This window comes from Notamacropus eugenii, chromosome 1, assembly GCF_028372415.1.
Source record: "Notamacropus eugenii isolate mMacEug1 chromosome 1, mMacEug1.pri_v2, whole genome shotgun sequence".
Lineage (NCBI taxonomy): Eukaryota > Metazoa > Chordata > Mammalia > Diprotodontia > Macropodidae > Notamacropus > Notamacropus eugenii.
Window position 1 is genome coordinate 412,072,903 of NC_092872.1, and position 72,089 is coordinate 412,144,991.

At 39.1% G+C, this 72,089-nt stretch overlaps 1 protein-coding gene and 1 pseudogene across 1 annotated transcript; both read left to right on the forward strand.

The window, feature by feature from the left end:
• Window position 1, forward strand: part of LOC140526343 (large ribosomal subunit protein uL6-like) — a 606-nt pseudogene extending 605 nt beyond the window's left edge.
• Window positions 2–15,983: 15,982 nt separating this feature from the next.
• Window positions 15,984–31,659, forward strand: LOC140518717 (serine protease inhibitor Kazal-type 1-like). The gene is made up of 4 exons (XM_072631069.1): window positions 15,984–16,113; window positions 24,311–24,342; window positions 27,735–27,838; window positions 31,535–31,659. Exons 1-4 carry the CDS (start codon window positions 16,059–16,061, stop codon window positions 31,578–31,580), a joined length of 237 nt encoding a protein of 78 aa, XP_072487170.1. The 5' UTR covers window positions 15,984–16,058; the 3' UTR covers window positions 31,581–31,659.
• The last annotated feature ends 40,430 nt before the right edge of the window (window positions 31,660–72,089 follow it).

A 72,089-nucleotide genomic window follows, 5' to 3' on the forward strand; every position in this document is an offset into this window, starting at 1 on the left:
TCCTGAGGAATCAACACTTATTCAGATGTCAAAATAAAAATACTTTTTGTCATGTGGAAAAAAAAAAAAGAATTATGCCTCCTGGAAATTTAGCATTTTCTCTAAAATAGTGCTCTACATAAAGTAGGTATTCAATAAATTGTTTGCTGAGTTGATAAAAGCCAATGCCACCTTAATAGAATTATAATGAGAGTGATAGAAATAATAATCGTGCTCTTCACTGATCTCATCAAATCCCATTTGGAACCAATCCAGTACTAGTTCTTGGTGCAACATTTGAAGAAAGATGATAAGTAAGTCCAAACTTTTCTTTGCTTCTCCTGAAAGATCTTTCCTTCTACTGTGAGAGTACAATTTGTTCACAAATAAGTAAATACAGGAAACTATATGTGTGTACCTATGTGTATGTATATATACACACACACACACATATATACACCCCTATAATCATATGCATACCCATATATAAAGATATACACATATGAATATATACACACAAATATACACACAAATACATGCATGCATGCACATATATAAATATAAACATATATACATGCATGTACATGTGTGCATATGTATAGACATATACATAATACACATAAATAAACATATACACATACAAACATACACATACAAACATATGCATGCATACAAACATATAAATGTATATATATACATACACATATAAAATTACAAAGTGATTTCAGGTTGTAGGATGGGAGGAACTCTACTAACAACTGAGGGTGTCAACTAACAACTTACTTAAAGGAGCTAACCTGACTGAGATAAACCTCAAAGACAGATGAAATATGAGCTCTCATTGAGGTATGAGGTGAGGTAAGAGGGGTACTCAGGTGGCAGATGGATTGTGATGTCCAGAAACTAGATTGGATTTGTATGAGCGTACAATCAAAGGATAGAGACTAAAGTTAGATTTTGAACCCCCTTTAATGCCCAACAAAAGAGTCTGTATTTTATCATAAATGTGAGTTCATGAATACTACTCTTCTGAAAAAGACTGACGGGATTAGACCCGTGTTTTAGGAATATTATGTTGTCAACCATGAGGAGGATAGATTGGAAAGCAAAGAAACTGCTTTTAGGAAGACCAATTATAGTTATTGAAATAGCTCAAGTAACTCCTCAGCAAAATAGTTGAGATTACTAAAGAAGAGGAAAAAGGGAAAAGTATTTACTAAACTCCTACTCTGTGCCAGCACTATGCCCTAGACAAAAAAAAAAATGAATGAGAATACTAAGAAAGTCAGGAAAAGGAGTGGGTTTGGAAGGAAAGATAAGTTCAATTTTGGAAATGTTGAATTTGGTATATTTATTGGATAACCAGTTAGAAAAATTCACTGAGCAACTGGAGATGAGTACTGGGCCCTCAGGAGAGAAATGACATTTGGATGTAGATTTCAGAGCCATCAACCCAAAGATAATAGTTAAATTTATGGGAGATGATGAGATCACCACAGAAAGACATGAGAAGGCCCAGGACAGAGCATTGGTGGTGCACCCTCAAATAGGGGGTGAGACAAGGATGACCATTCCAAAAAATAAAACTGAAAATGGGTAGTCAGAAAGATAGCAAAATGAAGAGAGAGAAATGTCATCAAAACCCCAGGAGAGGAAACAACACTCCAATTCTGCAAAGGGCATTGCAAAAAAGGATGATTTCTCCATCCTCATTTTCTTTGACCTCTCTGCACCCTTTGGCACAGCTGATCATTCTCTCTTCCTTGGCACTCTCTTCTCTCTAGGTTTTTGGGACACCACCATCTCTGGTTTTCCTAAATGACCTATCTGATCACTCCCTCTCTATTTTCTTTACTAGATCCCCCTCCAGATCACTCCCTCCAACCATAAGTGTTCCTCAGGATTCTATCCTGGGCCCATCTCTCTTCTCCCTCTATATTACTTCACTTAGTGATCTCATCAGTTTCCATGGATTTTATTGCTATCACTGTGCTGATGATTCTCAAATCTATCTTTGCTTTCCCAGTCTCTCTGCTGCTCTCCAATCTTGTACCTCCAACTACCTTTCAGACATCTTGAACTGGATATCCAGTAGACTTCTAAACTCAGTCTGTCCAAAATAAAACTCATTTTCTTTCCCCCAAACCCTCCCTACCTCCTACCTGTCCTTTTACTATAGTAAAAGTATTACTATGCTTCATGCCAGTCCCTTGGGCTCACAGCCTAGGAGTTTTTGTAGACTTCTCCTTATTTCTCATCTCATATCCAAGCTGTTGCCAAGACCTGTCAATATATAGTGCTTAAGTACAAATGGGAGAAATTGTTGTTTTAAATAAATGCTTAAATTCAAATTTATCATCCTATAAAGGAGCATTTAGGCTAGATATTATAAGTTGATTTGTCTCCTTGGACACACGGTAACTGTTATTTCCCCCAAAACCAACAGAATCAATATACTGAATCCTCAGTTTCACTGTGTGAATAATGGACCACAATAAACAAAGTTCTTTTCCCAAGATCTTTTCCCAGCCTGAATAAAAAGATAATGATTTCTGGAAGATCAGTGTCCCAAAATGCAAAGTATGGTTAAGTATTCTGCAAGATCTATATTAACTGATTCCTTTTTTATTTAACATGTACTTAAATTACTTTCTTCAATTCACTGTACAGGACAAGCAAGAAAGCTCCACCCATGCCTCTAAGAACATTGGACCAGGCGTCTTTGAGGAAAGCTTTGATATGCTCATTTTAACAATCTTCTTTCAGAAGTCCATTATTCCAGTGTACATGATCTCAGTTCCTTTGCACCCAGGCTGCATCATCACTCACCGAGACTTTATTGTATGAAAGGGAAAGGAGACCACACCTACTACAACAGCCACTGATCCTGCAATCATCTTACTTATTACAATTAATGTTCTTCAGATCTAGTAGCATACCTTTTGCTATATCATAGATTCCAACTTAAGCTTCTATACAGATAATGATAACCTGAACTGAGACATTGAAACATTGATAAAAGCCATGAATTCCATCAGGCTTTGTGATTTTCACAAGGCAGTCTCCCAGATCTTGGAGTTCACTCTCAGTGCCAAATTTCCCAATATCAGTTGCAAAGCAAGTTCTCCCAAAATCCAAGAAGTACACAAAGCTGAGAGAAGTGACTCCAACTGTACCACCAAAGGCAAGGTTGCCAGCAAAATACCTCCACAACTGTGGATGCTTGTCCATTCCTCCCAAAAAAATGCCTCTTTTGCTTATCCTTAAAGGCAAAGTTTAGGGTCTGGGTCAGAAAATATCTGAAGCCTTTTCCTAAGTTACCCTGCAGAAGGAAAGCATCCCTTGTTCCTTTGAAATTGAGACTATACAATTCATTTGCACTGCTTCTCTGCAGCAATTTCTAAATTTGCATGCTACACCTGCAATAAGAGTTTAATTTTCTAGGTGGGGACCACTGCAATCTGGAACAAAGCAGCAGCACTGCCACCAGCTGGAACGTCCTTGGTGAAGGAGATGCCCGTACTATACCATCATGGTTACAGAGGGAAAAAGTGTTGGAGTTAGAGAAAGGAAGCCAGTGAGAGAGGACCAAAAGCCAGGGAACTCATTGCTGCCTGCACAGCAACTTGCTGCAGCTTGAACCGAAAGGAAAGCTGTCAATACTTAAAGAAATTAATTCAGATGATTCACTGAAAGGTCAAATAGGAAAGTCAATCACATGAATGTCAGAAGTCAGGTAGCAAAGTTCATCATGAATCCTCTTGAAAAAAAAATGGTTGGTCACTGTGCTGATCAGAGTTTTTAAATCTTTTGCTGTTTGCCTTTACAATATTGTCATTAGATAATTTTTTTCTCCTGTTCTGCTTACTTCATTCTGCAGTGATTCATACAAGTCTGCCTTGGGTTTTATGGAAAAGTTCCTTGTATGATTCCTTATATAACAATATTTTTCTCTCACCTTTTGTATTCCATAACATGTCCAGTCATTCCACAGATTATGGCAATCTCTCCAGTTTCCAATTCTTTGCAACCACAAAAATAATTGCTATCAATAATTTTATACATAGGGGTCATTTGCTCTTTCTTTGATGCCTTTGCACCTCCTAGTATCATTGCTGGGCCAAAGGGTTTGTGCACAGTTTGGTCACTTTTTCACCATCATTCCAAAATACTTTCAAGGACAGCTGGTCCAAGCAGGGGCCATCTCCATTCTTTCTGATCTATATTTTGCCATTAATTTCAAATGGATCTTTTTGGGGCCTGGCTGTCAGCCCTGGAGCCATTCCCTTTTCCTCAAGGCTCCCACCTACTGCAGCAGGGCAGAGAACACAGAAAGTAGAGCCAGAGCACCTGCCCTCACAGACTAGACACAGGGGAAGAACTGAGACCTATAGGAGCTGAACCTGATCAGGGTCACAGAATGGGACTATGAGTGAAGGAAGATTAGAACCCACCCAGACCCCACCATCATGTACTAGTCCTCCAAACTCCCCCCACTCATGGGCCCTCAGGGGTTAAAGTGATGATATTTCAAAGAAAAACAATAATCATACCTTCACCAATTACCTAACTCTACTTCCCTCTCCCAACATTTTTGGGGCCTGGCTGTCAGCACTGGAGCCATTCCCTTTTCCTCAAGGCTCCCACCTACTGCAGCAGGGCAGAGAACACAGAAAGTAGAGCCAGAGCACCTAGATTTTAGATTGATTGGAGAAAGATACAAGTGCTAAAAGTAACTGGATTATCCCAAGAATTAGAAAACATAGAGTAATAAATGATGGGCCTGGGTGAAGCAATCTCACAATTTCTGATCCCTCAGAAATTTAAGAAAAGCTAAAGAATTTGAAATCATCAAAGAATACATCCTTGACCTAAAGCAAAAATAAAATATGATACACAAAGAAAAAGAATTTATAGGACCCCAACAGGAAAATGAAAGATTTAATGTTCCTAAATACATTATCCTTAAAATCCACAAGGATAAAGTATCATCTCAAGATGCTAGGTGACAGAAATGATCTACTGAGAAGTAACAAATCCAAATCAAGACATGTATCTCAATAAGAAAAAGAAAAATTAGCAGCAAAATTGGAATACAAAAAGAGAATTCTGGTAAGATGATAGAGCAGTTCAGAAAATTCCAAGGTCTCAAGGTTTTCCACCCTACCAAAGAGATAAAACAGCACATTGGGATGAACAAAATGTGGGCAACAAAAAAATAAGAACAGTGGCACAACCAGGGTATTCTTGGGATAATTTTAAATCAGAAGCAAAATCAAAGGACAAGGTTTGGTTCCTGTGAACAGTAAACACCACCATGCTAGGGTCCACTTTAACAACAAGTTGTAAACTGTTTAATTAAATAACAAGCACCAAGCCCTGGGATGAGTTTGTTTGAGAGGCTACTTCTGACCCAGTCATGGTAACATTTACCCCCTGGGATGGTGAGGGGAATTGGACTTCTGAGCCTGGGAACCTCTGACGATAAGGAGCCAGACTCAGTTGTGCTGCTGAGAGCAGCCAGGGAGAATAAGAGCCCCCACACACCTGGTGAGTGTAGAAACTGTGAAGCAGATACCCCCTGGTTGTGGGCACTTACAGGAACTTGGAGATTTGACTTTGGTTCCAGGCTACAGGGGAGAACTGAAGATCTGGAGCAAGAGGCACCATCTCCCACACCCCAGGGCTAGAGGTGATTACAAAAATTATGTGATTTCTACAAAAAAATAATGCACAGGCAAAGGTGAAGGAACCCAAATATAGAAAGCTATTATAGGAATAGAGAATACCAGGTTCATCTTCAGAGGAGGATGTTGAAGCAAAGAAACACCCAAAAAGTAACATCAAATGGTCACCTATCCAAAAATATCTTTAAAGAAGTCTTTAAAAATCAAGTGACAGAGATGGAAGAAAAGCTAAAAAAAAAAGAAAAAAAAGAAAGAAAGAATACTCCAATTAAAAATGATATTATGAAAGGAAAGTCAGTCAGTTAGAAGAGGAAATCCAGAATCTTGAGGAAGAAACTGGCAGCTTGAAAATTAAAATTGGCCAATGTGAACCCAGCAAAATTATAAAGAAATCAAGAAATAATTAAACAAAATATGAATAATGAAAAAATAGAAGAGAAAATGAAACATCTTATGAGAAAAACAATAGATCTAGAGAAGAGATCAAGAAAACATAAAAATAATCAGACTAATGGAAAGTTGTGATCAAAAACAGAATCTTCATACAGTAATAAAAGAAATAATTAAAGAAAATTGTATGGAAGCATTAGAACAAGGGAGGAAAATCAATACAGAAAAACTTCATCAATCATCACTTAAAAGAGATCTTATGAGGAAAACTCATAGGAATATCATAGTCCAAAAAAATCCCTAGCTCAAGGAAAAAATATTAAAAGCATCAATATTAAAACAATTTAAATATGATGTTGTCACAATTACAATCACACAAGACCTAGCAGTGGAGACATTAAAGGACTGTAGGTCTTGGAAAACTATATATCAAAGAGCAAAAGAACTGGGGCTCTGGCTAAAAATTAGTTATGATTAACCAGGAGAGTTAAGCATAATCTTAAATGGAAAAAAATAGACATTTGATAAACTGTGAGACTTTCAAGATTTTGTTTAAAAAAAAACCTGAACATAATAGAAGATTTGACATACAAAAGCCATTTACCAAAGACTGAATAAGGGATTCATAAGGACAGACTGTTTACTTTTTACATATGTAAAATGTATATTTAAGATTGTTATTAATAATTGGGTAACTCATAAGAAAGATTGGGGTAAACCTGAGTATAATATGAATTTAAAAAGTAAAATCATTGAGGAACAGCTAAGATGAGTAATTATTTTATACAAATGAGGGGCAAGGGAAGAATCTGTTCAGAGGAATTAGATGGGGAGGAAGACTGGTAGTTCTGATAACCTACTGTCATTGGGAATTGGTTTAAATGGGAACAATACAAATATATTTAAAGGAATATAAAAGTCTAAATTCAGAAGAAATAAAATGGTAGTGGCATAGGGAGAGGAAGAGGACAAAGGAGGAGGGTGACAAATAAGTAAAAGGGGTAGAGAAGGTGTTTAGATTTATGGAAATAGGAGGATAGGGGAGGGATCCTTGGAGGAAGTAGGTAAGTAATAGGAGGACAAGATAGTGGGTAGAAATTAAGAAGAGTAGGCAGGAGGGATGGGAAAAAAAGAGATATGCAAAAACATAAAATCAAAGAACAGGAGTAGAATTTATTTGGGAAAGCATACGTCTATATATGTATTTTATATATGTGTGTGTGTGTGTATGTGTATGTGTATTTATATATCTATAGCTATAGAGAAATATATCCAAACCTAATCATAGCTTTCTGGGGGTGGGGGGAGGGGAACAAAGAACAAAGTAAAAAAGTGCACAAGAGAGAACAAAAGAAAACTTACAAGGAAGTAATGAAAATATGGACAGTTCTCAACACAATGTGAATTATCTACCATACAGGCTTTGTTGAAATGAAAATTTATTGTTACATATTTTGAATCCTCTCTCATGTTCTGCTATGCACCACATGTTTTTCTTCTTTCTTACTTTTTATATAAGTTACAATATTTCAGTTTATGATATGTTCTTGTTTCTTTTCTCTATTCAATATTTGTGTTCTGGCCTTTGAATCTGAATAAAATTTAAACATTGGAATGTATTCATACAAAATTAAAAAGCATTGGCCATGAACCTTCAAATATCTCCCCCACAAAGCATGGTATATTGTTTCAAGGTAAGATAGATATTTGAGAAGCAATCATCCTGAAAGACAGGGAATTAGAGGAAGTCAGCTGAACTCTCTCAACATTTTTCTCCACACAACTTTAAAATAATGCCTCAAATCAGATGTTAGACTGGCAGAGGCAACAAAGATCAGGGTGTCGTTTTTTAGGCCTGAGAAAACATTGAAGGTCAGCAGGAGAAGTTTGTGACAGTGGACTATAAGCCTATGGGCAGCAACAGTGACCACAGCAGCAGATTCAGGAGGTTCCATACCACAGATGGTAAAGCAGTTGGGAAATGGAACTAAAGAGATTACAAGGATCCTTTCCTGGAACTGCATACAGCTGGCTCTGATTGGCATCTCTATTGCCCATAAACAGCATTTGGTCACAGTTCCAGGGTGCAGAGTATTCCTGAAAATTGGTCATAAGGTAGTAGAAGCCCTTGTCACAGTTTTAAGGCAAAGAGAGAGTGCTAGAGCTTCTGGTTACAGGAAAAGAAGGGCCCTCCCAGGTAAAGGCTAGAGTGTAGACCAGAATTGCAGTCAGGATCCAACTTGGAGGATCATGAGATAGAAAGATTCATCTCACTCAGGTAAAAGGGGGGCACAGTAGAGAATGGGAAGTGTCCCAGCAAGCCAGCAGCAAGCCCCACCTAAGAAAACAAGCAAAAGATCCTGAGTCCCACCGTGGGGGGGATGCCAACAGCAGAACCCCCCACCTGCCTTAGCATAGCCAGAGGAATGGGCAGGTTCTAGTTCTAAGGACCACTATGTGCCTCAGTGTGGCCCCAGGCAAACAGGCAGTAGTCAGACCTACTGATACTGCCGAAATGCCCCAGGGAAACAGGAGGGAAATGGTAGACACCAACTCCATGGGTGCCTAAGCAAACAGGCAGCCCACGGTCAGCACCTGCCTGCTCAACATGTTTCAGTACAGTGCCAAGCGAATAGACAGCTTCCAGAGGCCAGAACACCACTTGCTTCATATCTTTTGATTATTTATCCATTGGGGAATGACTCATTTTTACAGATTCGACTCAGTTCTCCATATGTTTGAGAAATGAGGCCTTTAGAAGATGAATCTTCTTGAACCCAAGCCTAGTGCTGTCCACTGCACCACCGAGTTGCCCATTAGTCTTTCCATAAAAATAATGAAAAGAAATGTTGTTTCAGGATCCATGGTTAAAGAAAGAGTTTCTCGTGCATATTAGATAGAGAACTTCTGACCAAAGCGCTGAGAAGAATGATTTCATAATATTTCTTTTTTTAAAGTGAGTAATGGCCTTAGAGTGCTTCAATGTCCTTTTTAGTGACTTAGGAGCTCAGCAACCTTTTCATGGAGATCATGGGAGACACTCAATAAACCATCCATATAGTGCTTCATTTTACAGATGAGGAAATTCAGGCCCAGAGAGATCAAGTGACTCTCTTAGGGTCACACAGATAATACTATTTAAGATCATATGCCTCGAGTTACAAAGGACTCTATAAGTGGTTTAATAAAATACCTGCATTTTACAGATGAGGAAACTGAGACCCATGTGACTTTCTCACAGAATTTAAGAACTGGAAGGGACCAGGATCCATCTACTCAAAGGAATCTGCAGCATAAAATGCTTCACAGCTTATGCTGGGAAACAGTGTCGTACAATGGAAAGGGGGATAGAAGTTTGAGAGTAGGTTTGGTTTCTTTCATTGATACTTTACATAAATCACTTAACCACTCTGATTTTCAGTTTCTCATCTGTAAATGATAAAAATGAGCTTAATGTTCCCTAAAATTCCACCCTGAATCTGCCCTCCTAATTGGTCCCTCAGGGTCACACAGATTGTGAGTAGCAGACCAGGGATTCAAACCCAGATTTCCACACTCAGCATGAAATACTCTTATTATTCAACTACATTGTCTGAGTCATGTATAGAATATAGAAATCTGCCTCACGCGACAGGGAAGTAGGAGGAAAGGAGATTAAATAAAGGGTGAGGGAACTGACAGAAGGGAGGGCAGATCAGGGAAGGTGGTAGACAAAAGCGAAACATTGGTGATGTGAGAAAGGGAAAGAGAGGACAAACAGGAGGAATAGGATGATGGGAAATATACAAACAGTAATCATAATGATGAATGTAAATGGGATGAATTCTCCCATAAAAAGGAAGCAGATAGCAGAGTAGATCAAAAACCAATACCCTACAATACATTCCTTACAAGAAATACACTTAAAGTAGACAGACACACAGAGAGTAAAGGAAACCCTGGAAAGACTTGTACAAACTGCTGCAAGGTGAAATGAGGAGAATCAGGAAAACACAGTATACAGTATCAGTAATATCATGTAATAATCAACTATGACTATAGCAGCTTTCCTCAGCAACATGATAATCCAAGACACACACCAAGGATGCTTAAAGATAAATGTTATCCATATCCAGATAAAGAACTGACAGACTCTGAATGTAGGTCAAAAAATATTTTTTTCACATATTTTATTCTTTTTTGTGTTATTGTTTTACTTTTGATCTGTATCTTCTTCTACAACCATGATAAACATGGAAATATGTTTTATGTAATAGCATATTATAAACTATATCAAACTGCCTACCATTTTCAGAAGAGGGGAGGGGAAAAAGGGAGGGAGAAAATTTTGGAACTCAAAATCTTGTAAAAATGAAAGCTCCAAATTTCCTTGTCATATAATTGGAGGGAAAATAAAATACTATTTAGAGCAAAATATCAAAATGAATGGGGAAGAAGAGGTTCTGAAGTTCTGGATTTAAGAACAAGCATGGAACAAAGGCAGAACTGAGTTGTGGTGGAGAAAGGAGATCCAACAAAGATTCCTGACTCCATGGGCATCGTAAGGAGGGAGATCCCAGGATGAGACAAAGTCAGCTACTCCAAATTCTTCTCTATTCACAAATATTCCAACATAGTCTCATGTGTATTGCCCAAATGGAAATTGAGGCAAAAAGGGTTAAATGACTTGCCCAGGGTCACACAGCTATTATCTGAAGCTGGATTTGAATTCAGGTCTTCCTGACTCCAGGTCTGGTGCTCTATCCACTTTACCACCACTTTACTGCCCAAAGAGTTAACTGTGAGACATAAATATAAGTTTGGGTAAGAACCTATGCCTACATATTAGGAATTTTTTTTTTTTCCAACTAGGGCTTGGAGAGCTAGTGACTAAACTCAGAACATTTCTTCTAAAATAAACTCCTGAGAGCCAAAGAGAAGGAAATCAAATGGAGGAGCTAATCATTATTGCAGGGTATTAGGCTAAGAGATAAACATCCCTCCCTGCCCTTCTCCCATGCACAAAGAAAAGGCATAGAGAAATGGGGAAAGTAAAATTGAAACCTGGGAAATGAGAAGACCTGGCCCAGAACCAAAAAAGCCAACACAACTTTAGAGACTTATACAGCATGGAACTTGCCACCATGATTCTTTTAAAAGTTGTTTTGGGTTTAGATGAATATTAACTAAGTCCATGTGTCTAAACTCTTTAAACCACCTGTACTAGCGCATTGCAGGTGGCATTGGATCCACACTTTTCTCTTCTTTAAGCAGCTGCTATAAAATGCCAGGGAACATGGAAATGTAAAGAGCTCTCAAGGCTTTGCTGATTCTAGGAAAGAGTCTCACGTTCATTCCAGCTGTAAGGTCATGGTGAGTTCCAGGATTCTCATGGAGGAAGCAAACACAAGCTAATCAGACAGTTAGGAAACACTTAGACTGATGTCACAGATACTCAGGGTGATTTCAGTAAGAATAAGGAGATCCACATCTTCCTCCATTGGCCCTGAAGTCCTGCTCTAAGGCCTTGCTTTAGAGATGAGTAGAGACACAGGACTCTTGGGTGAGCAGCTCTTAACATAGCCCAGAAATAACCCAAAGGACAACCTCTCCAAGAGGCTTTTAATCCCAGTTCCTGAGATGATTCCTATTTTTGTGGGAGTTTCTATAGTTAGATTCAATGTGAATGTTGCTCATACTCTCCATTATATAGATGGAAAAACTGAGTGCCAGAAAGAAGTGACTTGCTAAGAGCTAGTTGCCTCACTAGCTCTTATTAACCAGGACAACCACCCAGACCTCCCAACTCACAAACACAAATTTTCCACTTTGTTCTTCCTTGACTTTTCAGAGCCATAATTACCTCTTGGGTAATAGTTGTTTGGAGGAGATGTTCTGAAGTTTGCATTTGTTTTTGCTCTCTTGGGTTGCACATTGTGAGGTCCCTTCCAGCTCTGGCATTATTGGTTTCATTTTCTAAGTCATGGTCAGTCCATAAGCATGTATTAACCTTCTATCATGTGCCAGATACTGTGCTAAACACTGGGGACACAAAGAGAGAGAAAAGACAGTTGTTACCCTCAAGGAGCTTCCAATCTAACAGGGGAGACAATGAGCAGATTAATATGTATGAATAAGGCACTCATGGGATAAATTAGAAATAATTAAAAGAAAGAAGGCACTAAAATTAAGAGGGGTTGGGAAAGGCTTCCATAGAAGATACAATTTTAGTTGGGATTTGGAGGAAGCTAGGGAAGCCAGGTGATGGAGAGGAGGAGCAGAGAATGGGCGCGGGGGATAGCCAGAGAAAATGCCCAGAACTAAGAGAGGGAGTGCCTTATCTGCGGAACAGCCAGGAGACTAGGGTCACAGAAAGAGTGTGTCTCAGAAAGGGAGGGGTAGGAAGCCTGGAAAGGCAGGAGGGGGCTTTGTTATGCAGGGCTTTGAATGCCAAACAGAGCATTTATAATTATTCCTGGAGGTGGTAGAGAGCTACCGGATTTTATAGAGAAGGAGAGTGACAAGGACAGACCTCAGTTTTAGGAAGATAACTGTGGTGGCAGAATGGAATATTTCAGCTATAAAGTTACATCACCTCTGGTCTAAAATTTGGAGTCAGTCAAAAGACCACACTTAAGGACCTACAGGGACACGTGGCCTTGAGGCCACAGGTTCCCCACCCCTGAGTCTCCAAATATCTGAAGGTCTGTTACAAGTGCCTGGGGTGGGGGAGGGAGATTTGTTCTGTTTGCTCCCAAGCAGAAGCAGGGAAATGGGAAAGTGGGTAACAATTTCAGAGAGGTAGATTTCAGCTCCTTCAAAAGAGAAACTTCCTAGCAACAAGAGCCCCCCAAAAGTGGGATGGCCTTAATCAGGAGGTAAACAGGATTCCTGAAGCAAAGGATCCTCTGGGCCCCTTTCAGGGATACTGCAGAAAGGACTCCTGCCAAGCCAAGACTGGACTAGAGGGCTCAGAAATTCTCTTCAAGTCTCAGTTTTAATGGTATGAGGATTAAACGACTTCCCCTCTCTCTGCTTTAGTGGTGTCATCTATATAATGAATAGGAAACAAGACTGTTGTTTTGTCATTTCAATCACAGTTCTTTGTGACCCCATTTGGGATTTTCTTGCAAAGATAATGAAGTGGTTTGCCATTTCCTTCTCCAACTCAATTCGTAGATGAGAAAACTAAGGTAAATGGGGTTAAGTGACTCACCTAGAGTCATAGAGCTATTAAATGTCTGAGGCTGGATTTGAACTCAGGAAGATGATTCTTCCTGTCTTTAGGTCTTTCACTCAGTCCACTCCTCTGCCTACCTGCCCTAAAACAAGACTTGATGGTCCCTAATATACTTTCTATTTCTGAAGCTGTGTGTAACTAGCTAATTTAGAGAAGATTCAGAATGCTCTTCCCTCTAGCCCTGGGGCCAGCAACCAGAGATGTGCTAGCAAATGTTTAACAATTGGTTTGGGGAAAGGGAGGGGTGGAAAGAATACTTGTGCATATACCTTAACTCTAGAAAATAATAATAGCTGACATTTATATTGAGTTTCCCATGAGTTAGGGACTATGTTCACTGCTTTACAATCTTTATTATCTCACAACAACTCTGGGAGGTAGGTGCAATTATTATCTCCATTTTATACATGACCAAACTGAGGCAAACACAGGTTAAGAGATTTACTCAGGGTCTCACAGTTAGCAAGTGTCTGAGGCTGGATTTGAACTCAGGTCTTCCTGATCCAGAACAAAAACAGCACATAAAAATATTACCCAAACCCTGATATGTAGCTATTGCAGGTTTCTGTGGTGTAAATACACATTGAAAATTTAATGATCAATTCTGCAAGGAGTTAGAGCGGGTTCTAGCATATGGAACCCTAACTTTCAGCTAAGGCAGATTCCAGAGGCTTTGCTTTCCCAAATTGAAAATCTCTGAGCCAAAGATTACATAAACATTCTCTTTTTCCCCTTTGCCTTCACAAAAATACTTTTGTGGATATTTTTGCTTTATATATCACCTGTATTTCCAAAATGTATACTTCCCAACTCCCTGATGCAGAGGAACATTCCTTGTCCGCAGGCACAGTCCCCACCTCCATAAAGAATAGCACAGACACTCTCAGTGAAGCAGAGTAATGAGATTTGGGGGGGAGGGGGGAGGGATTAGAAGGAAGAAATGAAATTAAATGAAGAAATGAAACAGCCCATATTCCTAAAGGCCTCTTTTCTACTTCAGGCTAACTGGGAGGGTAGAACAAGAGTAAAATATATTTGCAAAGTTCACAAATTCTCACAGCTGATGCCCAGAACCAGAGCCAATACTACAGTTGTTTTGTAACCAGAGAGATGCAAATAGACACCTATTCATTCTAAGATGGCATTCCTATTAGACAAGCACGATTCTGCTGTATTAAAGAGTTAGTTGATGGTCACTTCTTCTCCAAGTGGGAGTAACAACAGTATCTCATTTGTTTCTCTTATTGTTTCCCATCATCCATCTCACCAAGAAGTCATAAGGTGGTTGAAGAAAAGAGATTCTTGCCTCTGATCTGCTTCTATCCTCCCCACTTTCTAAATGATGACTTACTGGACTAAGAAGTAAGAGACCACGACATTTAGCTTTGATTCAGCCACTAACTCAGTTTTTGATCTTGGGGAATTAATTTTAGCTCTCTGGGTCTTAGCTTTACATCCATAAATGAGAATTGTTCTTGTCTTGTTGCCTTCCTGGCTGCTGTATAAATAAGGAGAGAGAAGGGAAGAGTTCTGAAGTTTGAAAAGAGAAAAGAAGATTCTTTTCCCGGCACAATGTAGGATGTGGTGTGGAGGAGACTTCAGATACTCTCTGCTGCATGTCATCTCTCATTTTATAAATAAGGATACTCATTCCCAGGTAAACCAAATCACTCACTCAAAGGCACCAAGAAACTAGGAGCAGCACAGGGAGTTTGAAACTCTACCCTCTGGTGTCAGACAGGGACTCGTCACCATTCAAGATGTTTCTGATTACCTTAAAAAATCAGATCTAAGAGGGAACTGTAGAGAATATCTAGTTCAACTCAGTCTGTAGTAGACTGGATACTACTCCTCTTTCACTAAGAAAAGTCAGGAAAAGGAAGGAAACATGCAGTTACTAAATTCCTACTACATTCCAGGCCAAGTGCTAAGACTTTTACAAATATTATCTCATTTGATCCTCACAACAAACTGGGGAGTTTTTATTATCATTATTATTAATGATGATTTGCTTATTATTATTATTATACGGCTGAGAAAAATGAGGCAGACAGAGGCTAAGTGACTTACCAAAGGTCAATGGCTAGTAATGAATGGGGACACATTTGAATTCAGGTCTTCATGACTCCAGGCCCAATTCTCTACCTACTTCACCAACTAGATGTCACACAAGTACACACATACATACACACACACTAACAAACACACACACACAAAGGATGGAGGCCTACTGGAAGGAGGCAATAATGAGGGAGTCTCTATAACAAAGCAACCAAGGTGAGATTCTAAGAATGCAAAATAACACATAGGAGGAAGACTGAGCAGAGGCCTATACACCAAGGGGAAAGAACAGGATCACAAACATAAGAGAGACTGGGAGAAAGGGAATACCTAAGGCTGAAGGAGGGAAAGGTTGGGAGCTGAGGGAGAAGGTAAAAACATATTTACTCACTAGACAGGGGGAATGAGGGAGGAAGAGGTAAGTCACCCACAGCCCTAGGTACACACAGACAGAACAGACTTTGGGGCTTGGGTGAGAGCAGGGCAGGTGGAATTGGCTCACCTAGGACAGTGACCAACCCTAGGCAAGTTAGGCAGGAGGGCAGAGGTCTGCTTAGGGCTTCCATGAGATAGTAGGTCACCTGAGAACATGATGTAATTCAGCAAGTGGAGCCCATGGTTCCTATATAAGGCAGCCTGCCAGGCTCCTGTGAACTCAGGACACCTGCTCTCCTTTGAAACCTTTCAGTTTCAGCCTCAGCTGGAGGTAAAGAAGTCTGATCATGAAGCCTCTTGGCATAGTCCTGCTGCTCTCTCTGGCTCTGGGCTGCTTCTTGGGTAAGTTTCTCTTTGGGCACAGCACCCTCTCACTGGGGCCAGTAGCCCTCAGACAGTCTTTCATAGCCCAATTTGACTCTATTTGCACCCTCATGGGAGTTTTGGCTGTATTAAGACAGCTCCTGAGGCTAGAAGTTTTCTCCACAACCAGGATGGGTGAAGGAGAACAGGAGGTTTATTATCCCTGTTTTGCAAAGGAGAAAACAAACACGAGATAGGTGAATGGGAACACAGCTGTTGCTGGGAGAACCCACCTCTAAATCTAGGTCTGTCCAGGTTATAGGACACAGAATACAGACTGCACCCATGAGGACCTGGGTCTGGGGTATAGAGAAAAGACTTTGGTAGGGATATCATAGGCAGGATTTCTGGACTAGACAGGTGAGATGAAAATTTTGACTGATATTTGTGGAAAAAGAAGGTGAGACAGAGACACAGAGGCAGAGACAAAGGCAGAGGCAGGAAGACAGATAGACGCACAGAGGCAGAGACAATGAGTTAGCACTCTTGAATTCAGCAACACCTGAATTCAAATTCTGCCACAGACACTAAAATGGGGATAATGGTAATATCTCACAAGAATGTCATGAAAATATAAGATAAACAAGTAAAGAGCTTTGAAACTTTGAGTACGAGACAAATGCTAGGTGTTATTAGGTGTTATAATAATTTTCATGATTTCCTTTGATCTTAATAACATATAAGTATTTTTAAATTGTTGCATTTATATTACACAGGGGAAAGTGCAGTTAAGTGAAACACTCAGAGTCATAGACCAGATGAATAGGTCATATTGTGGACCCAGATCTCCTGATCCTAACACCAATACCCTCACATCCACAGTCTGTTACTTGTGTTGTTTAGGACAGATTCAAGAATGAACTGAGATATAGTGAAAAGAGCTCTCAATTTACAGTCTGGATGCCTGACCTGAAATCTTGGCTCTGATTATTAGCTATGAGACAAAGGAAAACTTAACTCATCCCTCTGAGCCTCTGTTTCCTGATCTGTAACATAAGGATAATACTTATGATATTATTGTGAGGGAAGGGCTTTTATACATACTAAATTGTCATCTCATTAACTACTAACAGAATTCTAATATCCATAGAATGTTACAGAACCACAGGATCATAAGTGGATCTTAGAAATTATCAAGTCCTGCCTTTCTCATTTTTGTAGATAAGAAAAATGAGGCACAATGGGGTTATGTGATTCACCCAGGTACTAAATGTTTGAGGTAGGATTTGAATCTAGATCATCTTGACTGCTAGAATTTAAGGGTGCTCTCTAGTCCTGTAAGTTTCAGAGCAGGTAAGGTCCTATATTGATTGAGGGGGTATACTTAGTGAGAGCTCCCTCCACAGATGAAATAACAAGTCTAAAGCACACCAGATATGATAAACTTATAGTATATTGAGTCCATCCTCCCTCCCTTGCCAAGAGTCCCTTCTATAGATATCCCAGGAAGGAATTGCCCAATCTCTGCTTGAAAAATTCCAATGAGAAGAAGCCCATTGTTTCCAATTCTATCAGTTCCATTATGGGGACAGACTTCCTTGTTAGACACCTCTTACATTCAGCCCAAACAATTACCCTCTGTCACTTACTCTACCACATTCTGTTCTCTGAGGCCAAACCAAACAACTTTAATTCCTTATTGACATAGCAGTATAGAGTCACAAAGAACTAGCAGAGCTCCCTCAAGAATAGGACATGCCTAAAAGTCATCCCCTTTTTCAATAGCATAATTAACCTGGCAAAGCCAGTAAACTATTACAAATACAATTTGACAATGGATCTCACATGATGTCAAATACAATTTGACAATGGATCTCACTATTCTTATGGACAAGATAGGGAGTCACAAGCCACACAAGAGTAGAAGGCAGTTACTTCAGAGCTGTTTTAAGAGAGCCAAAGAAAAATCACAGAATCATACATTTAGACCTAGAAGAGACTTGGAGGTCATCAATCCAATGCCTTCATTTCACAAAGGAGGAAAGGGAAGGGCACATGGCTAGAGAGTCTCAATGACTCGTCATCCATTGCAAAAACAGCAAAGGGCAGAGCCACAATTTGAAGACAGGTCCCTTGATTCCAAATCCATCATATTTCCCATTGCATCAGGTCACTCCTGATAGACAAGTTAGAATTTCAGGTCAAATGATAAAATTTTAAGAATCTTATAAGTAATATGTTACATTTGGGTTCAAAAAACCAGCCTCACAAGTACAAGATGAGAATGTGACTAGCCTACTACAGTTTTCTGTTTAAAAGATGTCAGGGTATTAGTGGACTAGTTCAATATGGATTAACTGTCTAGTACGTGATCCAAAACAAGTTAATTCTTACTTATGTTTCATTCATAGAAGAATGTTTTCAGTCTAGGGAGGTTATAATTCCATCACATGTGGTCTGCAGGCAGCTTATGGTCAGCCCATGAAAAATGTTGAGCATGTGGAAGAAAGTAAAGATGTAATGGATGTTTTGTCCATGCCCTGCTTAAGCCACCTTCCACTCATCACTATTGTGGCTCTCATGTAATTTGGTGGGTGGGTCTCCACAGCACACTCTCTTCTGTTTCTCCAGTGACCTGTGGTAACTGACCATTGTCATACCTTTTCTTTGAAAGGGAGCTTCTAAAACCCTATCTGTGGCCAGAAGAAATTTAGCCTATTTTAATTTTGGCCATTACCTACTGTCAAGTTTTGCAGGTCTGCAGTACTAGATGTCATATTTAAGGAGGAACATTGATAAGTTGGGGAAAGTACAAAGAAGATAGACTAAGACAGTGAAAGGTCTTCATATCATGACATATGAGATTCTTGAATTGAGCTGGGCATGTTTAGCCTGGAGAAGAGAGGATTTAAGAAGGACACGATAGCTATCTTCAAGTACTTGAAAGGTTATCAGGTAGAAAGAATCAGCCTTCTCCTGCTTGGTTCAAGAAGGTGGAATTAGGAGCAATGGGTAAAAGTTACAAATAGGGAAATGCTTGCTATTGCGGAAAATTTCCTAAAATTTAGCGATCTAACAATGAAACAGGCTGCTGTTGGAAGTAGCTCCTTCTATCCATTAACATCCTGTCTGGACTCACTCCCTAACAATTAGCAAACTTCTCCCAACCACAGAAAGTGTTCAAGTAAAGTCAGAAGTCTAGTTTTGGGGTATTTTGTGGGTGCTATTCTTGTTCAGGTGCTCATAAGATCAAATAGCACCTGAGGTCTCTTCCAAGTTCAACATGTTTTGATTGTGTCACTAAAATGTCTTTTCTTCTCCAGGGTACACATTTTCATTTTCTTTAACTAAATCTTCATATGGCCTAGCTTCCAGGTGTCTTCCCAAAATTCTAGGATTGAATATATGCTCAAATTTAATATTCTAATATTCAATAATTCAGTTTCTTAAAAAAAGATCCAATGATTTTTACAATTCTAAGATTCCCTGATTGGAGAATACAAGAATGCTCTGATTCTAGGAAATTGCATAGTTGAACATTGCTTTTTCATAGTGGGACATGTTTGATACCAAAGGAAGAGGCCAAGGAGCTCCAGATAGATTGGGGATAGAAGTTTAATCAATTGAGTTACTTACGTTAAGGACAGTATGATGGATCCCTGTCAGGAGTTACCAATGTTCCATCTGGGGCAGTGGTCAGACCACAGGTTCAATATCTGCAAACACCCCAGGAAGTCCCAGTGCTAATTATACTAGTCAAACAAAGGGAAATGGAGCCATAGAGTACATCACTGCTGATTGGTGGATATATTGGATTTCTGTTTAGTAATGAGTTTATTTCCAAGCTTGTGCATTAAGCCAGTGTAGATGCCCAGACTCAAAATTAGGTCCTGGTCTTGTACTGGACATGAGCTGGTCACTGTGTCTTTGTTATGGTTTTTGTTCTGCACAATACCTAAGTTATGACTGACTTAAGTCATATGGAAGTAATCATATGGAAGTAATGATTTTTAACAGGTCATCATGTCCAAGCTTTCAACTTTCATAGAGTTTGAGTTAATGGCTTTTCCCTTCTTAGTGTATATTATGGTTTTTCCCCAGTCAGGACCTCACACCCTGCTCTGCACTTATACAGTCACCACCCTCATTTAAACTCTTATCCCCTTTCAATCTTGACTATTACAATATTTGATCCTCCTATTGGTCTCCCATCTCTCATCTCTGCAGTCCTTCCTTAATCCAGCTCCTGAAATGATTTCCTTAAAGCACAGATCTAACCATGTCACTCCCCTACCTAAGGAGTTTTCAAAGTTCCAGCCGTTTTCTCTCATCTTTGGGGTCACTTATTAGACTCATGTGTCTGCCATTACAGCTCTTCACTCATCAGCCCCTCCTCTTCTCCAATCTCCACATCACTCCACTGCATATGCTCTATAATCCAGCCATATTGGACTATCTGCCCTATTCTCACACCAGACACTGCATCTCTTCTTTCCATCCATTTGCCCTGGCTGTTCACTTTGTCTAGAATGTTCTCTCTCACTTCTGTCTTTTGGAACCTCTGTTTTCCTTCAAGACTCAGTCACCTTCTCCTGAAGTCTGTCCTGATCTCCCCATCAATTAGTGCCTTCCCATGCAAGGTTACATTGCCTCTCATTTATATGTCCTCTTTAAACCTCTACAGGTATAAATTGTGGCCCGCATTTGAACGTAAGTTCTTTGAGAGCAGAGACAGTTTGTCTTTGTATCTCAAGTATTTCAAATAGTTCCTAACATATAATAGGTACATAATGCATACTTATTGATTGATTGAACCCTGTGAGACAATTATTTTCCCCAGTTTACAAAAGAGGAAACTGAGCCTTAGGAGAAAGAAAAGCGACCTGCTCAATGTCATACAGCTAGTCAGTTTCAGAGCTGAACTTCAACCTCAGGTTTCCTAAATTCTACTTCCAGTATGTTTTCAGCAACCCCAAACTTTCTTCCAGGTGATACACATTCAAAAGTATAGCAGAAGAAATGCTCATTCAAAGATACTTTGTATTCATATTTGTATTTAAATGATACTTTGTATTCATTCAGTACTTTATAATTTGCAAAGCACTTTTGGGTCTATTATCTTGTTAGGGTCCATAAAAATCCTGTTGAAATAAATAGAACAAAGGTTGCCATGTCCATTTTGCAAACGGCCAAGCTCAGACCAGAACAGAGCAATAGCATATCCCAGGTCATACAGCTCAGGACAGAGCCACAACTGAAGACTAGGTTTTCTTCCACCAATTACTCTGCCTTGAAAGCATTTAAATCCTACTTCTACTGGATAGGAAATTAAAAGGGCTTTGGATTTCTCCTGTTCTATCCAGGAATTAGGGTTATTTTTCTCCCAGATGAACTACCTTTTCTGGGAATCCTCTTGAAAGTCCTGAGAAACACAATGAGTGAGATAGAAAGGTGATTTTCTTATCAAGGAAAACAACTGTCAGCAGATCATAGGTTATATTTACTCTTAAGATTTCTAGAGATCTTAGATTTCTTTCATATGGATTCTCCCTCCTCCAGAGAAAATTTGCTGCCCCATCCTTCCCCTCACCAAACAACCAACACCTTACTAGACTTTTTCACTAGTTACTATGGCCAAAGTATGCATCCTCCAGGAACCATCCTTCTGGTGAAAGCATTACCACAAGTAGCTAGGCTGATTGCTCAGAGCACCAACACATCTTCTGAGATTACAGCATAACTAGCTTGAAAGGACCTCCCAATATTTGTGCTCTCCTAACATAGCCTTCAAGAACTTCAATTCTATTTCATTCCTCAATGAGTCAACAGAAAAAGATTTTAGTAAAGACAGTCAAGAATAATAACTCATATTTAGATAAAAAGACTGGCATTCAAATCTTCTGTTTATTACCTGTACAATCTTGGTCTCAGTTTTTTCATCTTCAAAATTATTGGGTTAGATTAGATGACTCTGAGATCCTTTTCAGCTCTGTGCCTATAATCCTATGAAGGAAGGTTTTTATTTGCAAAGCATCACAACAGCCCTGTTAGGCAGGTAACATAAGTATCATTATTATTATTGTACAAATTAAGAAACTCAGTGTCAGAGAGAAGTAATTCTTCCAACTCCCACAAAAGAGTGATGGGCAGAGTCAAGATTGAAGCCTAGTTCTTCCAGCTCACAATGAGGTAATCTTTCCAGTTCTCAAAAGTGAAGGGAAGTTTCCAAGAATGAGAGGGTACAAAGGGTCTAATTAAGATGTAACTCATTTTACAAGTCATCTAGAAAAGGGGAGGAAAAGCAATCTCTGAATTATTCATTTTACTCACTTGGAAGTATATTTAGAGAATATCAGAGCTAGCTGGACCCTTGAGATGATAAAACATCCTATCCATGCATAGAGTTGATGGATTTAGCATATGAAATAAGATATATATACTCACATGTATATATGGATAGTCAAGCAAAACGCTGGGGGATTTGTTTTGCTTGACTATCCATATTTACTACAATTTTTTCATTTTTTTCCAAATGAGGGGATGTGAAGAAGAAACATTAGATTTCTATTAATTTTACGTAGTAGAAAAGTGAACAGAGGTGAGAGAAAGATGCTACATATGTGATATGTTGTCTGCATTTTCAAATGAGGTCATTGTACCAAAAAAAACTGAAAGTGACCCCCAAAAAGGGACAGTGAAAGGTGATGTCACTTCACATTTTTGCATAGACAGACTTGCCCCAGTTACTCCCCATGAACGTAATTACTGGCTGAATTTTGAAGATTTTTGATCAAGCAAAGAAAGCAGACTATTTAATTATACAGATATAATTAATCATTTTAAAAAAGAAAGTCTAAGATGGCTCTCAAGTTGTAAATCTAGTTGCTGAGGCAAGGTATGGTGGTGCCCTTCATAAAAACAGAGAAATGGGAGGAAGGGTAGTTTTGGGGGAGAATATGATGAATTTTCATTTTCGACATGTTGAGATTGAGGATGCCTCCAGGACATCCAGGATAAGGTGTCTAATGGACAATCCATGAGGTAGAATTAGAGCTCTGGAAAAATATCATGGCTGGCTATAAAGCTTCCTAATTCATCCACAAACAGATGATGTTGAACGAAGAGGATCTGATCAAGTCATCGAGAGAGGGAATGTTGAAAGAGAAGAGAACCCAAGACAAAACCCTACAGTATGCCTGTGGAAAGAATTCACAAGATATGTATGATGAGGCAACAAAATAGATTGTGATGGAGCTGTCAAATAGGAAGGAGGAAAACCAGAAGAGAGCAATGCCATGGAAACCCAGAGAGGACAGAATGCCTAGAATATTGGAGTGGTCAACAATGTTGCAAGTTTCTGAAGGAAATCAAGATGGATAAGGACTGAGAAAAGGACATTGAATTTAACAGCCAGGAGATTTGAGAGAGTGGTGATTATCCAACCACATCAAGCACATTCTCATATTTATGGCTACTCAGTTTTCTTTGCTTGAAATACCCCGCCTTCCTATGTCCACCTGTCAAACTACCAGTTCCAAATGCACATTCCTCCAAAACGTCTTGACATTTCCCAAAGTACTTATCAGATTTTGCATTGCCTTATATTTACTTGTCATACATATATGTATGCATATATATATATGTCTGTGTATGTGCACATGTGTCTGCACACCTTTCCTCATGGAAAAGTCTCTTCTATTATTTGTGTTTGTACCCCACTCCAACTTATCTAGCATTATAGCATCTCAATAAATCTTGATTAAATGAAAAGAAGAAAAAGAATATAGAACATAGGATATAGAATACAGACTGTCAGAGCTGAAACATGAAACATGATGTGACAGAACTGGAAGGGAACTCTTACACTATCTAGTTTAACTGAAAGGAAATTGAAATGCAATGACAGAAATAGACTAGTCCAAGGTCACACAGTAATTGAGTAGCACAGTAAGGACTAAGCACCAGGGTCCTGATCCCCAGAACCAGGAATTTGTAAGTGAAATAATGGATAGAAAAACACTTGTGTCCTTTTCAGTTGACTGCACTTTTGTCTAATTCTGCCACATTTCAGGAGACTGGGGCTTGTGGGAAGGCCAGCATGACAATACCCAGCAAGCTGAGGGGTAGGTGGAGAGGCTAGGGCAGTAATCCAGACTCATCTGGTTCCCTTAATCTCCCTCCATCATCCCCAAAGTATCTATCTAACAAACTGACCCTTTGGAAATTTGTTTCCTAGATATTGCACAAGCTGAAGAAGAAGATGATAAGGTAAGAGGAACTTCTACTTTGTCATTTTAACACATTTTCCATGCCATGATGAAGGGACTATTGATTCCCACAGTCCATTCAGCTTTCAGCAACCATTGGCCTTCAGCACCAGCATGGCACCGTGCTTTTACCAAGATCAAAAGTGACCTCATCTTTCTAGACCTCAATTTCCCTCACAGTTAAATGAAGAGATGGGAAAAAGTGATCTCTGATATTCTATGAGTTCTACGTTCTGACATCCTTTCCCTCTCAGACATTTTATGTTCTGTACTTGACATTTCATTTCCTATGTTTTGGGCTCCCTTCCAGCTCTATCTTCTGTGTTCTATGTTCTGACTTTCTGTGTGTTCTGTGTTCTGAGGTCCCTCCTAATTCTAACATTCTGTATGTACCTTCCAGATCTGACATTTTGTGGTCTGTCTTTAACATTCCGTGTTCTATGTTCTTCCTTCCAGCTCTGTTCCCCTGTGTTCTATGTTGACATTCTATTTTCTATGTTTTAAGCAGGTTTCTAGCTCTCATGTGTTGTGTTCTTTGTTCTAAAGTCACTTACAGCTCTCAGTATTCTACACTACTTCTTCTGAGATCTCTCAACTCTCCTGTTGTAAGACTCAATGATATTCTATGTAATGGAGCAAACTTCAGTGATTGTTTTCTTTTTCATCAATGATTGTTTCAATGTCTTTTATGATTTTGAAAATCTGCTTATTTATTATAAAAATAAACAAACAGAAATAGATAGGAAAGATTCTCTGAAAAGGATAGAGACCTTCATTCTGTAAGAACCAGAGTATTGCTAGGGATATTGCTCTGTTGTTAAAATAGGGAAAATAACCCTTGCTGTCACTTCCTTACAAGGCATATGTGAGGTTGATATGAGAGAATATGTGCCAATCACATTACAAAGTGTAAAACACTACAGAAATGGGGAGTTTGAGTGGAAACTACCCCATGACCACCTCCATCCCCCATAGCATATCAACTGTGGGAGATCACGGAATAGTTTCCACTCAAAGTTCCCCTTTCTGTAGTGTTTCATACTTTGCAACGTCCTTGGTACATATCCTCTCATTTTGACCTCACAAAAGTCTTCCAAGGGGTTGAAATAAAGGGTTATTTCTCTCATTTGACAGAAAAGAAAACTGAGGCCCAAACAGGGAGAATTATTGAATATTTGTGGGAAAAGGCATGAGAGTGCACTTGATCCAATCCTTTCATATATGGATGGGGAATTTAAGCCCCAAGAAGTTATACCAATGTGATTCTAAGTTACAATAAGAGAGGCATCATGTCCAGAATAAGAGATGTGATAATCTTGTTATGTTCTACTCTGATCAGACCATTATTATATTATATATTATAATAAATAATATATTATATGTATTATTATATTCCATTATGGGCAACATGTTTTAAGAAGGGCCTTGCTAAACTACAGCAAACAAGGAAAGGATGAGTAAGGCTGATGATGGGACAGAAGATGATGCCCTATGAAGATCATTTAAAGAAATTGTGAGTCTTAGCCTGGGGAAGAGTAGATTTAAAAGAAATAAGACTGCTGAAGGGTGTCATATATAGACTGAATAACCTGATTTTGCTCAGCCCCAGGAAGCAGAAGTGAGATTAATGAAAGATACTTACAAACAGATAGATTTTTGGCTCAGTCTAAATCAGGGTAAACTGATAATTAAAATTGTCCTAAAGTGAAATGCTCTGCCTTGGGAGGTAGAGAGCTCTCCATAAATGGAAGCATTTCAGCAGAGGCTGGACAAGCCCTTCTGGGAGGTTGTTGTAGACATTTCATTTTAGGAATTATTGGACTGTTTCTCTTCTGAGCTTCCTTCCCACTCTGAGATACCATTATTCTGCCAAGTGACTTGTCCAGGGTCACAGGGCCAGACTGAGACATGAACTGTAGTCATTTGATTCTTCATATAGCCCCAACAATTCAATTCAACAGGCGTTTATTAAATACTTTGTATGTGGCAGGTAAGAACGGATAGAGAGAAGGCCTTAGAGTTACAAAGACCTGGGTTAGAACCCTGTATCTCTCCCCTACTGTCCATGTGACACTGAGTAAATTATTTAACCTTGAAGTAACCCCACTAACTTAGATTATAATTAACTATTCCAGAACAGTTATAGATCTGCAAGGATAAAGGGTGTTTCCTCATCAAGAATTGCATGTACCAATGAAATCACCAGTCCCTCCCACCCCCAGACCTCTAAATAGGGGTCAGGCCCTGTTCTAGGCCATAGGGATACAAAGATGAAAATAAAATCAGTCCCTGCCCTCAAAGAGTTTATATTCTACCTTACACAGTAAGTACCTCCAGAATCCATTCGTAGTGAATTCAAATTAACTTCAGGAAGAAGAGGTGCACTAATAAGGAGAAATCAAGGAATGCCTCATGTGGAAGGTCCATAAAGGGATGGAGGGATGCCAGAAGGGACAAAAAAGGAGCACATTTCAGGCCCTGAGAGCAGCCTTTGCAAAGGTATGGAGGTTCTAGGAAAGGGAATGTAGAGCTTGGGGAACACCATGTAGACCAGTTTGGAGGTGTTGCTCAACAGGAAACATCCCATAGGCAAGAAATTATACTGACCTAACCATGGCAATCATCTCTTGCCAGAGAAGCTCAACAACAGATTCTTCAAGACAGCCTTGTATGAGTGGAAGGGCTTTCTTAAGGGAATCCATGAGCACAGTAGAGGTGTTCAAGCCAAAGCTAGATGAATTTTTGGCAGGTACACTGGACTGAGGATTCCCTGTTAAATACTGGCCAGGCTAAAATCACATCTTCTACAGGAAGCCTCTTCAATCCTCCAGTATTCTTTCCTCTGTCGATGATTTACAATTTAACCTATATTTAGTCTAGGTAATATGTTGTTGCTGAGTCATTTTCAGTAAAGTCCAACTCTTCATGACCCCTTTTGGGGGTTTTCTTGGCAAAGATACTGGGATGTTTTGCTATTTCCTTCTTCAGCTCATTTTAGCAATGAAGATACTAAGGCAGAGTTAAGTGACTTGCCCACAGCTAGTTAAGTATTGGAGTTTGATTTGAACTCAAATTTTCCTGACTCCAGGCCTGGCACTCTATCCACTGTGCCACCAAGCTGTATATAATTGTATGTTATCCTCCCCATTAGACAGTTGATGGCAGTCTTGCTATCAACAGGCAGTCTTATCTCCCTATCTCTGGATGGCAGGAATGGTCTTTTACTTCATTTTGCATCTTCATTGCTGAGTATACTGCCTGGAACATAAAAGGTGATTAATAAATGTTTATTGGCTGACTGGATGAATGGTTGTTATAGACCGCCTTCCAGATCTGAGTATCTGGGTGTCTGTGACACAGTAGGAGAATCAGTCTGTTTTATTACTCTTATAGACTGATGCCTGTAAATTCCCAATATGCTCCACACACATTGGCTTTATCTGTGGCTCCGATGGAAACACTTATCTCAATGAATGTGTGCTGTGTCAGGAAAATAAGTAAGTATCACCATTATTTTCTTCAGAGTTAACATTTTAAAGTTCAATGAGCTCACATCCAAGAACTTGAGTGAACCTTAGAGGTCATCTAGTCATCTATTCTAGCTCTTAACCAAGGGTCGCTGCCAAAAAGTCAGTGGAAAAACTTCATCAAGTCCATGAACTTGGATGGGAAAAATTATTGCATCTTTATTTTCACTAACCTTAAATTGAAATTTCTCATTTCCTTTTATTATAAAAGTAGGCAACAAACTGAAAAGGGCTCTATTGGCTTTGCCAAACTCCAAACATTTCTCTCTCTCTCTCTCTCTCTCTCTCTCTCTCTCTCTCTCTCTCTCTCTCTCTCTCTCTCTCTCTCTTTCTCTCTCTCTCTCTCTCTCTCTCTCTCTCTCTCTCTCTCACTCTCACTCTCACTCTCACTCTCACACTCACTCACACACACAAAGACACACACACACACACACACACACACACACACACACATACACATTTTAAAAAACAAGACAAAACAAAACCTTGATGTAGTCCAAAATCTTCATTGGACAGAGACCACCACAGGGGGCATTGATTTTCCCAAGGCCCCCCAGGCAATGTTACAGAAATGGGATGCAGCCCTAGGTCTCCTAGAACCTAATCCAGTGTTTGTTCTACTACACAATGATTTCTCTAATTCCAAATAATTAACTGGGTCAAATGGACAGTAAGAGGGAGTGGAGATCATGTCAGCTGGGTCACCACTCCAGTGATGTTGAGGAAGAGTACAGTGGACAATGAGGAATCTCTCCTAAAGAGTTTCCTTGAGGACATTTTACAATGTGGAGGGAGAAGGGGAACAATCCTGGACACCAGACACATACACTTGAAATAATAAAACAATCATTAGGCCTAAATAACATGGTGTATATTCATAAATTCATTCTCAGTTAAGCTCCTTCATCCACTCTTAACCTCAACCAAACTGATTTACTTGATATTCCCTACACATGAAATTCCACCTCCTCCTATTGTGCTTTTGCATAGTATGTACATACAATAGTATGTACCCTATGCCTCTTATGCCATTCCTGAACATCTCTGCCTCTTGGACTCCCTAGATTCATCAAAGCTTTTTTCAGTTATCACCTACTACATGAAATAGGTATTTTCCCTAATCTTTCCAGTGGTTGAGTCATTCTGTCCATTTCTCCAACCAATTACTTTGTGCTTACTGAGTATACATTTGTATTTTACTCAAATACATTAAGTTCCTTGAGAACAAGGGTTGTTTTATTTCTGAGTTTATTTGAGTTTTTTATCCCTAGTGCCTGGCACACAGCAGGAGCTCAATAAATACTTGCTGATTGAACTAAATCTAATCTGAAAGATTCCTCAAAATATAGAATATCAGATCTAGAAGGGATCTTATAACCTATGCAGGACAGCTATTATATTTTAACATAAAGGAAACTGAATTCCAGGGAAGATAATTTCTTTGCCCGAGTTCACACAGATCATTAGCAAAAGATAATGCTAATCTGATGCACAATTTGCACATAACTGCTTTTTCCTAAGGGCTACCAAACCTGGCCTCATAAACTTACTGGCTGTGTATCTCTGGGCAAGTCCCTTAACCCTGTTTACCTCAGTTTTATCATCTGTAACAATAAGCTGGAGAAGGAAACTTCAAACCACTTTAGTTTTTGTTCATCCTTCATTCTTAAAGAGGAACTGTTTCTTTGCAAAGACAACCCCAAATGGGGTCAAGAAGAGTAGGACATGAATGAATGACTGAAGGACAGTAACAACATAAAAGGAGTTCAAGAGAGAAAAATATCAATGAGTTGTGCAGGAGCAAGGGAGGGGGAGAAGGTGAGACTTGAAGGATGAATATAATTTGGACAAACTTAAGGAAAGGGGAGGACCTTCCATACCAAAGGAACAAGAGAGGAAAGTGCAAGGTGAGACTAGGGACTGTGACAGCTAAGACTGAGATTGTGGAATACCATCTAAATTTCTTCCATGCATAGGACATATTGGCAAATTATCCTGCAGTTTTAGCCCAGCTTTGTCCCCCAAGAGAGTGCTCCTCTTGCTGGGGACTGGGAGAGTGCAGAACTAATTGAGCTTGTTACACCATGTTGGTCCCAGATTTGTGTCTCTCATGAAGGATTGCAAAGAACCCCTATTTCCTGAGCCTGGCTTGGTATTTTGAGACATTCCAAGTGACTTATGGTTTCATGCCATTTACAAACCTTACTAAGGTGAACTTGGAATCATTTGATAATTTTCCTATGGTCTGGCTAAGTTTTTGACATGAACTTACATCTTTATAAACATTAGGGGGGACAAAATAAAATAAAGTGTCCTTGATTTTGAGAAATCCACCAGGGTCCAAGGTAAAATCATAAATTCAGGGAACACAGAACATCAGAGCTAGAAATGACTTTAGAACACAAACCTTAAACTGTACCTACACTTAAACATATATATTTCCTATTGACTAGAACTTTTAGGGAAGCTCTGCGTAAAGATCTGAATAAAAGATTCTTCATTTCTTTTGTGTCTTGAATCGCTTTGGTAGTCTGGTAGAGCCCTTCTCAGACTCCTGTTTTTAAAGGCATAAAACAAAAGATATAGCATTACAAAGGAAATCAAAGTAGTCAACAAAACATTAAGAAAAAAAATTTCCCAGACCCAAAGTTAAGAAAGCTTAGTTAGACTTTTCCCAGCCAGAGTGATTATCCATATATAGGGAGATGAAAATTTTATATGTTGTACATCAGAATGAAGTAATGTATATAATCCCTAAGAAATTTTAAATGCAACATTTTTCTTTTTTCAAAAAAGTATATAATACATAGGGCAGAATCAATAATTAGGTGATTAAACTGAAGGGGAACAGGGTCCTACCATAGCAGTAGATTTATTTCATGTGGGAACTGGGAATCTTGGGGAAAGAGAGCAAAGGAAGAATGGAGGGACTCTGAGGCACTTAGAATATTAATAGCTAACATTTATATAGTACCTACAATGTGTGAGGAAATGTGCTAAGCACTTTCTAATTATTCTCATTCAATCCTCACAACAGCCTTGGGAGGGAGGTGCTATTATTATTCATTTTGAAGATAAGCAAAGTGAGGAAAACAGAGCTTAAGTGACTTGCCTAGGGTCACACAGCTAGTAAGTGTCTGAGATTGGATATGAACTCAGGTGTTCCAGATCCCAGCCTCTATCTACTGTGCTTCCTAGCATAGAAGAAAAAAATCAGCCAATAAGATAAAGTTGGAAAGCTCAGGATATCTTTATCCCAGAGAACAGAAAATGAATCAGGGTGATCAGAAAATCATATGGGAGGAGATATTAATCACTGCCTATGGGAAGAATTGTTGAGGTAGAAAGAATGCACTTTGTTCTGCTTAGCCCCAAAAGGCAGAAACAAGAAGCAATGAGCAGAAATTTCCAAGAGGCAGGTTCTGAGTCAAAAGAAGAACTTACTGACAAAAAACTGGCTGTCAATGAAACAGCTGACATTCTGATGTTCTAAGACCCCTTCCAAATTCTACATTCTGTATTTTAAGGCTCCTTCCTCTACTAATGTTTAATTGTGTCCTTGTTCTAATAATGACATTCTGGGCATAATTTTCTTTCGTGCTTCAAGGTCTAGATTTTTTTAAAAGTGTTGACTCAGAGTGCTCTATCTTTTCATTTCTGCCATAGGAAAAGAACTAAACCTGTCCTGATCCAAAAAGAGGGCTTTTGTTGAAGAACCAAAATATCCTGGTTCCCAGTGACCTGGTATCATGGCTGGCTGGGATAATTCTTTAATAAATGCATAAGATTGATTCCTGCCATTTATGTGATTTATCATGAAAAAAATATGTTGGAGAAAGAAAGTGTGGAATTGACTGGTTTTTAGGTCAGTTCAAATCCTGCCCTTTACACTTTATTGCCTATGTGGGTTCAAGCCATGCTCCTGACCCTTCCTGCCTCTTCTGACTGCCAATCCAAGACTTTTTCCATTGCATTACCTTGTCTTTCAAAGCCACAGCCTGCAGGATGGGGGGGGGGGGGGAATCACAGAATTCTCATAGTTTAGAATTGGAAAGAAACTTATAGACCATTTATTCAAATCCTGTCATTTATGCTACCTGGATATTTTGCAAATGGAAAATCAGAGTGGTTCAGTGAGTTGCCTAAGATCACAAAAGTAATACATGGATGATTGTCTGTCTCCAAATCCATTAATCTTTGCATTATACCACCCTGTCAATAACGACACTATGATTAAAGGAAATAGGTGATGTTTCCTCCCTGAATCCCAAGAAAGTTCATTGCATATTAAAAAGAAATAATCATTAGAGGAAATCAATGAACAGAAGGGAGAAAACATGATGGAAAGCCTTTTGGTGTTCATCACTGAAGAAAAAAAAACAGATAAGATATTAAACAGGGACAAAAGATGATTGATACAGAGTTCAGGAAACAAAACCCAAATATGACATGGATGTACACTACAGTGCTAAATGATGACTTCACTGCATTCTCTGAGTGCCCCAGGAACTCCTTCTCAAGCCCACGTGAGAACAGCTGATACATTCTTCTTTAATGATCATTACGTTCTCCCAAAAACTCATTTCTAAGTTCAAGGCATAGAAAAATACAGCTCATGTAAATGAGATCTTGCTTCACAGAAGTTAATTAAGAACAAAAACCAAGACCTTAAGGAAGGGCAAGTCCCAATCTCTTGTGAAGTCTCACAGGTTTAGACCTGGCTCTTCCTCCTGCCATGTAACAGCAACAGATATGAAGTTCAACCAGGAGCTGTCCAGCTCAGTCTGGACTGATAACTGACAACAAGTGATGCTCTCTGCCAAAGCACATCTGTCACAATGAAATATTCAAAGGAGCTCTACAAATCCTCTTATGTGCAAAATCCCTATCACTATGATTCTTAGCAATCAGAATCAGAAATTAACAGTAACACAACACAAAGAAATAGACCTCATTTCTTCAGGGTTTATTGCTAACACCTTATCCATAAAGTATCTCTAGTGACCTGTTTCCTCATCTTCCACTAGGGATAAGAACCTAATGTAACTAGACTGGTTCAGGGGAAGAAGAGATGAAAGGAATACCCATTCTAGCCCTTATGCTGAAACACGGTGACACTAATTATTGAAGGAGAAAAGACAGGGACCTTGGGAGTAAGTTACCACTCCAACACAGAGCCTGTGACTGAAAGAAAATATGGATACAATCTGACACACACCCTAGTTTTCAGGAAAGGCAAATGTCAGAGTGCCAAGCCTAGAGGCCTGTGTGGGCTACCCGAGTCTTCTTACCTCACCTCCGAGGTCTTCGGTTGGCCAAAACCGGATGCTCATATGAGAGAAAGGACGTTCCAGAGTCGAACAAGGGTTGAGCTTTATTTCAGGGTCTAGGTTACAAGTGCAGGGGGTCTTCCTTGGGAGGAAGAGGGGGAGATTTCCTAAGGAGGCTAAGATCTTAAAGGATTGGAAGTAGAAGTACAAGCGGGGAGAGAGGGGGAGGGGAGAGAGGAAAGAAGAAAGTGGAGCCTACTGTCTTCTTGGCTCCTCACGTGCTAAGAGAGCTTTCAGGCTTCCTCAATCCTACTTAACCTTCAGCCGCATAGTTTTGCATCTGAATACCTTGCTGTTAGGTAACTAGGTGTGCCCAGATCCAGGACCATCTCGAGGGCGGGGAGACCTCTCCCCCATCACGTTTCTCACGGGAAGAGGCAGAATTACTCGAGATAGCTCGGTTCACCTCGATCCCCTGCCGTTTCCTGGGAGGGTCTCGTGAGAGCTCTAAGATTTAGAAGCTCCCACCTTTACCCGCCCGAGACTGTCCACACGGAACTGAGCTTCCAATCCCAACATCAGAGAATTCAGAATTCAAATCTTGCCACAAACACTTAGGAGATAGGTAACCATGGGCAAGTCCCTTAACTGTGTTTGTCTCAGTTTCCTCATCTGTAAAATGAGCTGGAGAATGAAATGGCAAGTTAGTTAATATTTTTGCCAAGAAAACCTCAAATTGGTTACAAAAAATTCAACATGACTAAAAGGACTCAACAACAACAAAGATTTCAGAGGATTCAGATGAAGAATATGTAGGTTTCTTATGGCCTAAAACTCTGTGTGAGAAGTTCACCTAAGGGAGATGAATGGGAAGTTTTCAAGACTCCAATTCCACAGACAAACACCATCTATTTTAATGAAGATGAAAAGGAAAGAGCTGCCTACAGAGAATAGTGTGACTGCCTAAAATCATGTAAATATATAAAGCATATATTGTTTAAAATAGTGCAAGTGCATAAAGAACTTACTAAACAATTCAATTTTTTTAAAAGAATTAAGACATAATGATATTAATGATGTTCAGTATTGATACACCTCCATTGTCTGCCAGCACTGTACTAAGTACTTGCCAAATAGTTTCTTATTGATCTGTACAACAAAACTGGGAAGTAGGTACTAATATGAGGGAACTGAGACAGAGATCAAGTTGCTTGTCCAAGGTCACAAAGTTAAACAGCTCTAAAAGATGAGCAAATGAAGGTATTTGAAGAAGAATACAAAAAGGACAGTTTTATAAGGATAGCACTAGCATCCCTGAAATATTGAATGAGGTGAGCCTGAGGCAAGGTGCCAAGGACAACAAAAAGCGTTGGTCTTTTTTAATTTCTTTTTCATTGTTGGTTTTTTGATTAGCTTTGTTTTGTTTTATCTATGCTAGGATCTACAAGAAGAGTCAAAAAACAACAAGGATCCTTGTTGAGAGGAGGGGACAATGATAACAGAAAGGAGTTGCAGTTGTTTAGTGGTTATTTTGCCCCTACTTTTCTTACAGAAAATAATCACAGGATTGAGGATAGGGGGAAAAAGGTAACAAGCTGTGGAAATCCAAGAATAAGGAGATGATAAAATAGGATCTAACTTCCCTCAGTAAGTTCTGATCACTCTGCCTAGATAAACAATCTCCAGCATAGTAAACAGCAATTGGCAGATGGAGCAGGTGAGGGGCTGTCAGTGATACCTCAAAGAGGAAGGAGAACAGCAGGAGAGTAGTAGACCAATGTCCTGACTACTTTAAAAAAAGGCACATGTGGGGTGCAGGAGGAAGAGTCAACTTGTCAAACTATAGGATGATGAGCTCAGCTTCAAGTTCTGGCAAAGATTCCTTTTAAAAAATATGATTAAAAGAATATTTGTTTGATTACATTAAACTGAGAAGTTTTTGCACAACCAAACCCAATGCAACCAAAATTCGGAGGGATGTAGTAAACTGGGAAAGAATTTTTACAGCTAAGCTCGGGGATAAAGGCCTCATTTCTAGAATATATAGAGAATTGATTCAAATGCATAATCATACAAGTCATTCCCCAATTGATAAATGGTCAAAGGATATGAACAGGGAATTTTCAGAGGAAGAAATTAAAGATATCTATAATCATATAAAAAATGCTCTAAATCACTTTTGATTAGAGAGATGCAAATCAAAACAACTCTGAGGTACCTCATCACACCTACAAGATTGGCAAACATGACAGAACAAGAAAATGATAAATGCTGGAGAGGATGTGGGAGAGTTGGAACACTAATTCATTGTTGGTGGAGCTGTGAGCTCATCCAACCATTCTGGAGAGCAATTTGGAATTATGCCCAAAGGGCTACAAAAATGTGCATACCCTTTGACCCAGCAATATCACTACTAGGACTGTATCCCCAAGAGATCATAAAAATGGGAAAGGGTCCCACATGTACAAAAATATTTATAGCAGCACTATTTGTAGTTGGCAAAAACTTGAAATCAAGCGGATTATCATCAATTGGGGAATGGCTGAATAAATTATGGTGTATGAATGTAATGGAGTACTACTGTGCCATAAGAAATGATGAACAAGAAGACTTCAGGTAGGCCTGGAAGGACTTATATGATCTGATGCTGAGTGAAAGGAGCAGACCTAGGAGAACTTTGCGCACAGCGACAACCACAGTGTGAGAGAGGTTTTTCTGGTAGACTTGGAACTTCATAATAATGCAAGAACTTAAAAAAAAAATTCCCAACCATTGTCTAAGGCAAAATACCTTCCACACAGAGAAAGAACTATGGACTTCATTTGGAGAATGTAGCAGATCATGTTTGTGTGTGTATGTGTGTGTGTGTGTGTGTGTGTGTATGTGTGTGTGTGTGTATTATATTTTGATTTGTTATATGATTTCTTTCATTTATTTTAGTTCATCTACATAGCATGACTATAGTAAAAACATATTCAAAAGGAAAGTATATGTAGATCCTATATAGAATTATATGCCATCTTGGGAAGGGAGGGGGGTGGTGGGAAGTAGGTGTTGGGGGGTAAAAATCTAAGTTTTATGGTACTGAATGTAGAGCATTAAAAAAATAAATAAAATAAAATAAATGATCTCACGGGAAGGTTGGGAAAATGACTGTTCAGCCTGAGTTGAGGTAGGATTCTCCTGAGTCAATTTCCCCATTGACACCTGGCAGACATTAAGCCTGGCTGAATGTCAGTTGACAATCTGCCCCTTCCTGAAATTGACATGAAATTAGGGAGATGTTGTTTCCCTGAATTGTCCCTACTCTTAGTGGCAATTTCCTACAATTAAACGATTTCTAAGCATAATACAAGTTCTATTAAATAACAGATTGTTGGTAGGGAGACATCTGAGGTTAAGTCCAAAAATTAAGCTATTAGGCTTAGGAGTTAGATCAAGAACAATAAATTAGAGTCCTTTAATTCTTAGTCCTTAGTTTGAGGGCCTGTGAGGTTAGCATACATAGTTATAATTTTTGTCTCAGTTGGTTAATATTAAAAGAAGAATGGTTTGTGGTCTATACTGTAAATGCTTTAAAAGAAGAATCACATGACCAGAAGTTGGAATTGCTTTATGACATGATATGTACTGTTTTAAAAATGATTACTTATTATATTTGTGTATGTACTGGAGCCTGTTATTAATTCCTTAATGAAATCTCATCCTCTTGATGGGGGAAATGAATAGTGAATTAATGTAAAATGTAAAAGCTGGATTCCAGTGTGAATTTCTTAAAGATGGCAATTAGCCAAAGTTCCAATTTTGATTTTGTAAGAGTGATAAGAGTATAAAGCTTAGGAATGGTAATCAAAAATTGTATTAAGGTCAATTTTGTAGGAGAATGGACATCTGAATTTCTACAACAAGATAATGGGGAAAAGATGCTGAGAAATTGTGTTGAAGACAACTTGAATGAACATCCAGACCAGAAAACTGCATCAGATGATGTTCTTCCCCAGACTGCTGTATGACATGGAACTTCTAAAAGGACAATTAGTTGATTTAACTTTTTCTTCTGAATCTCCATATCTGTATTTATGAAAGGAGTCTGCCCCCTTATAATTTGTCAATGTGTCAGTCAACTTTGCTCCCTTCCCATACTCATATAAAGGGAAGAGAGATGAAGGGAAAAATTCATAGGGGAAAGAAAGTGAAGAGGTATTGATTGGATTGAGGTATGGAAACAGAAATTTTAATAAAAAGAAAGTGTAAGTTTGTGGGAAACAAGGAAGTTCTGTTTCCACAGTGTGTGATCAGGGTTGTGACAGTATAGTCAGGTGAAGGTCAGACACATTTTTCATGATTTTCTTCCATCACTCTCATTTCTCCTTCCAATTTTTCTTCTACTTCTCTTGCTTGATTTTCAAAACCTTTTTGAAATTCTTGCAAGGCCTGCAACCAATTCATATTTTTCCTTGAGGCTTTGGATGTAGGAGCTTTGACTTTGTTGTCTTCTTCTGGTTGTATGTTTTGATCTTCCTTGTCATGAAAGTAAGATTCTACGATCTGATTTTTTTCCATTCTTTGGTCATTTTCCCAGCTAAGTACTTGATTTTTAGTTCTTTATTAAGGTTCTTCCAAGGTTATATGATCAAAGAAGAAGTGTTTACTCTTTTCCTTCTGTGTGGTCTGGTCTGTGAGTGATCACAAGCACTCTCTTCTGCCTTGAAAATGTGAGGAGGATTCCCTCTCCACTACCACCACAAGTTCCTCCACATCAGTGCTCCTCTTCACCCCAGGAATACTACCCGGGCTTGCAATCCAGATTCAAGCATAGATAAAGCAAGAGAATCCTACTTGAGCACTAACAAAGAGAAACGTGCAATCCCTCTTGTAATGTTAATGATTAATGGGGGGGAGAAGGGGGGAGAGCTAAAGATCTTCCCCACCCTTTAATAAGCCTCAATACCTTTTGTTAATTTCCAGTGAAGCACTGGGTCAGAGGGTTGTGCCCTCTGGCTCTGAAAAGTATATAAATATTCTGAGATAAGGTTTTACTTTGGGGCTTATTCATTGGAAGTGTTTGTTTGGCCAGATGAGACTCTGGGTAGCCACTCAAGGACTCCCAAGCTTTGAAAAGTCAGATGTTGGTGCTTCTCTCTCTCTTTCTGGTAACTGTGCATGTATGTAATGGTCAGACAGTTGAATTTGTCTGTTGATCTATGCTGTATGTATTGCTTATGTCAGACAGATGGAAGCAATGTCTATTGGTGTTTATTTCCTCTGTCTGTATTTTCTCTGAAGTTCAGGGTGCTGACTTTTTCCCCTGAACTAAGTGAATGATATATGTGTTTGATTAAAGTGATTGCTGAATCCTCAAAAGTGGCTTTCCTTTTAGAGAAGCATATCAAAGAACTTGTACAGCACATCCTCCTGTGTATACGGGGTCCTTGCTGTTACAAGCCTCCGATCAACAACTCTACCCCCCCAATGTCTGTGAGCCAAGAGCATGAGAAGCAGACACTGCCACTGCCTGGTGCTGCTGTCCTGGTGCTGGGATTTGGCATCGCTCCTCTCTCACCCATATCCCACAGACCTCGCCTTCTGACCACCTAATTTGTCTTTGCCTTTTGTGGGTTGAGAAGCCTTGAAACTATGACAGCGCCAGTGATTCAGTGCCCTGAGGCCTACTCTGTGTATGCTAGCACCCTATCTGTGCTGGCATGTCCCAAGCTGGACTGTGCTTTTATCTCAGAGTGGTGCAGCATGACTTTCCTGTTGACTTTCCAGGTTGTCTTGGGTTGTAAAATTGTTTCAGTCTGTCATTTTGTTGGTTCTGCAACTCTAGAATTTATTTAGAATAAATTTTTACAGGTATTTGGAGTAGTCTGGGAAAGAACCAAGCAAGTTGCTGCTTTTACTCCACCATCTTGACTCTGTCCCTCCTAGTCTAGGATATAGATTTAGAGCTAGAACCACTTCATTTTACAGATAAGAAAACAGAAATCTCAAGAGGACAAATGACTTACAAAAAGTCTGATAGGTATTAGCAAAATCTGAGTTCCAATTCAGACCCCCAGGTTTGAAACTTCAGATTCCTTTCATTGCACCTTACTACTCTGTCTTCCTCCAATATATCCATCTCCAAATCATTCTACAAACTACTGCCTGATTAACACTTATCTTTCCAAATGGAAAGGGGAGAAAAGGAAGGCAGAAGTAAAATTGAAAAGAGAAGAAAAGAGAAGAAAGAGAGAGAGAGAGAGAGGAAAAAACAAACAGGAGACTGGTAACCAGGTAGGGAAAGTGTAGCCTGACAAGTTACAAGAATTGGTGGATGGGGCCACAGGGAAATGGACAAACAATAGCAGATCTGAAGGGTGAGAAGGTTGGGGGTGGGAAGATCTAAGGAGGCAAGTAGGGCAGTCACAAAGGGAAGGAAAAAGCTACAAAGATGAAAGGATTAAAATACCTTGGGCATGGTTTCTGGTCTGGGTGACAAGGACTAGGACAAGTCAGGAGAGTAGGGAGAGCTTGACTGTATGACTGTAGCCTGACTATACCAAGACTGAGTCAAAGCAGAGGAGGTTGAAAAAGTACTCCCAAGACCACCCAGCCAGCTCCTTCACTGTCCTGCTTTGGTTCAGGACATATGAATGGTGAAAATCCACTAGCCAGGAAATATGGCTCCTATCAGCCTGTAGGAAGTCAGGTCTATGTGTCTGTCCCCAAAGAGTTTCATCCAACATGACATATCTACCCATTGCACTCCCCTAGTTAAAACACTTTCAGTGGTTTCCCAGCTGTGCAAGCCTCTCAGCCTAGTATTCAAAGCTCTTCAGAGGAGGCAGCTGGGAGCTTAGATCTCACAGAGGTGGCTTAGGTAACAAGAGCCAGTTCCATGAAACTATTTGGTGGAGGGAGGAGTCTGTCACAGCAGGAATCATAGAATGAGCCTGTTACTGTTCTTGATATATGCAAAAACCTTTGCTCTATGGGTGATTTCAATATTCAAGGTCCATCTCCAAGAAATGCTGCTGTTTCTGCTCATTCTTAAACTACATAAACCCACAAGCAAGAGGGAAGTCATAGAAAAAGGGAAGAATTAGGACACATTCAGAGAAAAGGAACTCAGCCACATTTGGGTGGTAGGTTCCCAAAAGTCTCCATACAATTTAAAACTTTAATAATTTAAACCTGCACTGACTTTTGAGATACCCTTTTTTAGAGATGGGTGGGAAAAGGTATAGTCCTTTCACAACTCATCCTTCTAAATTTCTCTGCAGCACTTAATATTTCCACTTGTAAACTGTCTCTTCTTTGGATTGCTGGGATTCTGACTTCTCTTGACTCTACTATTTATCTGGCCATCTCAGTTTCATTTGTGAGATCATCGTTCCTGAACCATGATCTAAACATGAATGTAATCCAACACTCTTTCCTGGACCTCCTCTTCTCTTCTTTCTCTACAGGCTTTCTATAAATCACATCAATTCTCATGAGTCCAATTGTCATCTCTATGCACATGACTACCATATATACATATCATTTAATCAAAAGGCATTCATTAAGTACTTACTATGTGTTAAGCAAAGAACTAAGTGCTAGGGATACAAGGAAAAGGAAATAGCTATCCCTGCCATCAAGGAACTTACATTTTAAGGGGAAGACCTATCCATAAATAGGTACATGAAAGATACATAGAGAATAGAAGGAAGAAAGCTTTACAGAGGAAGGCACTGGCAGCTGGAAAGACTGGGAAAGGCATCCATCCTGCAGAACATAGCAATTGAGCTAGGTCCTAAAGGAAACCAGTCCTAGTCTCTCTCCAGAGTATCAATCTTATATCAGCAGCTGAACATTTCCCACTGGCTGTCACATAGGCATCTGAAATTTAACATGTGCCAAACAAAATTCGTTGTCTTTCCAGAACTCTGTACTACACACTCTTCTCTCCTAACCTTATTACTATCAAGGACACCAACATACTCCAGTTGCCCAAGTTTGCAACCTGATAGTCGTCCTTGGTTCCTCATTCTCCCACACTCCTTATATCCAATGAGGTGCCAAGTCTTATTGATTCCACCTCTGTCTTGGATTAGCACATCATAAACACTCACTTGAACTATTGCAATATTCTGTCCTAATAAAATCACATGTACAACATTGTGTGAGCATCAATGTAACACAATGATAAGCTGGAGAGCATCCAGTGAAGGAAAACCATAATACTGAAGGGTCTAAGACTATGTTGTACATGGATAGGTTGTACTGGAAAAGGATATGGAAGATTGAAGAGACAGAGAACACTTAGCCTAAACAAATAGAAACTCAAGAGGGGCATGATAGCTTTCATTAAGGTTTTTAATGTCTGTCAAGTGAAAGAAAGATCAGACTTGGTGTTTTTGATCCCAAGAATAGAATCAAGGGTGAAAGCTATACTGTAACCAATTTAGGCTTGATGTCATAAATTACACTGTCCAAAAATGGAATTGAGGAGATAGAAGGTTCTCTCTGATTGTGATCTTTAAGCAAAGGCTCAATAGCTACTTGTCATGTACATTATAGAGAGGAATCATTGAGTAGGCATTAGCCAAGATGGTTACTAAGATCCTTTCCAAGTCTAAAATTCTGAGATTCTATGGTCTTGGCCAGATCACTGGGACCATGGAATGCCTGGTTCAAGAATTATAGCTCATGGAAATTTTGCATTTTCCAGAGAAGTATGTTCTAGATAGAGCAGGTACTTAAAAAATTGTTTTCTGAGTTGATAAAAGCCAATGCCAGTTTAATAGAATTATAATGAAAGTGATAGAAATAATAGTCCTGCTCTTCACTGTCCTCCTCAGATTCCATTTGGATCTCATTCAATATTAGTTCTTAGTGCCACATTTGAGGAAAGACAAGTAAGTCCAAGCTTTACTTTTCTTGTCCTGAAGGATCTTTCCCTGTACTGTGAGAATACAATTTGTTCATATATAAGTAAATACAGGAGACTTTCCTAGCTAACCTATCTGACCACTCCCTCTCTATTTCCTTTACTAGATTCCCCTCCAGATCCTTCTCTCCAACCATAGGAGTACCTCAGGATTCTGTCCTGGGCCCATCTCTCTTCTTCCTCTACACTACTTCACTTAGTGATCTCACGAGTTCTCATGGATTTTATTACTGTCTCTGCAATGATGATTCTAAAATCTACCTTTGCTGTCCTGGTCTCTCTGCTAATCTCCAATCTTGCATCTACAACTGCCTTTCAGACATCTTGAACTAGATGTCCAGTAGACATCTACTAAACTTGACCTGTCCAAAGTAAAACACATTATCTTTCCCCCAAACCTCCCTACCTCCTACCTTTCCTCTTACTATAGAAGGCAATACCTGCCTTCCAGTCCCTTGGGCTCACAGCCTAGGAGTTATTGTGGACTCTTCCATATCTCTCACTTCGCATCCAAGCTGTTGCCAAGACCTGTCAATTTCACCTTCCCAACATCTCTCTAATGTGCTCCCCTCTCTCCTGTGACACCAACCTCCTCTGGCCCTCATCACTTCACTACATTCAAATCTTCAGTCTTACTAACTTTATGTATCCATTACCAATGTTTGTACTTTTTACTTCCTTAACATCCCCTGTTTAAGATCCAGAATCCCCCCAACTAGGGAATTCTGTATTTCACACACACACACCCCCAAGCTCTGGGACAAGTTTGACACCAAAAGAAAAGGCCAAGGAGCTCAAGATTGTTTATAGATAGAAGTTTAATCAATTGAGTTATTTACATTAAATGCAGTATGACGGTTCCTTGCCAGGAGTTAATAATCTTCAGTCTGGTGCAGTGGCCCGACCACAGGTTGGATCCCTACAAAAACCCCATTCCAGTGTTAATTATACAATTATCCAAGGTTGGATATTAGACCAGTGTAGACATAGCATTGTGTCCTGGTCATGTACTGGACATGAACTGGTCACTGTGTCTGTGTTACTGCTTTCATCAGTCACAATATCTAAGTTATGACTCAGGGTCTAAATTGTGATTCAATATCTAAGTTATTTTTAACAGGTCACCAGGTCTGGCCTTCCACCTTTCACATACTTTAAGCTAATGGTTCTTCCTTTCTCACTGTGTATTATGGTTTTTCCCCAGTCAGGACTACACACCCTGCTCTGCACTTTTACAGTCACCACCCTCATTTAAATTCTTATCCCTTTTCAACCTTGACTATTGCAATATTTGATCCTTCTATTGGTCTCCAGTCTCTCATCTCTCCAGTCCTTCCCCAATACAGCTGCTGAAATGATTTTCCTAAAGCACAGGTCTAATCATTTTACTCCCCAACCCCAGGAATTTTCAAAGCTATAGTGGTTTTCTATCATCTCTGGGGTCAAATATTAGACTCCTTTTCCTCCTCCATCTTCATGTCTTCACAAGCTGTCCACTCCTTGCTTCTCTAATCTCCACATCACTCCCTTCCACATGCTGTACAATCTATTCACATTGGATTATCTGCCTCTTCTCACTCCAGACACTGCATCTTCCATTTCCATCCCTTTGCCCTGGCTGTTCATTATATCCAGAATGTTCTCTCTCACTTCTATCTCTTGCAATCCCTGGTTTTCTTCAAGGCTCAGTCACCTTCTGCTGAAGTCTGCCCTGATCTCATCAACAATTAGTGCCTTCCCATGTAAAGTTATAATGCCTCTGATTTATATGTCCTTTATATACCTCTACATGTATAAATTGTGTCAACCATTTAAACATAAGTTCTTTGAGAGCAGAGAGAGCTTGTCTTTCTCCCTGAAGTATTTCCAGTAGTTCCTAACATGTAATAGACACCTAATAAATTCTTATTCTTTGATTGAACAACCCTGTGAGGCAGTTATTTTGCTCAGGTTACAGAAGAGGAAACTGAGCGTTAGGAGATAGAAAGGTGACCTACTCAAACCCACACAGCTAGTCAGTTTCAGAGCCAAACTTCAACCATAGGTCTCTAATTCTACTTCCAGTCTTGTTTTCAGCTCCCCTACCCTGCCTTCCAGGTGATACACACTCAGGAAAAGTATAATAGAAGAAATGTTTGTTAAATAATACTTTGTATTTGTATTTCCATCATACTCTGTATTCACTCACTACTGTATACTTTCTCAAGCACTTTTGCACCTACTATTTAATCAGTTGCCCATCACAGCCCCTTTGAAACATATAGAAGACAGGTGGCCTTGTCCATTTTGCAAGTGTCTAAGCTCAGACCAGAACAGACAGTAGCTGATCTTAGATCATACAGCTCAAGACAGAGCCAGGACTGAAGGTTGTGTCTTCTTCCACCAATTACTCTATCTTGAAAGTATTTAAATTCTACTTCTGGTGGATAGGGAATGACAAGATCTTTGAATTTCTCCTGTTCTGTCCAGGAATTGAGGTTATTTTTCTCTCAGCTGAATTACCTTTTCGGGAAATCCTTTTCAAACCCCTGAGAAACACAGTAAGCCAGATGGAAAGGTGATTCTCTTACAATGGGAAATAATTGTTAGGATCTCAGGAGATAATTACTTTAAGATTTCCAGAGGTCTTAGATTTCTTTCATATGGATTCTCCCCCCTCCAGAGAAAATATACTGCCCCATCCTTTCCCCCACCAAACAACCAACAACTTACTAGACTTTTTCGTGAGTTAGTTTGGTCAAAATATGCATCCTCTAGGAACCATCCTTCTAGTGAAAAGCATTTCTACAATTAGCTAGGCTGATTGCTTAGAGCACCAACACATCTTCTGAGATTACAGCATTACCAGCTTGAAAGGACCTCCCAAAATTTGTGCTCTCTTAACATAGCCTTCAAGAACATCAATTTTTATTTCATGCCTCAATGAGTCAACAGAAGAAGGTTTTGGTGAAGATAGTCAAGAACAGTAATTCAGATTTAGATAAGAGGACTGTTATTCAAATTTTTCATTTATTACCTGTGTAATCTTGAATCTCAGTTTTTTCATCTTCAAAATCAGTGGATTATATTAGACAGCTCTGAGGTCCTTTCCAGCTCTGACCCTATAATCCTATGAAAGAATGTCTTTATTTGCAAAGCATTTAATTTACAACAGCTCTACAAAGCAGGTAGCTTAAGTAACATTATTACTATTGTACAAATTAGGAAACTCAGTGTCAGAGAGAAGTAATTCTTCCAATCTCCCACAAAAGAGGGACTGACAGAGTCAAGACTGAAGCCAAATTCTTCCAGCTCATAATGCAGTAATCTTTCCAGTTCTCAAAACCAAGAGGAAAGGTCAAAGAATGAGAGCATGCAGAATGTGATTAAGGTGTAACTCATTTTACAAGTCATCTAGGAAAGGGAAAGAAAGACAATCTTTCAGAATTACTCATTTTACTAACGTGGAAATAGATTTAGAGAATGTCAGAAGTAGATGGGCCCTTGAGATGGTGAAACATCCTATCCATTACATAGAGTGGTTGGATTTAGTGGATGGAATAAGATTTATATTTGTGTGTACAGACTTTGGGGGGGATATTTTGTTTTTCTATGCATATTTATTACGATATTTTTCACTTTTTTCCAATGAGGGGATATGAAGAAGAAACATTCGATTTCTATTCTATTTTTTTAGTAGAAAAGTGGGCAGGGGAGAGAGATGCTACATACGTGATAGGTTGCCTACACTTTCAGATGAGGTCACTGTATCAATAAAATTGAAAGTTACCTGCAAAAAAAGGACAATGAAGGGTGATGTCACTTCACATTTTTGCATAGATGGACTTTCCCACTCATTCCCTAAGAGTGTAACTAATAGCTTAATTATGAAGATTTATGATCAGGCAAAGATAGAAGATTATCTTATTATATAGATTAAATTAATGGTTTTAAAAAAGAAAGTCTAGGATGACTCTCAAGTTATATATCTAGTTGCCTCTAGGTATGGTGATGCCCTTAATAGAAACAAGGACAGTAGGAGGGAGGATAGGTTTGGGGGAGAATGTGTTGAGTTTTCATTTTGGACATGTTGAGATTGAGGATGCCTGTGGGACATCCAGGATGAGGTGTCTAATGAACAATCCATAACGTAAATGTACAACTCAGTAAAGACATGATAGCTGGCCATATACTTTCAGAAAGAAATAAAGAGGCATAAAGACTAGGAAAATTGAATTTAACAGTCAGGAGATTTGAGAGAGAGGTGAATATCCAACCACAACAAGCAACTTCTCATTTTTATGATTACTCATTTTCCTTTGCTTGAAATATCCTGCCTTCTTATGTCTACCCATCAATATATCAGTTTCGATCTCTCATTCCTCCAAGAAGTCTTGGCCTTTCCCACAGTACTATCAGATTTTGCATTGCCTTATCTTTATTTGTCATATATTTATATATGTATATTTATATACCTTTCCTCTTGGAAACTTCTCTCATTTATCTTTCTCACTCTAACTTCTCCAACACTGTTGCATGTCAATAAATCTTGATTAAATTAAAAGAATACAGAACATACAATGTAGAACACAGACTGTTAGATCTGAAAGTGACCTTTGAACATGAAACATGATGTGACAGAACTGGAGGGAAACTTTTAGATTATTTGGTTTGACTGAAAGAAAAGTGAAATGCAATGATGGAAAGAGACTGGTCCAAGATCCCCCAGTGATTGAGCAGCACAGTAAGGAATAATCCCAGAGTTTAGGATTTGTAAGTGAAATAATGGACAGAAAAACACCTGTGTCCTTGTTCAGGTAACTGGACTTTTGTCTAACTCTGTCCCATTTCAGGGGACTGGGATTTCTTAGAAGACCAGTGTGACAGCGTCCATCAAGCTGGAGAGTGGGTGGAGAGGCTGGGGCTGTAATTCAGACTCATCTGGTTCCCTTACTCTCCCTCCCTCATCCCCAAAGTATCTATCTAAGAGACAAGGCAAACTTAACCCTTTGAAAATTTGTTTCCTAGATACTACACAAGCTGAAGAGGAAGGCCAAGTGGTAAGAAGAGCTTCTACTTTATCATTTTAGCACATTTCCCATGCCATGTTGAAGGGACCATTGACTCCCACAATCCATTCAGAGTTCAGAACCCAATGACCTTCAGCATCAGAATGGCACCATGGTTTTACCAAGATCAACAGTTCCTTCCTCTTTTTGGACCTCAGCTTCTTTCACAGTTAAATGAAGAAATGGGACAAAGTGATTTCTGACATTCTATGTGTTCTATGTTCTGAGGTCCCTTCCAGTTCTGACACTTCATGTTCTGTCCTTGACATTCCATGTCTTATGTTCTAGGCTCCTTTCTAACTCTGTTGTGTTTTATGTTCTGATATTCCATGTTCTGTGTTCTGAGGTTCCTTCTAGCTGCAACATTCTGTATGTCCCCTCCACAAATGACATTTTGTGGTCTGTGTGCATCATTCGATGTTCTATATTCTACCTTCCAGCTCTGTTCCACTGTCCTCTATGTTCTGACAATCTGTGTTCTATGTTCTAATCAGGCTTATAGCTCTAACATTCTGTGTTCTTTGTTCCGAAGTCTCTCAGTATTCTACACTATTTGTTTTGAGATCTCTCTTAGCTCTCCTGTTGTCAAGACAAAATGACATTCTATGTAATGAAGCAAACTTCAAAGACTGTTTTCTTTCTCTTATCAATGATGATTTCAGTGTCTTGTGACTGGGAAAAATCTGCTTATTGATAAAAAAATAAATAAACAGAAATAGACAGGAAAGTTTCTCTGAAAGGGGTAGTAGTCTTCATTCTGTAGAATCCAGAGCATTTCATGGGGGCATTTCCCTCTATTAGCTGTAAGAAATGAGCACCTGACTTCTCTCCACTGACCTGTTCTATGGGCCTGTGTTTCCTTTTCTGTAAAAATAGGAGAAATAACCAATGCTTTCACTCCCTTGAAAGATGTCTGTGAGTTTCAAATGAGAAAATAGGTGCCAATTAGATTACAAAGTGTTAAACACTATAGAAATGGGGACTTTGAGTGGAAGCTACCCCAGGATCACCATCCCACATAATGTATCATATCTTTACCTCAGGTGATCATGGGATAGCTTCAAAGTCTCCATTTCTGTAGTGGTTTATACTTCATAAAGTATAAACATATATCTATAGCATATATTTCTCATTTGAGAATGTATTTTCTCATATATATTTATTTTCTCATTTGAACTCCACAAACATTTTATAAGGGAGTGAAACCAAGATTTAATTTCTCACATTTTACAGAAAAAGAAACTATGGCCCAAACAAGGAGAGTTACTAAATATTAGTTGAAAAGAACATGAGAGTCCACTTTGTCCAACCTTTCATTTGAAGATGGGAAAATAAAGCTCAGGAAAGTTATGCTAATGTGAGACTAAGTCACATGAAGAGAGTCATCATGTCCAAAATAAGAGACATGATAATCATACTATGCTCAGCTCTGGTCAGACCGTACCTACAACATTTATTAAATTTCATTATGGCAACAAGTATTAGGAAGGGCCTTGACAAACTGCAGCAAGCAAGGGAAGGATGAGTAAGGCTTGTGATGGGACAGATTATGCCCTATAAAAACATTCAAAGAAATTATGAGTGTTAGACTGGGGAGGAGGAGATTTTAAAAAAATAGAACTGCTGAAGGGTGTCATATCAAGTGATTCATCTGATTTTGCTCAGCCTCAGAAAGTAGAAGTAAGATTGATGGAATATGTCTATAAGAGGGAAGATTTTTGCCTAAATCTAAGATAAGAAAAATTGATAATTTAAACAATCCTAAAGTAAAATAGTCTGCCTTGGGAGGTAGAGAGCTCTCCATCAGTGGAACCATTTCAGCAGAGACTGGAAAAGCCTTTTTGGGAGGTTGTAGCAGAGATTTCCTTTCAGAATTATTGGAATCTTTCCCTTCTGAGCTTCCTTCGCACTCTGAAATTGCATCATTCTGTCAAGTGACTTATCCAAGGTCACAGGGCCAGACCAAGACATAAACTGATGTCATTTGATCCTTCATAAAAAATCCAACAATTCAATTCAACAAGCATGTATTAAATACATTCTATGTGCTGGGTAAGAGTAAATGACATATGGATAGAGAGCAGGCCTTGGAATTAGGAAGACATGAGTTAGAGCCCTGTATCTATCCCCTACTGTCCATGTGATTCTGAGTAAGTAATTTAACTCTTTGTGACCCCTTTTGGAAGTGTTCTTGGCAAAGATACTGGAATGTTTTGCTATTTCTTTCTTCAGTTCATTTTACCAATGAAGAAACTGAGGCAGAGTTAAGTTATTTGCCCAGAGTTATACAGCTAGTAAGCTTTCAGGTTTGGATTTGAATTCAAGTCTTTCCGACTCCAGGCCTGGCACACTATCCACTGTGCCACTGAACTATACATAATTGTTTATATGTTATCCCCCCCATTAGACTGTTGATAGCAATCTCCCAATCAACAGGAAATCTTCCCTCCCTACCCCTGGATGGCAGTGATGGTGTTTTACTTGGCTTTGTATCTTCAGTAAATATACTGCTTGGAACATAATAGATGATTAATAAATGTTTATTGACTGACTGTCTGAATCCCAGCTCTGTAACTCTGGATATCTGTGTATCTGAGATATAGTAGGAGAATCATTTTTTCATTACTACTCTTCTAGCTAACTTGCTATCCCAAGCCAGGATGCCCTAAAATCTATAGGCCTGTCTGTGGAACTGATGGAACAACTTACGGCAATACATGTTTGCTGTGTCAGCAAAATAAGTAAGCACCACCATAACTTTCTTCTGAGATAACATTTGAAAGCAAATTATACTCACTTCCTAGAATGAGAGGACATTAGAGGTCATCTATTCATTTATTCTAGTTCTTAACTAAGGATCTTTAGGGTGGCCCCTTGCCAACAACTCATGAGGACACTGAATTTGGATAGGGAAAAAATTACATCTTTATTTTCACTATCCTCAAATGGAAATTTCTCATTTCCTTTAATTATGAAAGTAAGCAACAAACTGAATAGGTGTCTATCAGCTTTGCAAAACAGCCAAAGAATTCATTCTCTCTCTCTCTCTCTCTCTCTCTCTCTCTCTCTCACACACACACACACACACACACACACACACACACACACACACACACACACATGCACACACACACACACACACACACACTTTAAAAAAGAAGACAAAATGGAACTCTGATCTAGCACAAAATCTTCATTTGATGGAGACAATTAAGGAGGGGGTGCTGACTTGATCAAGGACTCCCAGGTAAAAAGTTACAGAAATGGAATTCAAACCTAGGTCTCTTAGCACCTAATTCAGTCTCTTTTCTACTATACAGTGATGTCTATGATTACTTTTATCTGTCTAGATGTGAACAAGGTCCACATAATTAACTAGGTCAAGTGGTCAGTGAGAGAGGAATGGAGATGATACAAATTGGGTCATGAGTACAATGAAGTCAAGGAAGAATATAGCAGACAGTGAGGAGTCTCTCTTAAAGAGTTCCTTTGAGGACATTTTACAAGGTGGAAGAGGAAGGGGAACAATCCTGGTCTTATAGCCAGGAAACTCAGGATCTACTCCTAACTCAGCTACTCACTTGCATCATGATCCTGGGCATGTCACCTCACCTGTGTATGTCTTGGTTTCCACTTCTGTCAAATGGAGGATTTGGACCAGATGGTCTTTAAGTGCCCTTCCCTGAACTCCTATCTAGAGCAAGAGCTTTGTGTTCTATAATCTTCTTATCAGAAGCTCCATGTGTTTTACCCAAAGAGGATCCTTTTACGGAGATTTAGGGTCTAAGGGTTAGGGCATGGTCTCCAAGCAAAGCCCAGGGATCTAAACTCTGATTCTCCTCTACCACCATATTCTCTGGCCAACATTTGTCATATCCTTTTTTTCATGGGTTCTCAACACTCTGGCTGGGGACAACAAGCACATACACATAATGAGGTGTATACTCATAGATTCATTCTTAGTTAATCTCCTACATGCAGTCAATCTCAGCCAAACAGATTTACTTGCTATTCCCCTCACATGAAATTCCACCTACTCCCTTTGTGCCTTGGCATGGGATGTACCCTACGCCTGGTATGCCATCTTTGCACATCTCTGCCTCTGGGACTCCCTAATTCCATCAAGTCTCTTTTACAATTATCCCCTACTACATGAAATGCATGATTTTTCCCAATCCTCCCACTTGTTGAGTCATTCTCCCCATTCTTTCAGCCAATTACATTGTGCTTACTGAGTATTTATTTTGTATTTCACTCAAATAGATTAAGCTTGAAAGCAAGGGTTGTTTTATTTCTGGGTTTGTTTGTTTGTTTATCCCTAATATCTATCCCACAGCATGGGCTTAATAAATACCTGCTGAATTGAATTAAATGGAGTCTGAAATCATCCTCAAAATATGGACTGCCAGATCAGGAAGGGACCTTATAGACTATGCAGGACAGCTATTGTATTTTGAAGGAAAGGAAATGGAAATCCAGGGAAGATCATTTCCTTGCCCAAGATCATATACATCATTAGCAAAAGATAATGCAAATCTGATCCACAATTTACAGATCACTGCTCTTTCCTAAGAGCTACTAAATATGACCTCAGAACATTACCACCTGTTTGTCTCTGGGCAAATCATGTAACCCTGCTTGCCTCAATTTTATCATTTGTAAAATGAGCTGGAGAAGGAAATGGCAAACCACTCCAACTGTAATTCATACTTTGTTCTCAAAAAGGATCTGAATCTTTAGCAAGACACCATCAAATGGGGTCATGAAGTCCTGAGTAGGACAGGACTGAAATGACTGAAGGACTATAACAACAACAAAGGAGTTCAAAGGAGGAAGATGGCAGTGAGTTGTGGAGCAGAAAGGGAGGCGGAGAAGGTGAGACTTGAAAGATGAATATAATTTGAATAAACTTGAGGAAAGGGGGGAAGACCTTCCATACAAAAGGAACAACTTGATGAAAGAGGCAAGGGAGGTCTCTGCCTGGTGAGCCTATAGAATCTGAGGTCTAAAGTTGAGCTTGAGGTTTAAGATCTAAATTTCTTCCTTGCATAGGGTACATTTCCAAATTATCCTGCAGTTTTTCCCCAGTTTTGTCCCCCATTAGTGGTCTCCTACTTACTGGGGACTGGGACAGAGGTGAACTGCCCAAGGTTGATACACCATGTTGGTCCCTGACTTGTGCCTCTCAGTGTGAGGGGTTATAAAGATCCCTCATTTCCTGGGTCTAGTTTGGTATCTTGAGACATTCCAAGTGGCTGATGGTTTCAATCCATTTACAAACCTTACGAAGGCAAACTTGGAATCAATTGGTAATTTTCTCATTGTCTGAATAAGTGGTTGACATGAACTTTCATCTTTATCAGCCTTAAGGGGCACAAATTAAAATGATGTGTCCTGGATTTTTACAATTCTATCAGGTTCCAAACTAAAGTCATAAAATCAAAGAATACAGAATGTCAGAACTGAAAGTGACCTTAGAACACAAACCTTAAAATGTACCTATACCTTAAACATATACATTTCCTGTTGACTAGAGCCTTTAGGGAATCTCTGTGTACATGTCTGAATCAAGTATTCTTCCTTTCTTTTGTATCTTGAACCCTTTTGCCAGTCTGGTGGAACCCTTCTCAAAATCATATTTTTAAAAGCATAAAACAAAAGACATAGGATTATGAAGGAAATAGAAATAGTCAACAAAATATTAAGATCAGAAAAAATCCCAGATTCTCAAAACTCTTGTTTAGACTTTTTCTGACTAGACTGACTGTCCAAATTCAGGGTAACAAAAATGTTATTTTATATTGTGCATCAAAAGTAAGTAATTTATAGCCTCCAATCAAATTTGGTTATATAGCCTGTAAGCAAATTTTAAATGTAATATTTTTCTTAAAAAAAGCGTAGATAATACATAGGACAGAAGTAATAATTAAGGTGATTAAACTGAAGGGAAGCAGGGTCCTAGCATAGCAGTGGATTAAATTCATGTGGGAACTGGGAATTCTGGGAGAAGAGAGGACAGGAAAAATGGAAGAACTCTGAGGCCGCTAAAAATATTAATAGCTAACATTGATATAGCATCTATAATGTGCAAGGAAATGCACTAAGGAATTTCCAATTACTCTCATTTGATCCTCACTACAACCTTGGGGGAAGGTGCTAATATTATTCATTTTGAAGATGAGGAAACTGAGGCAAACAGAGATTAAGTGACTTGCTTAGTATGGCATAACTGGTAAGTGTCTGAGACTGGATTTAAACTCAGATCTTTCAGACCTCACACTTCTCATTCCTATTTATTGTGCTTCCTAGCACAGAGGGAAAAGACTAACTAATGAGATGAAGTTGGAAAGCTCTGGATATCTGTAATCCAAAGAACAGAAAACTAATCAGGGCAGGAAGAAAAGCAGAGGGGAAGGGATATTAGTCACTGCCTTTCAATATGGGAAGGATTGTTGAGGTAGGAAAAATGCAGTTTGTTCTACTTAGCCCCCAAAGGCAAAACAAGAAGCAATGAGCAGAAATTTCTATGAGACTTATTTTGATTCAAAACAAGAAGTTTCAGACCAAAAAAATCTAGCCATCCATGAAACAGCTGACATTCTGATGCTCTTTGTTCTAAGGCCCCTTCCAGCTTCTACATTGTGTACTTTAAGGTTTCTTCCTACTTTCATGTTTTATCTTATCTTATTCTATCACTTTCTGGACAGAATTTTCTTTCCCCCTTAACATCTAGATTTTGGGAATAATGGTGACTCACAGTGCTTTACCTTTTCATTTCTTCTGCTGGAAAAGACCTGTTCCTGTGGGGATAAAAAAAGTAGGGAGTCGTTGAGGAATCAAAATATCCTGGGTCCCAGTGGGACAACATCATGGCTGGTCAACCTGATTCTTTAATAAATGTGTAAGATTGATTCCTGAAATTTATGTGATTTCCCATGGAAAAAAATATGTTGGTGAAAGAAAGTGGGGCATTGTGGATAGAAGACTGGCCTGTGGGTCAGTTCAAAGCCTGCCTGTGACACAATATTTTTTTTAAAGTATATTAATTTATTTATATTTAGTTTTCAACATTCATTTCCATAAGTTTTTAATTTTCTTCTCCTCCAGTCTCCTTCCTTCCTAAGATAGCATGCAGTATGTTATGACTACACATATATTCCTATTAAACAAATATTTGCGTTAGTCATATATCACAATAAATATACAATTCTCAAGACTAGCAAGTATTATTTTCCCTTATAGGAATGTAAACAGTTTGCCCATATTGAGTAACAAGATTTTTGCCCCCTTTTTTCCTTTCTATGACTCTCTTGAGACCTGTGTTTGAAGATCAAATTTTCTATTGAGTTCTGACCTTTCATCAGGAAGGTCCTTTCATTGAATGTCCTTCTCCTTGCCTGAAATATCATGCTCAACTATGGTGGGTAATTAATCCTTGGTTGTAGTCCCAGCTCCTTTGCCTTACAGAATATCATGTTCCAATTCCTTCAATCTTTTAATATTGAAGCTGCCAGGTCCTGTGTGATACTGACTGTAACTCCTCCATACTTGAATTGTTTATTTCTGGCTGCCTACAATATTTTCTCCTTCACATGATAGTTCTGGCATTTGGCAACAATATTCCTTGGTGTTTTTAGTTTGGGATCCCTTTCAGGAGGCGAACAGTGGATTCTTTCGTGGACTATTTTGCCCTCTGGATCTAGGACTTCTGGGCAATTTTCCTTGATGATTTCTTGGATGATATTGTCCAGGCTCTTTTTTTCATCATGGCTTTCTTGTAGTCCAATAATCCTTAGATTTTCTCTCCTGGATCTATTTTCCAGGTCAGTTCTTTGTCCAATTAGATATTTTACATTTTCTTCTGTCTTTTCATTCTTTAAATTTTGTTTGACTGATTCTTGATGTCTCATAGAGTCATTAGCTTTGACTCTCTTGATTCTAATTTTTGTCAAGTTGTTTTCTTCAGCTAACTTTTGCATCTCCTTTTCCACCTGACCAATTGTTCCTTTTAAGGAGTTATTTTCTCTAGTTAGATTTTGTACTTCCTTTTCCATTTGTCCAGTTATCTTTTTAAATTCTTCTGTGATTTTTTTTCATATTTTTAAAATTATTGGTCAGATTTTCTTCCATTTCTTTAACCTGGCTTTTAAAATCCTTCCTGAGCTCTTTCAAGAAGGCTCTTTGTGCTTCAGACCAGTTCATATTCCCTTCTAAAGTTTCAGATGAAAGTACAGGATCAGTGCTGACCTCTTTGGTATTCATATTTTGGTCCTTATCCCCATAGAAATATTCTATGGTCTTTTCTTTTCTGCTTTGCTTCTCACTTGTGATAATCACCCTTTTCCTGGCTTTTAAAGTAGATCTCTGTGTCTGGGACACAGGAGGATCTGTTACACAGTTTTGCTACTCAAACTTGAGGCTTTGTGTATTGTAGCCTCTGGTTCTTTCAGCCAGAATCTAAAATGTTACAGCTTACCTGGTGCTGAGCTGGCTAGTGTTGGAAAGCAGAGGCCAGGTGAGGTCTTTTTGGGTTTCTCCAGAGTTACCCTGGAACTAGATGCATTAAGTGTGGGGAAAGGGTGGTCTGGCCACAGGAGGTCTCCTCTGCTGAGCTAGAGCATAGGCAAGTTCAGCAGTTGGTGATCCCCTCTGTGCTAGTGTCTTCCCAATTCCCCTGAGGTGTTGAGGCACACCTGGGGTCCTGGTGTTGGCGGTTGTGGGCTTCACACCTCTGGGGCTCAGGATCTTCTCTCAGTTTCCTGTAGTCAGACTGTCTGAGACAGCTCTGGTCCTGCACTGGTTCCCTTTAGCCACACCAAGAGGGAGCCTCCTTAATGATTTTCCTAGCCTCATGGGCTAAGAGACTATTTACCCATTCTACTGCTCCCACTGTTCTAGGGTTGTTTTTTCCCAGGGAGATATTCTCTGGGCTCTTTAAGGTCAGCAAGGAGAGGAAGATAGCAATTACCAATAACTGCACCATTTTGGCTACTGGAACCAGAAATCCTAGAGACGATATTTTAAAGCACAATGCACTCATTTCCTAGAACTTGAGATGACCTTGGAGATCATCTAGTCTACTTCTTAACTGAGGACTTCTAGGTTGGTATACTGCCAATAGGTCAGTGGAAAACCTTCATGGGATCCATGAACTTGGATAGGAAAAAAATACATCTTTATTTTCACTAACCTCAAACTGAAATTTCTCATTTCCTTCCATTATGAATGTAGGCAACAAACTGAAAAGGGATCTATCGACTTTGCCAAACTGCTAAACAGCTCTCTTTCTCCCACCCATCACCTCTCTCATACACATTTGAAAAACCAGGCAAAACAAAACCTGATCTAGTCTAAAACCTTCATTTGACAGAGACCTGGAGGAGGGGGGTGATGACTTGGTCAAGGTCTCCTAAGTAATAAGTTGCAGAAATGTAATTCAACCCAAGGTATATACTAGCATCTAATCCAGTGTTCTTTCTACTACACAATGATGTCTCTAATTACTTATATCTGTCTAGATGTGAACAAGTTCCATATTATTAGCTTGGTCAAATGGACAGTGAGAGAGGAGTGGAGATGCTGTAAAATGGATCACCACTAAAATGAGGTCAACAGTACAGCATACAATGAGTCTCTCCTAAATTGTTCCCTTGAGGACATTTTGCAATGTGGAGAGAGAAGGGGAACAAGCCTGGCCTTGGAGACAGGAAATTCAAGATCTAGTCCTAACTCAGCTATTCACTTATTTCATTATCTCAGGCAAGTCTTCTCACCTCTGAATGTCTTGGTTTCCTCTTAGATGGTCTTTAAGTGCCCTTCCATGAACTGCCATCTAGAGCTAGAGCTTTGTGTTCTATAATCTTCTCATCAGAAGCTCCATGTGTGTTGCCCAAAGAGGATGCTTTTACACAGATTAAGGGTCTAAGGGTCAGAGCATGGTGTCCAAGTCAAAGGTGAGGGATCTAAACCCTAATTCTCTTCTACTATTGTATTCTTTGTCCAACATTTGGTATATTCCTTTTGTTCAAGGGTTGTCAACACTCTGGCTAGGGACACCAGACACATACAATTGAAATAATAAAATAATCAGAAGGGCTAAATGACATGGTGTATATTCATAGATTCATTCTCAGTTAGTCTCCTTCATCCACTGTTAATCTCAGTCAAACTGATTTACTTGCTATTTCCTGCACATGATATTCTACCTCTCTCTTTTCTTCCTTTGCATAGTATGTACTGTATGCCTGGTATGCCTTACCTCCACAGCTCTGCCTCTTGGACTTCCTAGCTCCATCAAGGCTCTTTATAAATTATCACCTAAGACATGAAATAGGTGATTTCCCCCAATCCTCCCAGTTGTTCAGTCATTCTCCCTATTCCTCTAGTCAATTATTTTGTGCTTGCTGAATATACATTTTTACTTCACTCAAGGGAATGAGGCTCCTTGAGAACAAGGATTGTTTTATTTATGGGTTTGTTTGGTTTTTTTCATCCTCAGTGCCAAAGCACACAGCAGGGGCTTAATAGATATTTGCTGAATTGAATTAAATTTGAATCTGAAAGCCTCCTCAAAATATAGAATACCAGATCAGGAAAGGACCTTCTAGACGATATAGGACAGCTATTATATGTTAAAGAAAAGGAAACTGAATTCCAGAGAAGATAATTTCCTTGCCCAAGATGACACAGGTCATTAGCCAAAGATAATAAAAATCTGATCCACAATTTCCAGGTCACTGCCCTTTCTTAAGGGCTACAAAATCTGGCCTCAGACACTTAATGTCTGTGTGTCTCTGGGCAAGTCCCCTAATCCTGTTTGCCTCAGTTTTATCATCAGTAAAATGAGCTGTAGAAGGAAATGGAAAACCACTCCAGTTCTTCTTCATTCTTTGTTCTCAAAGTGGATCAATTTCTTTGTCATGAAAACCCAAATGGAGTCATGAAGAAAAGGATATGATTGAAATGACTAAAGGACAATAACAACAACAAAGGAGTTCAAAGGAGGAAGACAGCAGTGAGTTGTGGAGGAACAAGGGAGGTAGAGAAAGTCAGAATTGAAGGATGGATATAATTTGGACCAACTTAAGGAAAGCAGAGGACCTTTAATACCAAAGAAACAACTTGATGAAAGACCAAGGGAGGACAGTACATTGTGAGACTAAGGAATCTGACAGAGAGGATTAAGATCTACATTTCTTCCCTCCATAGGACACATTTCCAAATTATGCTGTAGCTTTATGCCAGCTTTGTTCCCCATAAGAAGCCTCCTCCTTGCTGGAGACTGGGAGAGTACAGAACTACTTGAGCCTCTTATACTATGTTGGTGCCAGATTTTTGTCTCCCTGCGTAAGGGATTATGAAGAACACCCATTTTCTGGGCCTGGCTTAGTATCTTGAGAAATTCCAAGTGGCTGATGGTTTCAATCCATTTACAAACCTTATTAAGGTGAACTTGAAATCATTTGGTAATTTGAACTTACATCTTTATCAACATTGGGGGGACAAACAAAAATAAAGCATTCTTGATTATGAGAAATTCAGCAGGTTACAAGGTAAAATCATAATCTCATAAACACAGAATGTCACAGCTGGAAATGACCTTAAAACAAAACTTTAAAATGTATCTATGCCTGAAACGTATATATTTCCTATTGACTAGAACCTTTAGTGAAGGTTTTGTAAAGGTCTGAATCAAAAATTCTTCAGTTCTTTTGTGTCTTGAATTCCTTTGTCAGTGTGGTGGAACCCATTTCAGCATCATGTTTTTAAAGGCATAAAATAAAAGGCATAGGAGTACAAAGGAAATGAAAATAGTCAACAAAATATTAAGAAAAAAATTTCCCAGACCCCAAATTAAGTAAGCTTAGCTAGACTTTTCCTGGCTAGACTATTGTCAAATTCAAGGTGATGAAAATATTATGATATGTTGTGCATCAGAAGTAAGTAATTTAGAGTCCCTAAGCACATTTGGTTATATAGTCTCAAGAGAATTTTAAATGTAACTTTTTTCTTTTTTAAAAAATTAGATAATAGGGCAGAAGTAATAGTTAAGGTGATTAAACTGAAGGGAGCAGGGTCCTAGTATAGCAGTGGACTTAATTGACGTGGAAACTAGGAATCTTGAGGAAAGAAGGGACATGAAGATTGGAGGGACTCAGAGGCACTTAAAATATTAATGGCTAACTTTTACATACCACCTCCATTGTGCAAGGAAATATGCTAAGCACTTTACAATTATTCTCATCTGAGCCACACTACAACCTTGGGAGGAAGGTGATAATATTATTCATTTTGAAGTTGAAGAAACTGAGGTAAACAGAGATTAAGGGGCTTATGTTGGGTCACACAGCTAGTGAGTGTCTTAGATTGAATTCAAACTCAGGTTTTCTAGACCCCAGGCTCCCCACTTCTATCCACTGTATTTCCTATAACTGAGAGAAAACATCAACCAATAAGATGAACTTGGAAAGCTCTGGATATGTTTAATTCAGAGAACAGAAAATGAATTAGGGTGGGAAGAAAAGCATAGGGGAGGAGATATTAATCATTACCTTTCAATATGGGAAGGATTGTTGAGGTAGGAAGAATGCACTTTGTTCTGCTTAGCCCTAAGAGTCAGAAACAAGAAGCAATAAGCAGACATTTCCAAATGATGTTAGTTGAAAAGAAGAAGTTTCTGCCAAAAAAAAAAAAATCTGGCCATTCATGAAACAGCTAACGTTCTGATGCTCTTTGTTCTAAACTTCCAACTTTTACATTCCATGTTTTAAAGTTTCTTCCTATTCTTATGTTCTATTTTTTCTTGTGGGCAGCTACGTGGTGCAGTGGATAAAGCACCAGTGCAGGAGTCAGGAGGACCTGAGTTCAAATATCACTTCAGACACTTGACACTCACTAGCTGTGTGACCTCGAGCAAGTCATTTAACCCCAATTGCCTCATCCTGGGTCATCTTCAGTCATCCTGATGAATATCTAGTCACTGGATTCAGATGGCTGTGGAGAAGAAGTGAGGCTGGTGACCTGCACAGCCCTCCCTCACTCATAACAAAGTCATATACTAGTCATGTCATTATTTCTCTGATGGCATGATCTTCTTTGGCAATGAAGGAGAAACACAATTTTTTCTTGTTCTAATAATGATTTTCTGAGCAGAATTTTCTTTCCTGATTCAAGGTCTAGATTTTTGTAGTAGTGGTGGCTCATAGTGATCTACCTTTTCATTTCTTCTACAGGTTGCTACATCGTTCTGTCCGAATTCATAAACTTGGGAGTTGCTAGGGAAACAAAATATCCTGTGACCAGTGAGATAGCATCATAACACACCAGGCTGGTTCTTTAATAAATGCATAAGTTTGATTCCTGTCATTTTTGTGATTTCTCATGGAAAAAAAATCTTATGTTGGAGAAAGAAAGTATGGCATTGTGGATAGAAGGTTGCCCTCTGGATCAGCTCAAATCCTGCCACTGACCCTCTATTGCCTTTGTGCATTTAAGTCCTGCTCCTGACCCCTGCTGTCTGTTGGACACATCACTTCTCAGTCCCACATGTAATTCTTTAAACCTATAAACTATAGAGATAGTGCTTATATGACTGGTAAAAACAGCCAGTCACCAGAAGTTCCATATAATGACAAAATCATAGCTCTCATTAAAAGAAGAAGAAAAAAAAGAATGGATAAGATCTGGAGAAAGGGTTAAGAACAGAGGCTTATACTTCTAAGGGCTTTATAGTAATAAAGATGTTTATGGTAGTTTATGCTTTTAGAGTTCATTAAACCCTTAATGTAACATAAATATTCTCATCATCATACTATAGATAAGAATTCCAAAGTCAGAAAGGAGAAGTGACCTGTCCAGAGACAAACAGCCAGTTAATGACAGAGCCAGGATTAGAGTATAGTTCTGAATGCCAGTCCAAAGCTCTTCACATTGCATTATATTGTCTTTTAAAGTCACAGCCTATAGAATGGGGAGCTCACAGAATCCTAGTAGGTTAGAATTGGACGGAACCTTAGAGACCATTTAATCAAAACCTAACATTTTATATTAAATGGTCATTTGACAAATGAAAGATGAGAGAGGTTTAGTGATTTACCCAAGATTACACGAATAGTATACAGAGATGAGATTCAAACTCTATTTGTCTCCAAATCTTTTGATCTTTCCATTATACCACCCTCTTAATAATGACACTATGGTTAAAGGAAATGGATGATTATTTTTTCCCCCTAAGTCCCATGAAAATTGCATTGCATTTTAAAAAGAAGTAATCATTAGAACAAATCCAAGAACAGAAGGAAGATCACATGATGGGAATCCTTCTGGTGGGGATCAGAGACGCAAAAAAAAAAAAAAAAGATAAGATATGATCATGGATGAATAAGAGGAAACAGGGCCAGAAGATGATGGAAAAAGAGTGCAGAAAATGAAACCTAAATATAGTGGCCCTACAGTACAGTTCTAAATGAAGATTTCATTGGATTCTCTGTGCACCCCCAGGAATTTCTTCTGAAGCCCACATGAGAACAACTGACACATTTCTGACTTGCCTTTAATGATCATTTCATTCTCCCAAAGCCTCAGTTTTAAGTTCAAGACAAAGAGAAATACAACTCGTGCTAACGTGATCTTGCTTCACTGAAGTTAATTAAGAACAAAAACCAAGGTTATAGTGAAGGGCATGTCCCAATCTCTTGTGAAGCCACCCAGGTCCAGGCTTGTCTCCTTCTTCTCCCATGTAGTAGCACTAGACATGAAGTTCAACAAGGAGGTCTCCAGCTGGGTGAGCACTGATAAACAACCACAAGTACCCACTGCCCTCTGCCAAGGCACATTTGCCACAAAATGAAATATTCAGTGGAATTTTACAAGTCAGCTAACATGTAAAAACTCTATCATTAAGATTCTTAACAAATTACTGGCAAAAGAACACAGAGATGGAGATCTCATTTCTTGAGGGCTTACTGATAGCACAATTATCCATAAAGGGTCTTTAGTGATTCTAGTGACCCATTCTCCTTATTTTGCTCTGGGGATTAGGACCAAATGTGACTAGTCTGACTCAGGGAAAGAAGAGATGAAAAAATCACCCATTTTAGACCTGATGCTGAAATATGGCAACACTGGTTATTGAGGGTGAAAAGACCTTGGGAATAAGTTACCACTCCATCATAGAATTTGTGACTGAAAGACAATATGAATTATAATGTGACACACACCCTAGTTTTGGTTAGGGCAGATATCAGATGAGTCAGAGTTCAAATCTCCCCTCAGACACTTAGTAGCTGTGTAACCATGGGCATCTTACTTCACCGTTTGCCTTAGTTTATTTATCTGTAAAATGTACTAGAGAAAGAAATGGCAAACTATTCTAATATCTTTACCAAGGAAACAATAAAGGAGGTCACAAAGAGTAAGACACAACTGAATTGACTGAACAACTATATACTTGAAAAATGTCATTTTTTGACAGGATTACTGCACTGGTAGATCATGGGAATGCCACTGGTATGTAACATTTGGATTTCAGTAAAGCATTGGCAAAATCTCTCACTCTATACTTGTAGGTAAGATAAAGAGATGGGAGCTGGAAGAAAATACAGTTAAATGAACTCAGTATTGGTTTACTGATTGAACTCATATGAAATCAGTGCCAACAAGGAGGGAATTTTCTAGTGAAATGTCCAAGGGCTCTGTCTTAAGTTCTGTGTAGTACATCCAAGATGGCAAATTTGCTGCTGAGTGTAGCCAGAATCAAATAAAAATATAATTAGGCAACATTTAACAAAATAAATAAAAGCACACTACTATAAACCATTTTTTAAAAACTCAATAACTTGGATAGAGTCATATGGCATGCTTATCAGTTTCCAGGATAATAAAAATCTCAGAAGGATTATTAAAAATCAGATGACAAGATTTAGATCCAAAAGAACATCAAAAGAATATAACAACAGACCTAATTTAATGATGTGATGTTTATAGGGATTAGTTTAAAGTAGTACATTGGTCTTTGGAAAGCACCTGTACAAGTTCATGTTAGAGGAAACAAAACTGGAAAATAACCCTGTGAGAGAAAAAGACCTGGCATTTTAGTGAACTGTAAGCTTAATCTATGTCTCCAATATAACATAGCATCTAAAAGCTAAGATTCAAATGCAGCATATGTTAAGTGCTTACTCTTACCAGGCACTTTGATAAGAACTGGAGACACAAAGACAAACAAACAAGGCTAGTTTGCCTTCAGGGAGCTTAGGCAGAAAACAGCTAAAGTGGAGCCAGAAAGTAGAGGGAAAGGAGCTCAGAAAAGGGATCTTTCCAGGTTGAGAAGTCAGTTGGTTAAGAAGGAAGAAAAGTCCAGAAGTTGAGTTGAGAATTTGAGTTGAATGAGGTGATCTTGGATTGCATTAAGAGAAGCATCAGGTCTCAAACAAAGAGGTTACTAGTCCTGGTGCACTCTATTGTTATCAGGTCGCATTTCTAGACTGGGAGACATGAAGACCAGTGAGATACAGTAGAAAAAACCTTGTGTTCAATTCTAGAGTGAGATAAGTGACAAACTGGAGCAGGTCCAGAGAAGGATAAATATCAGAGCCATAGAAGTCCAAGAGGCCATGCCATTGTCATCAGTTGATAGAGCTCTGGTCAACAGAAGAAAACTTATATGGGGCATAATTGTTATTCTATAGTATGTGAGGAGTTCTCAAGGGAAAGAACTTGATCCGCTGGCCATAGAGTACAGTTACAAGAGCAATGGGTCACTCACAAGAAAGAGTATTTAGAAAGGATGTCAAGAAAAGCTTCCTAATATTAAGATCTGTCCAAATGAGGAAATGGTTGAGATGTGTGTAGTAGGTTCCATCTCTGGAACCTTTGAGGTGGAGAGCCTTTAAGGCATCAAGTGGAGACTGTACACTGTACGATGACTTTTTGAAGCCATTGTAGGGGGAGATTCAGACCAGTTACAGATTGAACCTGATGATCTAAGTTCAACTCATTTCTGGTTTTCAGTCTAGTCAGTCCTTCCAGGAGGAATCCAGAAGCTTTAGTGTGGTCTTTGTGATGATTTGCCTCATCCTTGCCAATCTATACCCACTGTGCTGGGTGATGTGGGAACTAAATGAATTCCCTGAATAAGGTTCATTGGATAAAAATACTTTCCTTCTCTACCAAGTTATCTATGGCTCCACAGTAGTGATTGGAGGGAGCTCTTGAAATACAATAGAACAAGATGATGCTGAGATTTAAAACTGCCCTCTAGACGGTGATGTGTTCCATCCTCTGACCTTCCCTACTCATCAAGTATAGATAGCTGCCCATAGATAAAAGCAGACATAAGGTACTATGGTTGCCTGGGAAGGATATACCCAAATTCTGCAAAGCATTGGCTTTTGGTTAGAATTGGATTTGCCAAGTCATGCAATGTCCAAAGTGAAAAAAAAAACACTTAAGAAAATATTAAATGTCAGATCTTCAAGCAAAGAATATAGTATGACAGGGCTCAGAGGATCTCATGTCAGAGAAAACAAACTGTAACAGCTGAAAAAACCATAGGCATGGAATATTTTAGCTGGAAAGAGCTCTAGAAACACAGAATATAGAAGAGATAATAAAATATTGGTTAATTCTGCATTTTTATATTTAACTTTTTCTTCATTAAATGCAAACATTTTGATAGCATTTTTTAAAAATTGTATTCTTTCCCTCCATCTTTCTCTTTCTTTCTCCCTGAGAAGTTATTTGATATAGATAATATTTGAATAATCACTATTAATTAATTCTTAAGATAAAATGGTTTTTCATTATACTCATAAACTAAAATTTGTTGAAACATTCCTTTTTTTAAAAAAAATGGTATTGTGTTATTTTCCTTTTTTCCAGTATGTGAAATTTTTATTTTTTTCTTTTTATTCATTCATTTATTTTTAGCTTTCAACATTCACTCCCACAAGATTTGGAATTCTAAATTTTCCTCTCATCTCTTTCCTCCCCCCACCCCAAGACAAAACACATTCTCATTAGCCTTTCATTCAGTCTGCCTTCCCTTCTATCAACTTCCCCCCTACTCGTATCCCGTTTCCATTTATTTTCGTGTAGGGCAAGATAAATTTCTATACCCCATTGCCTGTATATCTTTTTTCCCAATTGCACATAAAAAGAATTTTTAACATTCTTTTTAAAAAAAATGTTGTTTCACAGTCTCCCCCTTCCTCCCTCCCCATCCTCCCTTCATTGAGAAGGCAAACAATTTGATATAAGTTGTATATGGGTAGTCTTGCAAAACAGTGCCATAACAGGCATGTTGTGAAAGACTAACTCTAATTACCTTCATCCTATGCCAACCCCTATTTATTCTATTATCTCTTTGATCCTGTCCTTCACCAAAAGTGTTTACTTCTGATTACACCCTCTTTCCATTTGCCCATCCTTCTATCTATCATCCCTCCCACTCTTAACTGCTTCCCCCTAATTTCCTGTAGGGTAACATAGATTTTCATATCCAATTGAGTATGTTATTCCCCACTTAAGCCAAATCCAATGTGAGAAGGTTAACTCATTACTTCTCACCTTCCGCCTCTTGCCTTCTGTTGTAATAGCTTTTTCTTCTCTCTTACAGGTGAGATAATTTACCCAATTCTAACCCCAATTTCACCTTCTCCCAATATATTCCTTTCTCTCCCCCTTAATTTTATTTTTTAGACATCATATTCAACTTAACCTGTGTCCTCTGTATATGTGGGTGTGTATACACATACACACATAAATACATACATACATATGTGTGTGTGTGTGTGTGTGTGTATACATTCACTCCAACTACCCTAATGCTGAGAAAGTTTTCATGACTTACAAATATCATCTTTCCACGTAGGAATGTAAAACAGTTTAACTTTAATAAGTCCCTTGTGATTTCTATTTCCTGTTTACCTTTTCATGCTTCTCTTGATGTTTCCATTTGAAAGTCAAAATTTCTCTTCAGCTCTGGTTTTTTCATCAAGAACGATTGAAAATGCTCTATTTTATTGAATAGACAATTTTTGCCTTTAATTATTATACTCAATTTTTCTGAGTAGGCAATTCTTGGTTTTAATTCTAGCTCCTTTGACCTCCAGAATATCCTATTCCAAGCCCTCTGATCCCTTAGGGTAGAAGCTGCTAAATCTTATGTTATCCTGACTATTTCCACAATACTTGAATTCTGTCTTTCTGGCTGCTTGCAAAAGTTTCTCCTTGATCTCAGAACTCTGGAATTTGGCTAGAATATTCCTAGGAGTTTTCCTGTGTAGATCTCTTTCAAGAAGTGAATGGTGGATCCTTTCAATTTCTATTATACCCTCTGGTTCTAGAATATCAGGCCAGTTTTCCATAATTGTTTCTTGGATATCTAGGTTCTTTTGTTGATTCTGGCTTTCAGGTAGTCCAATAATATTTAAATTGTCTCTCTTGGATCTATTTTCTAGGTCAGTTGTTTTGTTTTTTTTTTCAATGAGATATTTCACACTACCTTCTATTTTTTCATTCTTTTGCTTTTGTTTTATAATTTCTTGATTTCTCAGAAAGTCGTTAGTTTCTATCTGTTCCATTATAATGTTGAAGGAATTTTTTACTTCAGTGCACTTTTGGACCTCTTCTTCATTTGACCAATTCTTCTTTTTAAGCATTCTTCTCCTCGTTGGTTTTTTGGACCTGGTTTGCCATTTGAGTTGGTCTATTTTTTAAAGGGTTATTTTCTTTAGTATTTTGGCAGGTCTCCTTCAGCAAGGTGCTGACACATTTTTCATGATTTTCTTGCATCACTCTCGTTTCTCTTCCCAATTTTTACTCTACTTCTCTTGCTTGATTTTCAAAACCCTGTTTGAGCTCTTCCATGACCTGCAACAAATATATATACTTTTCTTGTAGACTTTGGATATAGGAGCTTTAGCTTTGTTGTCTTCTTCTGGTTGTATGCTTTGATCTTCCTTGTCACCAAAATAAGATAGCATAGTCTGATGTTTTCTGCTGTTTGCTCATTTTCCTAGCCAATTTATTGACTTTTAGCTCTTTGTTAAGGCTCTTCCTAGGTTGTATGATCAAAGAAGAGGTGTTTATTCCTCTGTTGATTTGTGCTGTCTTCTGTAAGTGACCACGAGCACTATTTTCTATCCTGCAATTGTGAAGAAGATTCCCTCTCCACTGCCACCACAAGCTCCTTCACACCAGCACTCCACTTTGCCTCCAGGAGTGCCCCTCAGGCTGGTAATCCACAGCCAACCACATGCAAAGCAAGAGAACCCTGCTTCAGTGCCAGCAAAGAGATCCCTACAATCTCCCTCTGATCAACTGCTTGATTCCCCACACTGTCTGGGGGCCAAGATTTCTAGAAGCCACAACTGCCACTGCCTGCTGATGTTGCCCTGGAACTGGGGTTTGGTGGTACTCCTCTCTCACCCAGGTCTGACAGACCCTTCCTTCTGATATTCTAAGTTGTCTTTGGCATTTGTGGGTTGAGAAGTCAGGAAACAACTACAGCTGCCAGTATTTCAGTGCCCTAAGGCCTACTCTGGGTTTGCTAAGGCCCCACCTGTGCTGGTACAGTCCATGATGGACTGTGATCTTCTCTCAGACTGGTACAGCACACTTTTCCTGTGGTACTTCTAGGATGTCTTGAGCTGGAAATTTATTTCACTCTGTCATTATGGGGGTTCTGCTGCTCTAGAATTTATTTGGAGTAATTATTTATAGGTATTTGGAGGAGTCTCAGAGAGAGTTCAAGTAAGTCCCTGTTTTTACTCTGCCATCTTGGCTTCTCCCTGCCTAATCTAAGATACAGATTTAGAGCTAGAACCACTTCATTTTACAGATGAGAAAACTGAAATCTCAAGAGGGCAAATGACTTGCAAATGGACTTATTGTTATTAGCAAAATCTGACTTCCAACTCACACCTCCAGGTTCCAAACTCCAGATTCCTTCTATTGTACATTACTACTTTGTCTGCCTCCAATGCATCCATCTCCAAATCACCCTATAAACTACTGCCTGCTTAACACTTATCCTTCCAACTGGGATTGGAGGAAAAGAAAGCAGAAGTAAAAGGGGGAAGAGAGGGAAGGGGAAGAGAAAGAGAGGCAGAGAGACAGAGACGAAAATATATTGAGACAGAAACAGAGAGGGACAGAGATAGAGAGATCAAAAAAGAAAAAAAACAAATAGGAGTGTGGTGACCAGGGAAGGATTCTGTGGTCTGAAAAGTGACAAGGATGGTGGATGGGGCCATAAGAAAGTGGAAAAATAATAGGAGAACTGATTTCTTTGTTATTCTTGATCTATACAGTGAGCAGGTAAGTGGTTAGGAGATTACACATATATATGGCTGTTGCCAGTCTGAAATAGGGAGGCATGGCAAAAGTTTCAGAGATGAAAGGGCTCAACATCCTCAGGGCATGGTTTCTGGTCTGGGTGACAAGGACTTGGACAAGGCAAGAGAGAAGACCATGGGAGGCTGCATTACTGTAGCCTGACTGTCTCCAGATTGAGTCAAGGCAGAGAGAGATGAAAAAGGAGTCCCAAGGCCTCCCAGTCAACTCCTTGACTGTCCTGCTTTGATTCATGACATATGAATGGTGAAAATCTTCCAGCCAGGAAATACAGCTCCTGTCAGACTGTAGGAACTCAGATCCATGCATCTGTCCCTAAAATGTTTCATCCATTATGGCCTATCTACCCATCCCACTCCCCTACTTAAAACCCTCTCAGTGCTTCCCCAGTTGTGAAAGTCCCTCAGCCTAGCATTCAAACCTCTTCACAGGAGGGACCTGGGAGCTTATATCTTAGAGGGGCAACTCTGGGAAGAGAGGAGTCTGTCACTATAGGAATCATAGAATAAACCTATTGCTACTCCTCCTACATGCAAACCCATTACTCTATGGAAGACTTTGATGCCCAAGGTCAACCCCCATTAATAGGACTGTTTCTGCTCATTCTAAACATTTGTGATAGCTACATAAGCCACACAATAAGCAGAAAGTCACAGAAAAAGGAAAGTGTTAAGGTACAATCTGGGAAATGGAAGTTAGCCAAATTTGGGTGGTATAGGGTGTCCCAAAAGTCTTAATATGGTTTGAAGGTGAGATACCCTATTTTAGAGATGGGTGGGAAAAGGTGTAATACTTTCACAACATTCATCCTCTGTGCAATATTTAATGTTGCTGATCACTATTTCTTCTTAGAAACTCTCTCTTCTTTGGATTTCTGTGATACTGACTTCTCCTGACTCTGCTATTTATTTGGATATCTCCTCAGTTTCATTGGTGAGATCATCATTCCTGAACTATCATCTAAATATGATTGTAATCCAAAAGTCTTTCCTTGACCCCCTCTTCTCTTCTTTCTCTACAGACTTGTTCAGGGAGGAGAGCCCTTTTGGGGGCTCTTTCCACATTTGGTGTCCACTTGTTCCCTCTCACTCCCACCTGTGTCTCCAAGAAGCTGCAGCATGTGCAGCAGCCACACCCCAGTAAAGCATTTCAGCAGACAGGTCAAACCAGGTTGAGGGTAACCAAGGGTTCTCATACCCATTGGTGAGTTAAGGAGGTGTCTACCTGAAGTATATGAAGACTTCCTCTGGTGGAATGAGAGGATGAGAGCAATTTGTTCCAACAGATATGAAGGCAGATGAAGTAGGTGACATGGAGCACTTAGAACTGGGTTAGACACCCAAGATTCCAAAGTCTTCTGCTGCATCATGTTGAAATAACAGGATATGACAGAGAGTTAGATACATGGAGTGAGAGTGGATTGTTAAGGATGAAACCAGGAATGTGAACTTGTATGACTGGGAAAATTGTAGTGCTGTCAACAGTAATAGGGAAGTTTGGAAGAAGCAAAGGTTTGGTGGGAAAGACTAGGAGTTATTTTGTTTTGCTTTGTTTTCTTCATAACAGCATGAATTTGAGGTGTCTAGGAGACATCCCAGTGGAGCTATCCAAAGAGAGTTGGTGATGAGAGAGTAGAGCTCAGGAAAGAGACTTGAACTGGATAAATAGACCTTGGAATCATCTTTATAAAAATAATAAGCTAACCCGTCAGTTGTGATGATATCACCACGTGAGATACTATAGAGCAAAAAGAGAATAGGATCCAGGACAAAATTTTTTGAGAGAAACATATGACTCTTAGGGGTGAAAATGAAGAAGGGAGTGGCATGGCATGACCAGACAGGTGGGAGAACCAGGAGAGAGAAGAGTCACAAAAAACAGAAAGGGGAGTCAATCAATCCTATCAAATGCTGCAGGTAGTTTTGGGGGTTGGAGGTAGAGAGGAGACTAATAAGTCAAGATGGGTCAGGAATCAGTAAAGACTTCATGTAGAAGGTGGAGCTTGCATAGAGTGTAGAAAGAATCAAGGGATTCTAAATTTCTCACACAAAAGGTGAGAAGGAAGTGCCCTCCAGGCATGGTGAACAGCTAGTCAAAGGTTTGGAGGTGAGAGTTGGAGTGCTAAGTGGTGAAGAAAAGCAAGAATTTCAGTTTGAATGGAATGTATAATGTCTGAAGGAGTGTAATATATAAATGATGTTTGAAAGCTAAGCTGGGGACCATTTGTGAAAAGTTTAAATGTGAATGGAGGCTACATTCAGCCCAAGAGGCAATAGGGAATTATTGGAGTTTATTTAGTAGGGAAAGGCCATGGTCATGCCTAATTAGGAAAATCACTTTAATAGTTGTGTTTATGATGGATTGAAGAAAGAAGAGCCTTGAGAAAGGAAGACCAATTGTGTGGCTATAACAATGGTGCTGGAAAAGATAATGAGGACCTCATCCAGGGGAGTGGTCATGGAAGAAAAAGAAGGGGAGACATGCAAGAAATGCAGACATATGGGCACAATATTTGACACCTAATTGAATATGCAGGAGAAGGGAGTAGAGGACGAGATCATTTCATTTCTTTGCAGCTCAGTTTTATCACCTGTGAAATGAGGATACAAAAGTTTACACTAATACATCAATGGATTATTGGGGTGGGGGGGACGGGAAAAGTTTTCTAAAAGCTACATAAATACTGATTAGTTTGTTATGTACCTCTTAGGGTCTGTAATGATAATGATATGCTAATGCAATGGTAATGTACTGATAGCTGATATACCTATACAGCTGAAAGGACTACAAAGCTTCCTTGTTGTTCCTGGCATAAGACAATCTCCTGACTGTAATTTTTCTGGTTGTACCTCGTGTCTAGAATGTTCTCCCTCCTCATTTCCATCTCCTGAATTCCCTGACTTCCTTCAAATCCCACCGAAAATCCCATCTTCTACAAGAGGTCTTTCCCAAACTCCCATAATGCTAGTGCCTTTCCTCTATTATCTCCAGTCCTTCCTGTCCATATCTTGTTTTTATACAACAGTGTGCATGTTGTCTCTCCCCTTTTATGCTGTGGAGTCCTTGACAGCAGAGACTGGTTTTTACCTTTCTTTGTATCTTCAGTGTTTAGTACAGTGCTTATTCATTAAGTAATAAATAGGTACTTAAAATGCTTGCTGACTTGCTGACTGATGAGATGCTTAACCCCTCTGCAATGCAAGTAGTACAAATATTAAAATGACCATATTACAGATAAAACACCCAGTTTAGGTCAGAGCCTGTCCAGGAGTCAGGAAGACCATGACTCAAGTTCCATTATCTGACCCATAATAGATATCACTCATATTGGATGAGTCATTTAGCCACTCAGTACCCGCCACAACAATGACCTAAATTGGCAAAGGCAGTTTTCTCATCATTATACCACCTGCCTTTCAAGCCCCAAGTATTTCTCAGTAGACTAAATGAACCAGAGATAAAATGATCCTTCTAGGGTCAGCCTCCAGAATTGACCCCAGTCCACATGAACCTACAGAGATTTGTGAGCCTGGGACATGGGTAGCATTTTGATGGTACTCCTATCTTTATCAGGCAGAATCTCAGTTATTGTTTTTACTCTGCCCTAAGGAATTTATTTGTAAAAT

What these genes read in the sequence shown, in the direction of transcription:
- LOC140518717 (XM_072631069.1), top strand. Translation starts at nt 16,059, where the DNA reads ATGAAGCCTCTTGGCATAGTCCTGCTGCTCTCTCTGGCTCTGGGCTGC. An exon ending in GGCTCTGGGCTGCTTCTTGG is followed by an intron (nt 16,114 to 24,310) that starts GTAAGTTTCTCT and finishes TTTGTTTCCTAG; the next exon opens with ATATTGCACAAGCTGAAGAA. An exon ending in GTGCTGTGTCAGGAAAATAA is followed by an intron (nt 27,839 to 31,534) that starts GTAAGTATCACC and finishes TTTCTGCCATAG; the next exon opens with GAAAAGAACTAAACCTGTCC.